The following is a 61,066-nucleotide window of genomic DNA, read 5'->3' on the forward strand; positions in this document are numbered from 1 at the left end:
CTCGTGAATGCTGGTCTCAATGCAGTGTGTATCCGTGATGGCCCAGGTTCACCGCGGGACAAATCCATTCTGCTGAAGATTGTAATTAGAAGCCTAATTATCCATCTCTCTCTTTATCTCTCTCTCTCTCTCTCACTCACTCACTCTACCACAGTATTGTGTACTATAAAATGTCAACCAGTGCTAATTGTGCTGAAAGGATGTTCATTATGAGCATCATAGTCTTTAGGATTGTTAAACTATAAAACAATGTCAAACCTCCTCGTTATCTTAAAGATCCTAGAAAAGGTTGTAGCTCAGAATCTAAGCTAATACCTGCATGCGATCCACATACATGCGTGTCTTCCAGTTAGGTTTTAAGCCTCGTGTGCTGGTTAAAGTAGTAAATGACCGACTACTGGTCTCTGATCAGGGTTGTGTTTCTTGGCTTGTGTTACCGAATTTCAGTGAGACCACAGATCACAATATTCTTCTGCACAGCCTGGACAATTCAGTCTTTCCTTATAAGTATCAGCATCAAAAGTCAGGTCAGGTCAACATTAGCCGTGTCAGCGATCCCACCCCAAAATCAAATGAATATCGCCTTTTATGGTTGAGAGACATTGTGTTTAACTTAAGCGGTGGGCTAATTTATCTCTCTCTTTATCCATGTTTACATTTCTAGGAAAGGTCGGCTCTTTCTGTGTATGTGTTTGTGTATGTGCGCGTGAGGCTTTTCAGATTCTTTCTGTTTGGTTTGTAAAGCGAGAGCGGCGTCGACCCTTCTAGCCTTACTGTTTTAGCTTTCTGTAAAACGACGTGTTCGTGTGAAATGTTAACCGCTGCTCCACTTATCTACAAAACATGACAGCTGCTTTTACCACATCCTTTGTTAGACACAGTTATCATGATATGTCACTTCCAAAAAGATTACATAAGTATATATTCACACAGCATCACTGATGCAAAGGACACACAGGCAGCGAGACCTATAATAAGTGGCCTTAATATATCCTTTCTGTATTTGAACAGAGCGTGTTGGTGTTGCTCTTTCAGCATTAAACCTAAACATAAAGCCCAAAATATGCCGACCTTAAACAGCCTTGTGTTGTAATGCTAGCTATTTACTTAAGTGTGCTTCAAAAAAGAACCAAATGAACTGGTTTACATGGCAAAGAACATTCTAGCGACTGGGTTTGTTGGTGTGTGTCTCAAGGCTTTAAGGTTTTCTATAGCTCAGTGTTTCTCAGCTCTCCTCCTACACTATAGTATTAATACACCCATTTTAACCTTTCATTAGTTTCAGTACAAACCCAAATGTCACCTTTCTGCATTTTAACACAAGAAACCAAGCCTTTAAGTTGAAAATGTAAAGACAGTGCCTTCTTTGCTGCTGAACTGAAAATCAAACCTTCAATTTTCACCTGTCAAAATTAAAACAAAAATATTTAATACATTTTTAGTAATATATATATGGTATACGGTGGCTTAGTGGTTAGCACATTCGCCTCACATCCAGGGTCGGGGGTTCGACTCCCGCCACTGCCCTGTGTGTGTGGAATTTGCATGTTCTCCCCGTGCTGTGGGGGTTTCCTCCGGTTACTCTGGTTTCCTCCCCAAGTCAAAGAATTGGTAGGCGAATTGGCGTGTCCGTAGTGTGTCCGAATGTGTATGTGATTGTGATCTGATATGGATTGGCACCATGTACGGAGTGTACCTCATCTGATGCTTGATGCTCCCTGGGATAGGCCCCAGGTTCCCTGCAACCCTATATATATATATATATACACACACACACACAATATATTTTATTTTATTAAGTATATGTTTTATTTAAATGAGCAAAATTATCTGCCAATAGAATGACAATTCTAAGCTTAGAACTGTCATTCTATTGGCAGATAATTTTGCTCATTTAAATAAAAATAGGTTACAATAGGCCAAGAATATCCCTAATAATGTTATACTTGTTTTTATAAATTCATCTATTTTCAAGATTTATTTTCTTCATTTAAAAAAAAAAAATGAATAAAGTGTCACTCTGCGCTACTGTGCTAGTACAAAATGCTAATTTTGTCCCAATCATTTTTTATTCCACCGAGTTCATTTGTTCATTTTTAAGGGGGGTTGTCATTGCCTGGTTGGCTGATCAAGTTACAACAAACTGCAGGGAGACTTGCAGTATCTTTTTTTCCCCCTTTTCTTCTGAAAAACACGTGAAAGAAAAGCAGAAGTGACTACAGAGCCTGCTGAGAGTCATGTGCTTTAGGGTTGACCTGTATGACTGTATGATTACGTAATTTGTGCTTAATTCTGTTTTTTACAGTAAATACAGTGTTTTCACTTCATAAGACACATAGCTGACTGTTAAGAAAGTCAAGTAATCTGTGCCTCATTAATGAAAAACATATTGCTCTTTTTAACTGTTTATAGTTACATTTGATGCTATGGAATGCCTGAGAGACAAGATAGTTCTTGGTACATGAAGATCTCCTAACAAAAAAATTCAACGATTAGGTGCTTTTACAACATTTAAAAAAAAAATTAAAAAAATTTTTTTTTTTTTTTTTTACATATTTGTTTATTATTATTCCCCGATTACGCAATGTTCACTATACTGCACAAGTGCCTGTGAATGAGCTGTTAATATAGAAACAAGGTATATCGTATTCGAAAGAGCGCGTTAATATAAACCAGAAGTGTGCTGTTAAAAAACAATAACGCACACCTTCTAACTAATCGGGTTGGGGAATTCACCCACGCTGTGATGTATGGTGGTTTGGGTGAGTAATTAGAAGAAGCATACACCCCCACAAATAACAGAAGTAATCACAGGATGTGGTGAAAGATGGCGGATGTGTTGCATTTGTAGGGAATTACAGAGTCTGCTGGAGAGCTGGTGGCCTCTCCAAACCAAACACCGCAGGTTCCTCCCCTGCAACGGAAAGTTTTCAAAGTAAACGTCCCCATAATCATAAAGAAAGTTTCTCACCTTTAGTTTCACTTTTACACCTAAATCAGGAACGGATACGAGTCATAATTCTTGTTCAAAACGTAGACGTTATTATACAGAGGTTCAGTCTGACGTCACTCCATCCAAGCTGTTTACAGACGCCTACATGCTTCCACACTCACACTGTCTTTACAGAACTCCATAATCTGTCTTTAAACCGCCCTCGTTCGTTGTTTTTACAGCAGTGCTTACTCATGGCCTCACATATTAGGTAATATACGCGTTATCATAAAGTGTACTACTCAATCAATAACAGATGTTGTCAAGCCTTCCATTAGAAAGGATAACTTGCATATTAAAGGCTAAACAGTAAGTATTTGAGAACATACGGAGCCCTTTCATTGGTTATATTAAGGACTTGGATTTAACATGAAGAAGTGGATTAGCGGACTAATCTTTGTGGACAGTTCGGGTTCCGACCTTGTAGAATTGATATACTCTTCAGGATATATTTGTTTAATTTTGGATTCATTAGGGATTATAATAGTCAATTATGAATGGATTAGCATTTGCTAAAACAGGAAGAGCATTCTCGTTCTGAGTGGGGTTTATTTTCTTTTGTTTTTGTTTTTTTGTGTGTGTAAATGCAGCAATCTTATGGTTGTATGGAATTTGAATGAATGTATATGTAACAGGCTGTATTTCGAAGAAAATGAAAATGTTATTATAAATCTACATTTATGGCATTTGGCAGACGCCCTTATCCAGAGCGACTTACATTTATCTCATTTATACAACTGAGTACTTGAGGGTTAAGGGCCTTGCCCAAGGGCCCAACAGTGGTAGCTTGGCAGAGCTGGGGCTTGAACTCCCGACCTTCTGATCAGTAACCCAGAGTCTTTAACCACTGAGCCTCCACTGCCCCATTATCTTCAAAATGACTGAAATTAAGTACAGTGTGTATGTCTTCTTGTTTTTGTTGATGAACATAAAAAACAGTTGTCACGGGACAATAAATTGGCAGGAAATTTGATACATAAGGTATCTCCTCATCCTATTTTTCTCATCAGGGATCAAGTAAAGTATGTCTGTCTATTTATGTGCTGTAGTCCAAAACGAGCACAGGCACGCTGAGGTACTGGCGTCGTATGTGCCTGGTAATCAGTAACTATGATCGTCACATTCATGTGCGTAATTAAATGATTTTATTCTCATAACATTTCTGTAATACTGAGCAATCACCATGAGGACTGTGTCCCAAATTGCATACTACCAGACTAAATACAGTAGAATGCCACTATACTATGAAAATGATTTGCTTGCCATCAATATTAATGAGCTTTACATGACCTTTTTCTACCAAAATTATACATCTTGTAGTTTTAATGATTTGAAAATGAGACTGGAACTAGTGTACTTGTGTGTGTGTGTGTGTGTGTGTGAGAGAGAGAGAGACACTCCAAAAATCCCCTGAACAAAATCCCCCATGTTGAAATGCTGTTTAAAGTCTCCCATCTCCATGTTTCTATACTCAGTGTTATAACCAATACCACAAAACCACAGATGTGCATTAAAAACAGTTCTTCTCTTTACTGCTTTGCTTTGGCGATACACGTATACGGCCATGCCGATAAAGCGTGTTGAATTGAATTGAGAGAGAGTTTTTAGCGAGTTTAGGAAGATATAGGCTTCAAAATTCATGGGTGTAACGCGTTACAAAGTAACGTGGTAGTCTAATTTAATGACTTTTTCTGATGACGCGTTGTGTTCCGGTGCACAATAGACACCGGACACCGGCGTATCTTGTTGAACTCAGGTTCATTCGTCCCGCAGACAAGCTCGACATCTATTCGGTGTTCAAAGAGAGCAAAACGTCGTCATACAGGATTTATCTTCGAAACACCTCTCGCGGTCAAACTCGACGCCGACTCACTATCAACGTGAGACTAACTCAAAACATGTTAATAAAATACAAGAGGATACAAATAACAAACGTCATTACATTGTGTTCTATGACATACAATTATATTATTAATAACAATCAGCTTTTTAACTTAATACATATGAACACAAATAATGATTATATTGCTGCACATTTATCACTTGGCGCATAACAAAAAAAAACAAAAAAACATTCTATGAAGGAAAGGAACACACAAGCGCCCACAGCAATCATGAAAAAGGTAATAATTTTAATAATAATACTACAATTAAATAGAAAAAAACACTAATAATAACAATGCCAAAACAATACTGCATAAATAAAAGAAAATAAAGAGATAAATAGCTATATACCAGTTATTCGTACTATAGATTACTAAATTCTCTCACTTATACCAATACTTTTTAAATAGTTCATTAGGGGGCGGTGCATTTACCCAGATGTTTTCCCCAGCAAGTTCTCTAGTGTCATGTTTTGCTTTCCAGTCTGCATCTCTTCCGCTACCAATCAGCAAAGAGCGCTATAACACAAATAAAGTACTCCCAACACCAAGAACAGCAAACTATTAAATAACCGCGAAGGATTTTAGCGAAATGAATCAATTTTACAGCGCAACACATGCCATTAAAAAAAAAACACACAAATAAAAAAAACGATCAATTTTATTTCCTGTTTTTCTCATATCTGTTACAAACGCGGTAACGTAACGCATTACATTTTAAATGTATATCGTTTTATTACAGTTACAGATGTCAAAAAATTACGTTACTTACGTTACACATTTATTGTTAAGAAAACAATATTAAGTAAAAATGCATTTTGTTACAAGAAATCACGTTTTTGCGCGGCGGCCGCATCAGTTAATGCAGGGGTTCACAAACTTTTCCAGGGCAAGGCCTCGCAAATGGCATTAACATTTCACCGAGGCCCCCCTTTTGCAAGATGTCTTTAAAACACATTAAAAATACAGACTTCTGAATATATCCCCCCTTTTTATTAATAACTACATCTTACATCTTTACATTACAATACATTAGGAATTGATTGTGTGTGTGTGTGTGTGTGTGTGTGTGTGTGTGTGTGTGTGTGTGTGGTTGTCTGAGAGTGAGAATTTATTTTTCACACCAAATTGTTGAGGCGGCCCCCACTTTGAAATCCACTGAGTTAACGAGCATTGAGCATGCGCTTTAGTGAATCGCCGGAGAACGCGCGGCAGAATTACAGAAAGAACTATGAGTTTCACTTTGTTTTTGTAGGCTTGATAGGTTTTGAAAGTAACTTGAAAGTTGATGACTTTTTACATGCAGCAATCAGTAAGGTAATCAGATTACAATTTGACAGCAGTAATTAGTCATTTTTAGTGGATTACTGTTTTTGAATACCTTACCCAACACTGATTATTTTACAGCCAGGCCTTCAGTCTGTCCTTACTTTACACCACCTGAGTTCTATCTTTACAACACAGTCATTATTTTACACTGCCCCTCATTTTTTTTTTTTTTTTTTACATTGTACCTGATTAAATTTACAATGTCCATGATTTGTTTTTTGTCTTTTTTTTTTTTTTTTTTTACGTTGTCCCTGGTTGATTTTACACTCTCCCTGATTTTTTAACACTGTCCCTCATTTATTTTACACTGTCCTTGACTTTCTTTTACACTGCCCCTTATTTTTTTTTACACTGTCCCTCATTTTTTTTTACACTGCCCCTTATTTATTTTACACGGCCCCTGATTGTTTTACAATGTCCCTAATTTTTATACACCGTCCCTAATTTATTATACAGTCCCTGACTTTATTTTACACTCTCCCTGATTTTTTTACACTGCCCCTTATTTTTTTACACTGTCCCTGATTTTTTTTACACTGCCTCTTTTTTTTTTTTACACTGTCCCTGATTTTCTTTTGCAGTGTTCCTAATTCTATACTCCATTTTCATTATTTAATTTTTTACACAATGTTTTTTGTTTTGTTTTTTTTACCTTTATTTTGCAACATTGTCTCTTACTTTTTTTTCTTGTTATCTTGGTGCCATGTGATTTATTTTCAGATGAGCCTATTTACGATGATACATTATATCAGCACTTCTCCCAGACACATGATCATGATTTCAGTGTCAATGTCTTTAAAAAAAAATTGTAATAAAAAAAAAAAAGCTGTCACAAATTTGGTAGAAAGTGAAAGTTTATTCTGTTATTAGTTCCTTTATGTGGAGTCCCAGTTAGTGATAAACAGTTTGACAAATGCTTATGCATTAGTTTGCAGCTCAGAAATACAAGCCAACATGAATTTGATGCTGAAAGTATTTTTTACTATGAATCTAAATAAAAAGTAGGGATAATATAATGTTTGGAGAGCATACAGGAGTAGCTTCAAAAGGAAAAGAATCGCAGTTTTTTCTTTGTGGTTTAGTCCGGAAGGTTCTATCAACGTGTACATGTCCCCACAGAGCCGTTGCTGGGTGCAGGTGTAGTGTTTCAGAACAGTGCTGCCTATTCAGCACTGTTTGTGTCACCTGATGCAGCCGGGTAGAGGGCGAGGCCTGACAAGGTACTGAATGAGGAGAAGGAGAAAAAAAAGCAAGCATATGGGAAGCAATTATCTGTAATACAAAATCCAGACAAATGAATGAATGAAAACGCAGTTAGCTTCATACGCCACACCAAGATTTATGTGTAGTTCCTGTCCTGAAGAACAACAGGGAATGCAGGCTGAAAAACACACAAATATTAGTTCTCGGAGTCTGTTAAACCTGATACCAGTACAATTTGTGTTAAAGTAACCAACATCTAGCAATATCAGTTAGTAGCTATATAATATAAACTATTTAGAAGAAGCCTTTTTTGATCACAGATACATTACAGCACAGTGAAATTCTTTCTTCTTTGCATACCCCAGCATGCCAGGAAGCTGGGGTCAGAGTGCAGGGTCAGCCATGATACAGCGCCCCCTGGAGCAGAGAGGGTTAAGGGCCTTGCTCAAGGGCCCAACAGTGGCAGCTTGGCAGTGCTGGGACTTGAACCCCCCGACCTTCTGATCAGTAACCCAGAGCCTTAACCGTGGAGTGATAGACATCCAAATCTCTTCCCATGAGTGGGGGTCTTTCTGATGGCAGGTATGTGTGTGTGTGTGTGTGTGTGTGTGTGTGTGTGTGTGTGTGTGTGTAAAACACCCTAAGGACAGCAACTAAAGACACTAAAATTGTTGAAGGAAAAAATAACTTAAAAGAAAACAATTGATATAGCAACCGGCAAGTTTTGGTTGCCTGATGAATTAGCAAGTTAGCTAAACAAGCTAGCGTTAAAACTTCACATAGAGTATGCAGTGTAAAAATTTTTTTAAATATCAATGAGAATATACTTCAGATATATTTTTCTCCTATGAATTCATAGCGGTGCCAATAATTGTTGCACACATATTCAAGAAACTTTTTTATTATTTTTTTTTTATATATATATAAACCTGTGTTTTGTTTGCAGTTGTTTGATATCCATGAGAGCAGAGCATTTTTGTAAGTTTTATGAACAAAAGATCAAAAGTTTAAACAATAACGACAATTTTTTTTTTTTTTTTTTTTTTACCAAGGGTGCCAATATTTGTGGAGGGCAGTGTATATATCTAAGTCTGCAATTTTATCTAAGTCACGTTTTTAGCTATGTTATCATTCCAGCATTTTTTAAGCAAAGTGCTTTCCTTTAAAAAACAAACAAACAAACAAACAAACAAACAAAAACAAACTCAAGCTTTAAAGATTGTCTGTTTCTAAAGAAAAATATATAAGATGAGTATCGATATCAGTATAGTGTCTGATAGGTTTCGTTATCAGTGTCGGTATCGGAAAAGAAAAAGTGGTATTGTGCCATCTCTACTGCCAATTAAATAATCCAAAATATTCCATTAATACCTACATCATTGTATTTAAGGACTTGTTCATCTCAAGCCGAGATTTGTCGTACCCTTTTATTTTATCGGAACAACATACTGTATTTAAATTAAGGGCAGAATTTCCACTTAAGTAAAATAGGTAGCTTTTACATACTGATATAATGTGCATTGTACTACAATAAATTAAGTTTGTAAATGTAAGTCTTTCTATTTACCTATTAATATTTTTGTTGAACTTACATATTTCACTTAAGTGAAAATTCTGCCCTTAATTTAAATACATTGATCTATGATTTCTTTCTTTCTTTCATTTTAACAGTGTAATTAATCATCAACTGTAACTCAAATCTAAGTTTATCTGCTACAAGTGTCTAACTAGACTGTTTCAGAACATCATTTTCTAGATTTTTTTTCCCCCACAATGATATTAAGTCATACACTTTTAAGGTAAACAAACCCATTGAATCCATTACTTGAATTTTTGAACTTTAAACAAAAATGTTAATAAAGCATGCAGATGCGGCTTCAGCAGCTGTTTACTGGCAGTATAATATATGGTAAACATTTCTACAGCTAGTGATTGCTACTGTCTCTGCCCCAGCCATTTCTTACCTTCTTATTCAATTATTTGTTAATGTGGAAACACATTAACCGACTCTAATTTCCTCCCATTTGGACCTCTATAGGAAATGCTGAAGGGAATGAGGAGATACTACAATCTCAGCTCTGTCTGCACACACACACACACCAAGATCATCAGTGTTAGATGAGCTCTGAGATGTCCTGCATACACTGTGGTGAGTTAAACTAAACTAGACCCAAACACCAACCTAACACTGACCCACTCAGTGATCTTAACAAACTGTAAAGTTCTGCGTGGGTCTGTATGAAATAGCATCGCTCGATATACTGTAGCGAAAACTACTGTACGGTAGTAGTGGACAGACTTCATATAAATAACATAATGAACTTCCTTTTACTTTCACACTATCCGTCGTTACCCAGATGAGGACGGGTTCCCTACTGAGTGGTTCCTCTCAAGGTTTCTTCCTCATATCATCTTTGGGAGTTTTTCCTCACCACCGGCTCGCTCAATAGGGATAAATTCCCACGCTTAAAATCTCTATCCTGTGTTTATATGTTTCTGTAAAGCCGCTTTGACACAACGTCTATTGTTAAAAGCGCTATACAAATAAAACTGAATTGAATTGAATAGTTGTGAACACATCATGACCTCACATGAACAGTACAGTCGTACCGTGTGAACACACATATGAAAAAACCCCTCTGAGACGCAGACATGGTGACTATCATGTTAACTGAGAAAAAGCCGAGCGTTTGAGTGGGTTTACTTGTTGAACTCTTATACAGCTCTGTCATGGTCACCAGAAATTGAGATTCAGTCGTAATAAACATTCCTAATACCCTCCCTGGTGAACAAAATATATACTTTATTGTATTTCAAATATATTAGCTTTTTTCAATAGTACATTGCAAATATACTAACAAGGAATTGTACCATCTTTAAATATATATTTAAAAAATATATATATATATTTTAACTATTTTCACAGTAAAACTTTTAACACACTTTAAAATAATTGTAATGTCGCTTATTTTCTAAAATAAAGTGAAAGTTCTGTGTCATTTTTACTTCATTTTTAAAGTGTACTTATTTGAAGTTTTTTGTTTTTGTTTTTGTTTTTAAATATTTTACACATATTGTAAACCGTATGCTCAAAATGATCATCGTATCAATGCACGGAAAGTTTATTTTAAAAAGTTGTAGTAGCATATTTGAAGTTAAGTTCGAGTGCAGTTTTTGAGTTTACTTATTCATGCTTGGAATGCACTTCATTACTTGGACATTTCTTTTCAGAAAGTATTACAATGTCTGACTAATGCGTGAATGTACAAATGGTTCCACTTGTGATTGTGTTTTAAGTGTAAGTATGTTTAATTAGTTATACCGGCAGAGAAGTATCATGGTAGGATCGTACACACAAATCCACCATAAACTATTAAATACAGCAAGTAAATACGCACTCTTAAGAACTATAGGTACACGCGAGAAACTGACTGTTGTACTGGACAGGAAGTGGCAGTTACTGGATTGTTATTTCACAAGTGGAAGTTCAACCACACTATAACAGACAAATAAACGGTGGATATATTGCACGCAAAAAAAAGAGTAAGTTCACTCACACTGCGTTAACACGTTAGAATCACAATCAGTGTTCAAATATTTTAACATTTCATTATTATTTTTAGGGAGAAATAAAGCAGGCTTAGTGAAAAACAACGACAACTTGGAGAACACATGTACAGTTAAAACAATTGTTATCAGCACATCGTGGGTAAAGGACACGTTGTTTGTAAGTGGAATGACATACATTTTGTCCTTGGGCCAAACTATTACACTTTTACATGTGAGTGATTGAGGATGCAAATACATTATTGGGGTGAGACACTTCATTTATAAATGTAGAGGATTTATTTAGCTGAACATCACTACAAACCTTTCCTCCACTCTTAGCAAGCTTCCATCCATCCATCTTCTATACCGCTTATCCTTTCTTCAGGGTCACGGGGAACCTGGAGCCTATCCCAGGGAGCATCGGGCACAAGGCGGGGTACAACCCTGGACAGAGTTCCAATCCATCGCTGGGCACACTCACATACACACTCACACACCCATTCATACATTGCACCCATTCATACATTCAACGAATGGACCTACCATTCCATGCATGTCTTTGGACTGGGGGAGGAAACCAGAGTACCCGAGGAAACCCCCGCAGCACGGGGAGAACATGCAGACTCCGCACACACAGGGCCACGGTGGGAATCGAACCCCCGACCCTGTAGGCGAACGTGCTAACCACTAAGCCACCGTGCGCTCGCTTAGCAAGCTCTTTTACTAAAACACAGAATGTATTTGTGGTAGATACAGAAAAGGCCCTATCTTCAGAAGTGACATCCACGAGGGTCATAATTTCACACAATGTTCCATCACTTAACTGTACAACAGAAATATTACTCTTTTTAAGAGTCGTGTTATGATAAGAATGATAAACAACACTGATACAGATGAAACGGTCATAAAATAAACCTGTGAAATGTTCAGTAGCTATCCTCTGCAGCACAGATGTGTGTCAGCCCAAACCTCTCATATTATCCTGAAACTCCTTTGACTTCTTTGTTAAGCCAGATCTCCTTTGGAGTTTGCCAGATAATTTCCTTATGTTGTCATTAGCATTTGCCATTATAGTCCCTGCCTTTTTTTTTTTTTTGAGAGAGAGAGAGACCCCTCCACCTAAGGAATCTCTTCACTATTTGAGCTGGCACATGTGTTGTTCCATTGAAAAACTTAAGCCAAATCCCATTAAATGATTCAAATGGAAATGTGGATGTTGCCCACAGTGGTCCCCCCCCGGTTGTGCACACTTGCGGCCAAGTGTATTAACAAATGCACACTGAAAGAAATATTATAAAGTTTCTCAAAGCTATGCACAAACTTTCAAAGAGCTTGTTCTGCCATATCCACATGGCTCACTTTGAAGGCATCTCGAAGAAGACTGTGCATTGCAAAATCTAATAAAAAATCATCTTTAAAAAAAGATGACTCTAGTACTTCTTTTTCAAAATGCCATTCAAAACAGGCAAAGCATAAAACAACAGAAATGACCTCCATTCAGAGCCTTTCCAGAATTTTATGTCCTTTATTGGTCTTGGTGCCATTGTGACCTCCACAAGTGGGTTAATGGCCATAAATCCCTGGTCTGTGTAACTGATCTTGGAGCCCAGGTACCGGACTTCATTAAGGTGCTTACTCTCTAGCCACAGAGATGTAATCTGTTTAGTGACACCAGGCAGACACTGTGCTGGTGCTCCGGAACGGATCCAGTGATCATGTTGAAGCTCTCAGGTTGCTTCAAAGAGGAGGGGCCTTTCACACGCATTACTGGTTTAGCAGGTGTTGCCAGCATAGCGTGTCGGAAATGATCTGTCTCTGTCCACTGTCCTTAAAGGTGGTTCGGTGGCTTCCCAGACATGGGCCACCACCATAGTGGAGGCAGAAGTCACACCCGTATTTGACATTGAACAGTTCTGTATTTCTCAAGAGGGGGCGGGCAACTGAATCCGAATGTTTTTAGAGTCCGTCCATTGAAATCCAACCTGTTCCAGTTCTTTGAGCTGTGACACAAAAGCAGTAAAAAATGAAATCATATTTGCCTGGCTGTTACCAACACGTAAACGTGGTATGCATATGTTCCCTTGACGATCTTTTGGTGACAGCTCTATGATTTGACACTGGATTGGCCATATCTGAACGTTGTTACTTTATGAACAATATATGAGGCTTTATGAAAAAGATATGAGGTTGCTGGTGCCAAGCCAGGAAAATGTTCATTGAACATTGTAAGACGATCCTGAAGAGCTACGCGTGTCAAGTTGTGCCTCAGTATATATATGACACGAGTAAGTGCAGACTCTGTCCATTTGTGAGGGGAGCACCAGGGTATAAAGGATCATCATCATGTTGTTTCCGTAATAAAAGACCAGACTGCTCACATTCACACCTACAACACAATATGAAACACAAGAAGAAATCGCACTGACAGTGTTGTTCTGTTAAGACAGATGGTTTGCAGTCGACATAAACCAGCAGCATGCACAGATAACCTGTAATTACAGAGTACCTTCATTTGGTTTAAATCTTGATTTCCATCTTGGCTCCTCTCTTCTCCTGTCCTCTGTTCTTGTCCAATTCCATCATCTTCCTCTCCCTCCTCATGTCCGCTTCCATCATCTTCCTCTCCCTCCTCATGTCCGCTTCCATCATCTTCCTCTCCCTCCTCATGTCCGCTTCCATCATCTTCCTCTCCCTCCTCATGTCCACTTCCATCATCTTCTTCTCCCTCCTCATGTCCACTTCCATCATCTTCCTCTCCCTCCTCATGTCCACTTCCATCATCTTCTTCTCCCTCCTTATGTCTAATTCCATCATCTTCCTCTCCTTCCTCTAGTCCACTTCCATCATCTTCATCTCTGTCCTTTTGTTCATTTCCATCATCTTCCTCTCCCTCCTCATGTCCACTTTAAACATCTTCCTCTCCCTCCTCATGTCCACTTTAAACATCTTCCTCTCCCTCCTCATGTCCACTTCCATCATCTTCTTCTCCCTCCTCATGTCCACTTCCATCATCTTCCTCTCCCTCCTCATGTCCACTTCCATCATCTTCTCCCTCCTTATGTCTAATTCCATCATCTTCCTCTCCTTCCTCTAGTCCACTTCCATCATCTTCATCTCTGTCCTTTTGTTCATTTCCATCATCTTCCTCTCCCTCCTCATGTCCACTTTAAACATCTTCCTCTCCCTCCTCATGTCCACTTCCAAAATCTTCCTCTCCCTCCTCATGTCCACTTCCAAAATCTTCCTCTCCCTCCTCATGTCCACTTCCATCATCTTCCTCTCCCTCCTCATGTCCACTTCCATCATCTTCCTCTCCCTCCTCATGTCCACTTCCATCATCTTCTTCTCCCTCCTCATGTCCACTTCCATCATCTTCTTCTCCCTCCTTATGTCTAATTCCATCATCTTCCTCTCCTTCCTCTAGTCCACTTCCATCATCTTCATCTCTGTCCTTTTGTTCATTTCCATCATCTTATATGCTTCCATGTTCTTTCTTTCCCTGCTCATTTTGATCACTATCTTGCTGGCTCCTTTCCACTTCTTGTGAAGTATCTGCATCACTATGATCTGTAAGACGAATCTGAGACAAATGTACAGCAAACTTAAAAGCAAGTTAAGTGCAAAACAAAACAGTAGTAGATACAGGCCAAATGTAATGTAATCCAAAGATCATTGAACAAAACCGCCAACACACTGAGGCACAGAGCTGTGCGAGGCTATCTCGGCCCATCCAGTCTCAAACTTCTAGTTGAACATTTAGGTTATATATACATAAAAAAAAGACATTTTCTATTGTACATAAGCATTTTTTTTCCTTCTGTAAACGGATGTTCTAGGAACTGGAGATGTACAAAGAAATCTCTTGTATAACAATTTTGTCAGTTTCTGCAGATACAGTACAAACAAAATGAATGAAGTAACTTTAAAACAGCTAAATTTATCCACTAGCTAAGTATTTGCAAGCCGTAATCATCACGATTAAAGCAAACAAAAAAAAAGAGGCTTGCATTTATCTTGCATCAGTGGACTTCCTGTTTCAAACATACCCCCAATCAGTGTGAGTCCAAGTTCAAACCCAAGAGCTTCTGGAACAACCGAGGCTGCCAGATTCTGTTTGTAATTTTCCCACACAGAACGCACGAGGAAACCCCCTCTGATTAAATGCTGTAACTGTAGATGAAAATGACTGTCGTTGCTATACACTGTAAGATGTATAATTATTTAATAAAAGAGAACAATCTATTTGATTGACCCGAAGATATTAAAACATTCATTCATGCTAAGCGCGTTATCCTGGTTGATATGGTGGTAGATCTGGGAAACAATTGGGTGTGAGGCAGGAAAACACCCTAACTGGGACCCCATGGATCACTAAGCACCATGTATACACACATTCACAAACTCATTTAAAAAGAATGTAGTAAAAACAAACTTGTGTAGTATTTAGAAAGCAGGCCATAGAGATAGACAGAAAACGTAGTTTAACTGCAAACAGATGGACTTAATTCTGTATTTACAGTTACCGCATTAATCAGGAATCATTATCCAGAGTGACTTACAGAAGAATTGCTTTGTAATTCTTCATCAAAATCTTTTCCTCATGCTATACGACGGGCTAGACGACTGGGTCAGAGCATCTCCAAAATGTCAGGTCTAGTGGGCTGTTCCCGGTATGCAGTGATTTAATACCTACCAAAAGTGGTCCAAGGAAGGGCAACCGGTGAACCAGAGACAGGGTCACGGGCTCCCAAGTCTCACTGACATGCGTCGGGAGCGAAGGCTAGCCCGTCTGTTCCGATCCCACAGAAGAAGCACAAAGAGCTGTAAAAGGTAATGCTGGCTCTGATAGAAAGGAGTCAGAAGACACAGTGCATCACAGCTTGCTGCGTATGGAGCTGCGTAGCTGCAGAGCGATCAGAGTGCCCATGCTGACCCCTGTCCACCTCCGAAAGCTCCTACAATGGGCACGTGAGCATCAGCATTGAAGAAGGCACCAGGATGCACTGTGGAAAGAAGGCAAGCCGGCGGAGGCAGTAGTTCTTCTTGGAAACCTTGGGTCCTGGAATTCATGTGGATGTTACTTTGACACGTACCACCTACCTCAACATTGCTGCAGATCAAGTACACACCTTCATGGCAACGGTATTCTCTAATTGCAGCGGCCTCTTTAAGCAGGATAATGCGCCCTGACACACTGCAAAAACAGTTCAGGAACATGACAAAGAATTCAAGGTGTTGACTCAACCTCCGAATTCCACAGATCTCGATCCGATCGAGCGTCTGTAGGACGTCCTGGACAAACAAGTCCGATCCACGGAGGCCTCCCGTCGCAACTTACAGGACTTAAAGGATCTGCCGATGATGTCTTGGTACCAGAACCACAGCACACCTTCAGAGGTCATGTGGAGTCCATGCCTCGACGAGTCAGAGCTGTTTTACTAACACAAGGATGACCTACACAATATTAGGCAGGCGGTTTTAATACTATGGCTGATTGGTGTATATGGTATGATATGTCAGTGGGATGAATTTCTTGTGATCCAATTTAAAATGTTTGACATAATTTAAAATAATAATAATAATACAATGGTATAGGAAAGCTCTAGTATAGTATAGTATAGTATAAAACTACCATTTGTGACATTTTTACCAAAAGAAAATAATAAAATGTGTTTCCTAATTATGTTTTCTGCTCTTTTGCCCTTCTCCAAATTATTACCCCCTTTTGTTTCCATAGTTACACACCACATTAAACATTGTACTGTATTCAAAGGCTCTCACACACGAGTCAACAAGACACAAAGGCTCAGTGTTGACTCTGCATCGCGGATAGGTGACGGACAAATGATTTTGTACACCGGTTTTACTGAAATGCGGTTATGGGACTTTTCTGCTGCAACACTGTCTTAGTCTTGGTCTGGTTTCTGTAATGTGGAGACCCCGGGATGTAATAAGAATCATCATCTAAACCACATGCATATGTGATTATCATCACACGGTAAACCCATAATCATATTTCTAATACAATGGTAAGGGAAAAGAAAAACACTAGACTGTGAAGCGTTTACACAAGCCAGACTTCCCAGTGTGCCGGGTAATAAGATCTAAAAGGACAGATGTGAGGAACAGATATAGTATCAGGCGTTGCTGCCAGAGCTGGATAGAGAGGCTTGAAAACGGAAGTAAACAGTAAAAATTGGGAATAAATGGAGAACTGTGCTTTTTTTTTTTTTTTTTTTTTAAGACAGGTTACTGATTAGCAATGCACAGGAAAGGTGTGTTACTTTGTTCTGTCATATTTACTCTGCCTTTATTTTTCTGGTTCATGAGCAAATCTTCAGGCTTGAGCACCTGCCATTTCCCCCTGATTCATCACTGCCCGTTTATTGTTCATTTCAATTATTAATAGAAGTGACATGACGAGCAAAATGCAAGAGACAAGTGAACATCTGGCAAAGCAGTATAATCAGATAGCTTTCCTATCAGCCTAGATAGTTTTAGTTTCCATTTTAACAGGCTAGACAGCTAATGTTACACCAGCTAATGAACTGCCGTAGATACAGTTTTCTTGAATTAAGTATTAAAAACCGATCTTGTAACCTGTTTCTTCTACATAGTAGGGAACGTGACCTATGAACTGAATTTGTTATTTATTTATTTATTTATTTTTTTACACTTAGCTAGCTGTGATGCTTTTGACATTTCAGCCAGGATCTTTCCCTTTGCTAACATCTAGCTATCATTTTACACAGACAGTGAGACCACACCGTGAGATGTCACGAATACAGGAAGACAGGAGGAAGATACAAATATCGTGTGAATGCTGCTACTGTAAAGTAAGGATTAGTGCCAGTGTGAAAATAGGGACGGAATGTAAATAGAGCGTATAAATAGATAAACTGAACGTCTCATAGGGACAGTTGTGTTTCTGTTGGCAAAAGCACACTGTCACTGTTTATAACTATATATACACTAGCTGTCATATTCAGTTACTGCGTTTCTCTTTGTGCCATTGGGGGAAAAGAGGGGAACTCCCATACAACGTATTAAACTATAGACTGCTGGGTTGGAGTAAGATGTGAAGGATTTGTCTTTTTATTTGGAGTTTACACATACAATATGTACACTCATCACCACGAGACAAGAATGTCAAAGAGATAGACAGATAACAAAGTTGTAACTTTAACATCAAAACACAAGGATTTACGTTTACGGCATTTTGCATATGCCCTAATCCAGCTCGATTTATAGAAGTGCTTCATAGCGCTATCAAAAATGTCAGATTGAGACAAAGAACAATTAATTAATAATGGTATTAAATATCCATCTATCCATAGGAGTCTGAAGTCTATCCCAGAGAACTCGGGGCACAAGGTGGGGCACACCCTGGACAGGCTGCCAAACCATCGCAGGGTACGATCACACACAGTTTGGACTGGAGGAGGAAACCGGAGTACCTGGAGGAAAGCCTGTAGCACGGGGAGAACATGCAAACTCCACACACTGGGCTGTTACAGGATTGGATTGTAATCAAAATAGTAAATAAAAGTATATTTTAGATTTTTTTTCCTATTAAGACACTAGCACGTTTATTTATTTAAAGGCTAAAGGCTCTGGGTCAATGATCAGAATGTAGGTAACCACATATGGGCGTTGGTCAGGTGTCCATAACCCTTTGGCCATATAGTCTATGTAATGTATAATAATAATAATAATAATAATAATAATAATAATAATAATAATTGTGATTTCTGGGGAGGAAAAACCTGAGCCTAATTTGTCTACGTGAGCACTGACATGTTCCCGAGCGCAGATTGCATTATAGCCACTGATTGGCCTTTAATGTTGATGTCCTTCCTCTGAATTATCTTCCCTGGAGCAGTGGCATTTCAACATGACAGGACTACATTACTGTTATTATCCTGTAGGACTAATCTCTCTGGCCTTATGGTCTTGTCCGCCTCATGTTCAACCCTTATATTACTGGGGACTAATATTCCTTTTTTGAAACATTATGTTTTAAAGGTCATTCTGAGATTAACAGTGATCTGAATTTTAGCTCCAGTAACATCTCTCTTCATACACGTCGTCTGCGAAGAAGGGACAACATATCGAGTATTTCTCAAATGTATTTCAGCTTGTGCTGCTATAAAATTAAAAGATACAGGCAAAACACTAGTACTAGGATAGGTCATTAAGAAATATGATGACCTTAATCTCAACAGAGGCTCATGACTATAGATCTTGGTGGGACAGGAGGACATTAATAATGATATGGCCTCAAACAAAATGAAGTTGACGTGACGCTATCACACTTGACGTATGCTAAAGTCTATTATATAGCGATATTTAGGGGTAATCCCATAATGCACTTCTCAGTTTTGTGCGTGCAAGAAAAACGCAGTAAGAGCTAATATCGTCAACCAGGGTTGCCAGGTTTCAGTAAAAATTCCCAGCATAACTATGTCTCAAAAACCATACAAAAGACCTAGCCAAAAAAAAGTCATCCACTTTTCACCCCTCACCCCAAAGCCTTTTTGTGTAGGGAAACAAGGTCACCATGGTGCACAGGCATTTCTAACATATAGACATGATCCATTCCATAATTCCCTCTTCCCTCTCTCTTGCAATATTCACTTCTCAGTTCCTCTTAATCTCCAACTAACTATCAAACGTGCCTTCATAATTTGGCTGTAATGAAAGCCTGCAGCCAGAATAGCTGTTCTTTATTTTAATTCTTCCCGTAGCATTACAGCATTGCTTTTTTAAGCAGAACAACTGCCACATTTGAATAAAGGCAGGCTTCAATGATCTCATATAGAAATATCCAGGCCAACCACATCAATATTTGACATAGATCAGCGCGTTTCAGCCGGAGTGTGCCCCAGGCCACTCTCTAAGGCTGCTGCTTTACATCAGCGACTCTGTTTGTCCTCGTTAATTTATCAACGGAGTAAGAAGGGGATTGTTCTCTCTGGCCGTGTTTGGTTCATTTGTAAACTGCGTTTTGTCACTTTAATGTTTAATATAACCGAATAGAGACTTTCATTATGTGTGTGCATGCTTACTGCAGTACACATAGCTAAAACCTGGCCTGAATCAGATAGCAAGATGCTCACAGTTACTGTCGTGTTGTTGTGTTGGTTTTTAGTCATTGTGTTAAACCACAGCACTGGATGGATATTTTTGGGCCACCGATGAGTGCAGCAGAGGCGGCTCACAAACAAAAGAGCACTAGATAGGCTACAGTAGGTAACTGGATACCGTCAAAGTGACCTACGTGTTAACTGGTAAAGTGTAGATACACAGAGTGCACTGTAAATATATATTAGATAACGAGACGTGTCTTTTGCATCCATGTTAATTATTTCATGTAAAATTATTTCATTAACACACATAAATATTAAACATAAATACTAAAATCATTCAAAATTACGCGATACCAGCCCACTCTTCTCTGTTGTCTTGTAAAGGAGTTTACAGGACCGAAATCATGTCTAAAGTCAGAACAAAAGCTTTGAGGTTCAGTATTATATATTGTATAATGGATTCACTCAACGTGTCAACCTTCAACCTTATACACACACTCACACACACACACACACACACACACACACACACACACACACACACACACAGACACAGTAGGTTATTGTCTTAGAACTAAATCTAACAGAACTCCAGAAACTCCAGTGACCTCTAAAGTTACTTTCAATGTTTAAACCCAGAGTTAATACCTTTTAGTCATTTGTTGCCGTTTACTTATTGTTGCTTAATAGGAAACAGGTAGCATATCTAAAGATCTCACAATGAACTGCTGTGTGTGACTTAAGCTGCTGATTAAATAGAAGAAGAAGCCTTTATTGGTCACATATACATTACAGCACAATGAAATCTTTTTCTTCGCATAGCCCAGCTTGTTAGGACGCTGGGGTCAGAGCGCAGGGTAACTCAGACATACAAAAAAGGAAAGGAGAGGTATTAACAAGATGGTACAGTAAGAAAAAAGTACCTTCTTTTATCCAAGGCATCTTAAGGTTTAAGAGACGTTCTGAAAGGCTCCACAGCATCTCTAACTTCACAGTGTTGACACTGGTGATGTCCTTCCAAAATGGAAAATTATGGGGGAAAATGTTTATTTGTTTATTATTAGTTATACTACAGCATGTGGAGTATCCACCTTACACTGTAGTTGTTGCTGTAGAAGCAATGACATATTTGAAACTAATATAAACTGGTGATTTGCCTTCCAGATGTGATAATTATTCTCAGAGTTGTCGTTAGAGAACATTAATCAACACCTTCTGACCAATCAGATTTGAGAATTCAGCAGCGGCGTCTATGAACTCATGTATGTGGAAGAGGGCAGATAGCACTTTCCTTTGTATGTGTTCTGACAGCATGATCAGGAGTTTGAAAGGATGTGTGATTGGCTCCATGTGTCTCAGAAGAAGCTCGTGTCAGTATTCAATCTCATTGCCGTCGTGTAAAAACAAAGAACTAGCTGGTGGGCGGAAGTGGTCAGAAATATGTGGAAAATGGCAGATGACCAAATAAAAATATTGGTAAATATTAGTATTTCCAGAAACAGCAACTATTAAGAAACAGGTGACGTGTGTAATTCAAAGAAATAATATGAGAACACTAAATAAAGCACTAATAAGCTGAGAATGTGCTGTATAACTGCTACGAATTTACGCCTAGTATGTGACACCATGTACTGGTGTTTCTATAGATAAGCAGAAATTAGAATGTGTGTGAATACTGAAAAGAATAGTCGCGTAAGAATATTGCAGTCTCGCTGCATATTTGAAATTGGTCTTCGCCTATTCCTCTCCCTGTACCTCAAAATAGAACAAGAAACGAAAGTCGGTCACATGTTTCCATTCCATGTGGTGCTTTAGTCCTAAAAACACAGATATGAAAGGCCTATTTTGTTACATCCTGATTAGATCTTGTTGTCTTCTCTCATTAAATGTAACTTTAATCCTTTTCTTTTGTTCCAGAACAATGCATCTCCAACCTCAAGTAGCTCAAAGGCCACGGATAAGAGACTAAAGACACAGAATACATATACAGTATCTCACAAAAGTGAGTACACCCCTCACATTTTTGTAAATATTTGATTGTATCTTTTCATGTGACAACACTGAAGAAATGACACTTTGCTACAAGGTAAAGTAGTGAGTGTACAGCTTGTGTACCAGTGTAAATTTGCTGTCCCCTCAAAATAACTCAACACACAGCCATTGATGTCTAAACCGCTGGCAACAAAAGTGAGTACACCCCTAAGTATCCAAATTGGGCCCAGTTAGCCATTTCCCCTCCCCGGTGTCATGTGACTTAGTGTTACAAGGTCTCAGGTGTGAATGGGGAGCAGGTGTGTTAAATTTGGTGTCATCGCTCTCACACTCCCTCATACTGGTCACTGGAAGTTCAACATGGCACCTCATGGCAAAGAACTCTCTGAGATCTGATTTGTTGCTCTACATAAAGATGGCCTAGGGTATAAGAAGATTGCCAAGACCCACACAAAAATAGTGTCATAAGGAATGACTATATTAGCAGTAACCAGTAAAACTGCCTACTACTACTACAAAAATTAATTTCTTTGCATTTAAAACTGTTTTCAATTTTATATATATATATATATATATATATATATATATATATATATATATATATATATATATAAAAGTCTGCCTAAGGTATTTGCAAAATACTGTACTTTTCCACATCAAAAGAGTTTCTAGCAAATTCCATTTTAGTTCACTCCCAATTCCCAGCATTGCAATTCCCAAGAAAGAAAATCTTTCCTGGTATTTCCTGGAATCATTTAAATTCGTCTCTGAGCTGCGTCGCTGGTTGCCGTGAATCATTCGCTTAACGTGAGAACAATCCAAGTGCTTGAAAATGCAGCCCTAATCAAGCCCTAGTGTGAAGCCAGAGTCATGAACACGCACGTGTTCTGTTCACGGCTTTACCAGAACGAAAACCTAGACATGAGGGTTTAGATACTGTATGTTTTGCCATTTCTGGGAAGCACTCCCACAGTGTCGCACAAACGATCTGAGATTGTGGTTGACTTCACATTTCTAACAAACTACCTGGACGGCTTTTCCCTGAAACTCGGTACAATCGCTCTGAATGTGCCTGCAGCTCTGACTTACAAACAAGTTCTTCAAGGATCTAGTCAGTGTGAAGATAATTGCAAGCCTTTGTAATGCTACATAAAGTGTCGTAAAGCACTATGCACTTGCATAGAATAAGTACAGTAACTGAAAATTAATTAATTATAGAATAAGCAGATAATGAACAGGAGGAGCACTATTCGTTTTTTGTTGTTGTTGTTGTTGTTGTTGTTGTTGTTGTTTGGAGTTTTTTTGTTGTTTTTTTAAGAAAGCTTGCCAGAGATCTGGTTGACAATAGAGGTGTGCATCAGGACTAGGATCTCACAGGATGCAAGAAAAAAAACATGTGAGTAGAAGGTTTTTACTTTCATGTGGGTGAGTCTTTAGATATGTAGTTCATGGGACAGAGAACGAGTGCATTAATTAACGTGGGTATGACAACAGCAACACACATGAAGGAAAAGATCAGGAAGGAGAGTGCTTTATTTTAAATCAGATTTTTAGTGTCTGTGTACATTTCACCAGACAGGAGGGCATGTGCTGTCAGATTCATGACAGTTGGCCAGTTAACTGGAAAGCAGTGCAAAGTTCATCCGATGGATTATTTTTTATATAAGGGAAACGTTTACTTATGGTTCTTTGCTGCAGACAGCAGCAACATAAAACGTTTTTTTTATTTTATTTTTTTTTTAACAAAGAAAAAAGACTCCCATCCGCCCTCTTCCTCTTCTGACTCGGCCCTCCATGCTGTTTAATTCTTTAATTTATTCTTGTTGCAGATATTTGACATCTGTCATATCACAGCAAACCACTGACTACATTTAACATCCTGTACTGCGGCCTACAGACATGGCCGCCATGGACTGCAATTCCCAGAACACTCACACTCATTCTAATCACGCACACCTGCATCAAATTCACAGCACTCACAAAACAGTATAAAGAGACTGTTTGAACACGATGACTTTGCGAAGTATTGAGTGTTCTCACCGTACCAAGCGTTTGCACCCTGTTTCATGTCCATTGATCTTGTTTCTTGCTTCTCGTTCTCGATTCTTGCCTCGCCTTGCCTCGCCTCGCCTCGTTTATGCCTGTTTGCAGATCACCTGACCCCTTGCTTGTTTTTTGACCGCGCCATTGTCTCATAATTTGGATTTGACTGCCTGCCTCTCTTTATTAAAAGCTCTTATCTGCACTTGCATCCGTCCTAACCTTCATTACGTGGAATACGGGACAACGTCAAGATGCGGCCTACGCCAAATGGAAAAAAAAAAAAGAAACCTACTTGTAATGCAAATGACAGAGTTGCATGTTGAGAGATTTTAATCAGATTTAAAAGCAGGTTTTATTTTACTTACAATGCAACTTGGACGCATTATCAGTGATGTAAGTGTTTCGGCATTTCTGCACGGGGCCTTCGTTGCCTTATTCTGGATGCAGGACTGCAGGCAGGCCATGCTAGCACCCAAACTATCTGCTTACGCAACCATGCGCTTGTAATCCGGGCAGAATGTGGTTTGGCGTTGTCCCGCTGGAAAATGCAGGGACGTCCCTGGAAAAGACGATGTCTGGATGGCAGCGTATGTTGCTCCAAAATGTGTACATATCTTTCTGCATTAATGGTGCTCTCACAGATGTGCAAGATACCCATGCCATGGGCACTGACCCACCCCCATACCATGACAGACGCTGGCTTTTGGACCAGACTCTGAAAACAGTTTGGATGGTCCTTTTCCTCTTTGCCCCGGAGAACACGACGGCTGTTTTGTCCAAAAACTATTTGAAATGTCGACTCGTCGGACAATGAAACACGATTCCACTGTGTTGCTGTCCATCTCAGATGAGACAGAGCCCAGAGAAGTCGGCGGCGCTTCTGGACGGTGTTGATGTATGGCTTCTGCTTTGCATAGTAAGGCCTTGCATCTCTGGATGTAGCGGCGAATGGTGTTGATGACAAAGGGTTACCAAAGTATTCCCGAGCCCATGTCAGGATATCCATTACAGACTCATGACGGTTTGTAAGACAGTGACGTCTGAGGGATCAAAGATCACACGCATTCAGAAGTGGTTTTCGGCCTTGTCCTTTACGCCCCGAGATTTGTTTATCCTTTATTTAACCAGGAAGATCCCATTGAGATATCACAATCTCTTCCTCCAGGGAGACCTTTGACTGGATTCCTTGAATCTTTTAATTATATTGTGCACTGTAGATGGTTAAATGTCCAAAATTCTACCGATTTGTCTTTGGGGAATGTTGTTCTCAAAGTGTTGGATTATTCGCTGATGCATCTGTCCTTGCTCTTGAAGGATTTTTTTTCAACTTTTTTGGAACAGGGACAATTTAGGACTAATAGCGATGTGAGAAGTTCAAATAAGAAGGTGATGTGAAACAGGTGAGGCAATCGTCTAATCAAAAAAGGTTTTTAAAAAAAAATCCTTCATCGAGCCCTCCATCCTTGGTTCCAGAACTCACCTACCAGGCATTTATACTTTGACCTCTTCCTTTCATAGGCTTCTTCCATTTAATCTTACCAGGGAACCATGAGCACCAGTAGGATCATGTGTCTTGTAGTTTTTGACATCAAGGCAATGTCTGGCCTGAATGTTATTTCTGTGATGGTGTCTGGGAAATCGCATGTAGTAATAAGTAGAAAGGAGTCTGCCTGGTTTGGATATCGGTGGCTGCGGCTTCTCTCCTGCCCTGACAAAAGCGATGGGATGTCTTGCTGCATGTAGTTGCTCACTGCGAATGATCCCTGAGCAGATGGCATCTGTTATTACCGTCAAAAACTTGTCATGTTGCCAGCGATAGCACCCCTCAGGGCCTTCAGGCAGCAACGCAGCATATGCTCCAGGAGTCCTCTCTGGCACACTGAGCATGCTGGGGTTTTTTCCATATCCCAGCTGAAGACCTATATGGATATGACCGGGAAAAAGAACCGTTTTCATGTTTTGCTCGCAATTTCATGCCCTGCTCACATCAGACACGCCCAAAAAATCTGATCATGCTAAAAGTCACTTAGTTACTGGCTATAAACAAATATTATTAAGATGAATAGAATGAAGGTATTATTATAATACCCGTGGCGGCTGTGGATCAGGTGGTAGAGCGGGTCATCCACTAATCGTAGGGTCGGCGGTTCGATTCCCGGCCCACGTGACTCCACATGCCGAAGTGTCCTTGGGCAAGACACTGAACCCCAAGTTGCTCCCGATGGCAAGTTAGCGCCTTGCATGGCAGCTCTGCTACCACTGGTGTGTGAATGTGTATGTGAATGGGTGAATGAGACACACTTTGGAACCACTAAGGTTAAAAAAGTGCCATATAAATGCAGACATTTACCATTTATTCAGTAACTAATATGTGGGTTATTCAGTGACTAACAAACTGGCAGGAATAAGAGAGAAGCATGTAAGTCTGGACCTGCTGATGGCTGCTGGGAGTTTTAGGGGGTCAAGTCCAAAATCTAATTTTATCAATCAGTGTTTAATTACCCGTGTAGTTAAATAATTTGTGGAATACACACCCCGTAGCTGATACACATGGCACAAACATCATAGTATTTCTATCTCAATACTGTAAATCATTGTTAGTGTTGTCAAATTGGCTGTGCTATAAAAGGAATAAAACACTTCGGTGCATGCCATCTTTGGAAATTAATAACCTTCCTGATGAGTAAGAGTAACTCCTCTTCACTTCACTGTCTCCCTAAGTGTTTTATTCTGTACCTATTTTGTGCATTGCAGTAGGTAGGATGGTTCTGTCACTGCATTTCGATTGTTGTCTCTTTGCTCCACGACTGAACTATCAAAAAACAACAAACAACAACAACAACAAGTTTTGTTGTAAGTGGAAATTAACCTGAATTGGCAAACTATACTAGGCAAATAGATGAGATATTTGACATGCAAAAGCAAAACCGCTCAAACCAATTTTCACACGCTGTATTTCAGGGTAAAAAGGTTATAGCATGACGTAAGATTTACATTTATTGAGATTTCTGCAAATGATATCCAGACACAACACAACACAGCATGATAATACATATGCAATGCATACCAGTGATAGATTATTCAGAACGAAAGACAATCTGACACAAACAAACCAAAACTGATATGAATAGGAGGAGCATTATTTGTGTTCTTATTGTTTTGTTTGTGTAACATAACCTGAAACTCCGTCTGTCTTCTTACAGTGGCATCTAGTCCTGGACTAACACGCTTGAACACACCACCTTCAGCTCGTCGGTTTATTTATTTTATCGGACATGAAAACCATCAGGTGTGTAATTTAAAGAAACGACGACGACACTGAACGGAACATTTCTGTGGTTTTTGCAGGTCTGTATGATGAGTAGTTTTAACTCTGTCAACATGAAACATAAACAAAATCAGCCATTAGCAGGAAGGAGACATGAGTGAAAGGAGAGAAAGGAGAAACCCTGTCTGATTTCATCTAATTAACCTAATCACACAAACGATCCTCTTCCACAAGGACAGCGGCTGATTAATCTAATCACAGTAACGAGCCTCTCGTCATCATGCTGCCGGCTGCTATTGTTTCGTCCATCATTCACTAATAATGCACACCTTCTTACGTTTTCTCTCTCAGTGAAAACACCGAATGGTGCCGATCTAAAAAGAGGACTGTTTTTATTTGTTTGTACACTTTGGGTGTGAGAACCAGCTGAACTGTTACACCGCTGCAAAGTGAGCTTATAAACCACTGACAAAATAATAATTGTTCAGAAAACAAGGGGGCCGCACGGTGGTTAGTGGTTAGTTCACCTCACACTTCGAGGGCTGGGGGTTTGGAGTGCTGCCGGGGTTTCCTCCGGGTAGTCCGGTTTCCTCCCCCAGTCCAAACACATGCATGGTAGGCTGATCGGCATGTCCGTAGCGTATGAGTGAGTGCGTGTGAGTGTGTATGTGATTGTGCCCTGCGATGGATTGGCACCCTGTCCAGGTTGTACCCCGCCTTGCTCCAGGTTCCCCACGACCCTGTAGGATAAGCGGTATAGAAGATGGATGGATGGATAGACAAAAAAAAAAAAGGTTAAGAAGTTTTGAAGGCATCGTGTAGATAGTCAGAAGCCATATTTATTAACCTAATAACTTTTTTAAAAAAATATTTTCACTTTACCTAATAGGTGCCTTAAAATAAATGATAGCTGCATGATAAAATATGCAATAAGGAATTACAAGGTGCATTCAAGGTGTGTTCTTTAGGTATAACATTTTAATATCACGAATAGTATTACAATTCTTTTGAGGTTTTTTTTTTTTTTTAATAATCATTATGAAATTATTGTCCATACACATTTTATGTAATTACTTGAATTCTTTCAAAAAGCACGAATGATTATTATTATTATTGTTATTATTATTATTATTATTATTATTACTGCCAATTATTTCTTAAGGAGTGAAGCCTCCTGCATGTTTATGGTGAGTATAAACCACAGTTTGCTAACGGAAGCTCTATGACCAAAGAAATGATCCAACGTAGCCCTAACCCTAACCTCTCAACTACCACACCCTCTACCCCACCCTCAGGTTTCTGTGTGGTTACTCTCGGGTTTCTGGTTTCCTCACACTGCGGATTAACTATGATAAATTGCCCCTAGGTGTGAACGAGTGTGTGAATGAGTGTAGCACATACAGGGTGTCTGCCGACCTCACATCCAGTGCACTAGGGATAAGCCCTGGATCCATCACCCTGACCAAGCATTTTCTAAACATGAATGAATAAATCAGTTATGAAGATATATGGAAATAAATCATCTTAATAAAGCACTGAGACACCAGCACAGTAACCTTAATGCAGTAATATATCTGTCAAAGAACATTTCTACTGTATAACCTTTCAGATTTAGGCATTATTTAGGCAGCTGTGGTTCAAGTGGTAGCACGGGTTGTCCACTAATCGTAGGGTCGGTGGTTCGATTCTTGGCCCATGTGACTCCACATACCTGGGTACACTGGGTACACACTGGGTATTCTCCACTAGGGTTTCGGACCTCGAGCTCGGGTGTGAGCGGCTACCATGCCTCCCCTAAAAACTGATGGCCTCCTCTAATACTGACTACATACAGTACATCTTCAACAAGTAGCTCTTCCTCGTTATACTGCTTTTTTAAATAAAACTATTCTGCTTATACAATATATGTGAGTTGGCTTTCCATGTACACATACTGGTTCGGTTCATAATTATCTCAGGTGCTAGGATTGATACAGGAAGATAATTATTTGGATAGCGCATTCATTAGCTAATGTTCCATATAACTATGTCTATGTAGTGAATCTGATTTTACAGTGTAGGGAACAGTGCGTAGTGGACTATTTCAAACCCTGCTAATTTCTGACTCAGTAACACAGAAACAGCACTGTACTAAAACATTTCATACACATATCTATTTGAATCAATTGATTTGGCTTCAAAATGGACTTCCTGTTGATTTTCTCAGCTTTTTTGCACAGTTTTGCCTTCTTGAATAGAGTACTCTGTCAATAAGTGTCCGAAACCACATCTGTACATGTGCGGTTAAGATACTGTAGATACTGTACAACATGGTGTGATTTGAGGAGAGTGTGTGATGATATCACACACCATGGTCTAATGAAAAAAACTTCAGACACCAAAGTAGATCTTGGCTGACCAACATTTAGGTGTGTGGTCTTTCTGATCCTTGCATACAGAGATACAGCAGTGTGTCATTTTGGTTCACTTTCCATTGTGTTGTGTTTCTCCCATGGTGAAGAGCTGGGTTCTGTTTCGTTCCTGCGAATGTGATGATAAAAGGCGTGGCAGACCAGCAGGCACCGAGGCATTATTTTCATAATGCTCCTCTACAAAAGCGCTGTATAAATGAAAATTGAACTGGCATAGATGAGTTTTTTTTTTTTTTTATGTTCGGACAGACTGTAGAAGGATTTCTAATTTGGATTCTTAAGAGGCATAGAGAGAGTGAAAAAAGACATATATAGGGATGGAGGAAGTGGTTTGTGGGGGGCCAGGTTCGGGTTTTTTTCACTTGCACAATGTGAAAAGGAGAAGCATAAGGGAAGGTGTGTGTGTGTGTGAGAGAGAGATAATCATCCTCCACATCTGCTTTGAGCCAAACACAATCTATATAGCAATATACATGTATGCACTTCACCTATTTCTTTGTTAATGTTGTGTGTGTATATATATATATATATATATATATATATATATATATATATATATATATATATATATATATATATATATATATATATATATATATTACATTAAATTACATTACATTACATTACAGCATTTGGCAGGCGCCCTTATCCAGAGTGACTTACAATTATCTCATTTATACAACTGAGCAGTTGAGGGTCAAGGGCCTTGCTCAATCCCCAACAGTGTCAGCTGTTTTTTAAAGAATAGTCTGATTTTCCCTTTAACAGATCAACAAGTCAAAAAGAATTGTAATTACTGTCTCTACAAGATAAGCGATGAGCTCTGTGGGGGTGTCCATCTACTCAAGTGTCACTTACTCAAGTGTTGTTCTGTGCTAAGCAGTCTGGATAAACAAAACCGGTGTGTGTGTGTGTGTGTGTCGGGTTTCTCTCAGGAAGACAGCTGACTCACAAGCACTCTGATGCTGTGTGTACTCTAAAGAGCTTTTCGCGCCGCACTTAACCCTGGGCTATGATCGTTCTAAACCCTGCTTTTAAACCCGGGTAGAGGAACGTTTCACACTTGTAATTTAGAAGCAGGGTTAGCACCGCTTTTTACCCAAGGTTATGAACCCTTGGTCCGAATCAGGGTTAGCACCACTTTTGCTGCGTTAACCTTGCTGGTTGTTAGAATATTACGGCTAGATGCTTAGCAACAGACAGCCAATCTGAATTTGAACAGCTGTCTGTAAAACTAGTTTTGCCACTTTCACTAATCTCACCAATGAGAGATAATGTCGACACTATCTCATGGTATATCAGCGGGGGGGAGTTTTTCAGGTTTCCCTTCTATGTTGTATTATTCTACAACTACAACTTGTACTACAAATAAATGCCGGTTTAACACTCAAAAAAATAGAAGGAAGGAAATTTTATTTACAAACAAATATTTAAGTATGTGCTCACCTTATGGCCTAACAAGATAGCTTTGATCACCTCTACCCTGAAACACATTAAATAGGTTTATATTAAAATATTTGTGACGTGCTTAATTTGTTGCTTGGAGAAAATATTTAGCTCCAAAAAACAAGAGCAAGAGCTTCTTTTCTCCCTCAATATTTTTCAGGGACATTTTTGTATGTGAATGTCACATTAATGAAGAAGTAGCGTAGACGGCAAACTCTGGACTCAAAGTGACACAATGCAACGACACGGTATATTCAGCTCGGCTAGTTAGAGATCTACAAGATTGTGAATACAGTGGTGTCGATGGTGGTATCAGCTTGATAGTTGAAGCCTTGGAAGCTTATCTGTTTGAGCGTACAGAGTGTACAGATGAGGAGCACTGCCCGGTCTGGAGGATATCTACACCAGTCAGTGCAGGTCCAGATCTTCAAACATCCCGCACACAATGGACTGTTATGGTGACTGTGGTCAGTTAAGTGCCACTGTGTCCACAAGGCCAGGACTAAGAGGCTATAGAGAAGCTACTTTCCCCAAGCCATCAGAACCCTGAACTCATGGCCCCTATTCCAGCTCCTAACACTAATGCACACTCACAAACACGGACATATACATACATATATATGGTAGAAAAAGCAAAGGCGGCGAATGACGTCAAATCACTTGGACACCAACCGCGAAAAACTCTCAAGAAGGGCTTTCTTTCTTTTTTTTCCCTCCGCCTTAATAATCCAGTGTTTTGCTGACCTTTAAATATAGTGCGGAAAGGAAAAGTTTATAGATTATTTTTGTCTGCGTCCGTTGCAAATTTGCGACGTTTTTACTTCCTCTGAGTAAAAGGAAACAACAGGTGGGTTGTTTCACGAAGTGTATAGTGTAAATGCAGATATCGGTTACGGGTCACTTTTAAAAGACGATCTAAGCGGGTCGTCAAAAAAAAAAATCGGGTATAGTTTGACAAAATCGGAATCGGGCATCAAGACCTGTAGTGCAAATGCAGCCTAAAAGACTAAAGCACTGCTGCAGCACTCTTTTCCCTCTCTATAAGGCACAGTACTGTGTTACTCTGGCAGCCAATAGTAGGAATGACTACCAGCAACTTCATAGTACAGCGACTGACGACTTACAGCAAGAAAATCCTCAAACGTAGCTTCAGCCAGACATGAAGCGCTGGCTCTTCCTAACGCCAGTATCAGCAAGTATTCGAAAAGTTTACCAATATTCCAGTTTCTAGTTTTAAAAAATAAAGCAAACTAGGAATTTCATTACAAAACTCTTGGACACTACCGAAGACCGTTAAATGTTCATTATAAAGTTTGATACGCATGCTATTCAGGGTGGATTTTTTTCGTACATCACGTACTAAGTTAAACCGAGTTAAATTATTTACAAAATGTTTTTTGTTGTTTTTTTTTTATTAAAAGAGTGACCTTTGTAAGTGATTAACCAATGACTTTAGCTCTGTAGGATCACCTCCCACCCAGGTGAGCCCCAGGATTCGCTCAGACTAGAGGCGTGTATGCAGGGTAGACAAACTCAACATTAGCATAATCCTCTGAATTCGGCTTTCTGATTGGCTGACGCTGAGTGAATGGGATGTCATTTTTGTCTCGGTCTATCCAGCATAGAACGAAGACGACATCTGGTAGTGCCTTGGCGAGCGCGCGCTTCTAGATTGACGACGGAGCAGAGACAGGTTGTGACAACAGCAACAGGATGTAAGGAGGCACTTCTACCTCTGTTTATAAAGGTAATTGTTCTCATTTGTTGTTGTTGGTTTTGTTAAATAAACAAAGTGTAACACGAAGCGAAAACGTCTTCTATAACGTGACTTTTTCGGTGTGTTGTGTGGTTTTATTCCCGTGTTTACATTCACTAGACGCGAACGCACTATTTTATCTTTCGTTGGAGCTGAGATGAAAAGTTAAGCAAGCATCTGTTACCGGCTGACGTTTACATTTTAATAATTTTTTTCTTTTATATATATATACTACTACTAGTGCACGTTTTCCCCTTGGTCATCATAGCGGATGTCTAATACCCGGTTTTGTTCCCATATTTTCAGGAAATCATCTTTTTCGCAAAAGTTTCACAAGCCAACCAGCTCTGTAACCAAGGCGTTGGTCGTGTCCCAAATCTCACTCCGTTCCCTACGTAGGTGCACTACATTTAGAACGAAGTCACGCGCACTCATACACCCTACCTAGTGCGTTGTGAATCCGTTTGCGATTCAGCCTTGAAGTCGTGTTCACATTCTTTCTTCGCTATTGGAAATTGTGTGTTTAAAGCGGATGTTTCACGAAGCTTTTTAAACTTCTCGGTTGTTTTCTTTTCCCCTCTTGAAAATCCATGTGGGAGGGGTGTTAAAGGAGTCCATACTCAGGAAAATACGTCCCCCCCCCCCTTTAATTAGTCATAACTAGAACGTCCCAAAATAGTCAGGAGCGGTTTTATTCACTCAGACGTCATTTATTTTTGTTTAACTACTCTTACTTTTAAGAGGTGTTTTGATATACTGGTGTAAAGGTATACCGTGATAACAGTCTTAAATTGTTATACTGATAACTGAGCTATGGAAAGCTCTGGAAATAGTCAGAAAATCAGTTGTTTTGCCTGAGAAGCATGAGGTTTGTACGGAAGCCCTAAGAGAAGCCATGCATCATCATTATTATCATCATTATTATTATTATTATTATTATTATTACGCTTTCTTTTTTTCGTGATCTCAAAATAACAAAGTAGTCGTGTTCTCGGGAACTTGACATGACAAAAACGGCGTCTTTCTGTAGCCATGAAGACATCACGGTCCTTCAAGTCGGCTGGCTGTGAAACCGAGTACACGTTCGGGGTCGCTATATTGTCTTCGATGATAAAGCCTCCTTCTCAAGTGTCGGAGTGGAAGTCGTCAGTCGCCGACGGACACAGAGTTGTTCCGGCTCCCTGATCAGAGTTAAAACGAACCGGTTGATCCGTGATGCTGAGGGACTGCGCTAAGCTTTTAGTGCCTCCAGATCAATTAAAGCAACAGGGTATGACGTGTACGCAGGAAAATGAAGTCATTATCATGAGGAAACAACTATTTTGTTATGTCGAGATCGTGGGAAAATTAAGTCATGATTAGGGATGTGACGGTGGGCATGACAACTGCACCACCGTGGTGGTAGTTTGCCACCGTGGTGGTGGTGTCACCTTTTTGTTCTGTACTGTATAACCTTTCTGGGTTGGTCATGTCACCCAGCCGCGTTTTGAAAATTTGATTTAATATTTAGATTTTGAACACATTATTTAGGTTACCGTCCTACTGGTGTTTCTTTCAAAGTTTTATAGGCTTGTGGGATACCACGCTTGTAAAAGAAATAAAGTATTCGTCAGAGAAACGCACGACCGTGCTTAACTCCATCTCTTTAATAGCCACTCATTCTCCTTCTCCCCTTCTGTGCAGTCACAACAGCGTATCCCACAGCGCCCTCAGGCTGTTTCTCATTGCAACAACATGACACAACAAGGCTGTATTGAGTTGTTTCAGTGACGGAAGTGCTCAAATAAAGCCTCATTCATTTTTATTTTTTTATATTTAGATCATTTCATTTGAGCCTATAAAATTATATTATGTTATATTAGTAGTTAATCCGTTCACCTCACACATCCAGGGTTGGTTCGCTTCCCACCGCTGCCCTGTGTGTGCGGAGTTTGCACGTTCTCCTCGTGCTGTGGGGGTTTCCTCCGGGTACTCCGGTTTCCTCCCTCAGTCCAAAGACGTGCATGGTAGGCGGATTGGCGTGTCCAAAGTGTCCATAGTGTATGAACAGGTGTGTGAATGTGTATGTGACTGTGCCCTGCGATGGATTGGCACCCTGTCCAGGGTGTACCCCGCCTTCTGCCCGATGCTCCCTGGGATAGACTCCAGGTTCCCCACGACCCTGAAGGATAAGCGGTATAGAAAATGGATGGATATAGATCTCTATCTATCTATCTATCTATCTCATTTAAAAACTGTATTTTGTGTTTACTCAGGTTGCCTTTGTTTTATCTTAGATTTTGTTTTAATTTATGAAACAATGTAGTATGAGAGTTACACAAAAACAGAAGAAATCAGGATGGGGCAAATACTTTTTCACAGCACTGTAAGTAATTAAATGTAAGATTCGTCCGGATTTATCCTTTGCTACAATCTGATGAACTGATTACATTTTGGTATTGCTTTCAGCATTTTCAAGGGGTATGTTACAGGTATTTGAGGCATGCGAATTAGTAACAAGAAGGACTAGGCTTGTTGGTGTATACCCCATGGATCTTGTGCAGCTCTGAAAAGTCTTGAAATAAGGAACAAATTATGGATATTTAATCGTCAAAGTAATATAGACTTAAGACGCTATGGATCTAAATGTTAGTTTCAGACAATTCCTAATTTTCTGTGCTAAAATAGCCTAATTTAATGTTCTCACTTTTTATGCTACAGATAATTTTTAAAAAATAAATAAATAAATAAATAAAAAGAGAAATGTGACACTAGACACTTATGAACTAAACCGTTAATAAACCGGTGAAGGCTGAGTGATGTGTGAAGTCTGGTTATAAAAGTTAATCTTGTAGAAATGAGTTTATGAATGTTTACTCTCACTGCCGCTGCTGTACTTTATGACATTTAGCGTCAAACCCTTTGAAAATGGGAAGTAATATAGAGTTATAAAAATAAAATTCAAGATATTATAAATGTATAACACGCGAGCAATCCACACAGGAAAGCCCTCTCTCGTGATGAGGCCCAGGCCGTTGTTTCATACATGCGCGTACTGGTAGTTTCGTGAAATAAGCTCTTTCACACTCATGGAAATGAGCTACTTTCAATTAGAACTTGCTCCATTTATGCTCCAGTCTTTCTGATGAAACCTCCTGCGAGAAGAGATTGGTGTTTTTTGTTGCCACTGTTGAAGGCTTTTGCATTTGTTTTGCATAGAAGGTTAACAGCTGCTAACTGAAGCGCAAGTAGTGACTGGGTTATTCACTGGAAAAAGCTCACTTGCAGACTTTTGCTTTGATTGACCATCCTGAAGGGGAAACACCTCTCCAAAGGTGAAAGTGATGATCATTAGAAGACACAACGTCCTGAGGTTGAACCCTCTTCTCTTTCATTTCTCAGACGCAGTGGATCCCAACCTTTTGTCTCCTGAAACTTTTCAATCTAAATTTGCATCAGGTCAATATATTTGCATCAAGTATCCCTGGATGTTACTCAGACTAATGTTAAGTGAAAATTTGCCTGTTGGGGAAAAAATAGTTTACAGTTCTTGTTGCTGGTTGTCATGTTTTGTCTCTAAAATGGCTTTTTTTTTTTTTTTTTTTTTTTTTTTTAAGAACGCTGGCTCCGTATTTTAATTAGAAAGCTGTTTCGAATATATTATACACTTGGTCGAGAGCTCGGCCTCGTCAGTGTCCGTGCACATAAATCCGAAACGTGAATACCCCCTCGCTGTACTGACAGCTGTACCTTTTCCACTTTAGAGGTTTCGTTGCCTAACTTGTTCTTGTAGGTTTATCGTCTTGTGATTTAATTCTAGTCTGTCCATTTGAAGTGCTTTTTAAGGAGTTGAAGAATGAATTAGCTAGCTAAACAATATGATTTAATGTAGTAGTAAATTAGATTCTGACTTTATATGCGCGCACACAGTGGGGGGGAAATAAGTATTGGACCCGTCAACATTTTTTACTGTAAATATATTTCCAGTGAGGCTATTCACATGAAATTTTCACCAGACATCAGTATTAACTCAGGAAATCAGGAAATATAAAGAATTCAGAGCATTAAAGTCCATAAGTAAAGTTATGTTTAATAAAGTGGAATGACACAGGAAAAAAGTATTGAACACGCTAAGAATAAGCAGTTCTCCGAGGCAAGGTAAGGCAAGGAACCAGCTGAAATCCGTAAGTAATTATACCCCCTATCTGTGCAAGTTATTATCAGCTGGGTTAGTAAATTGATGGTCTTTTAAAAAGGCTTTTTGTTACCAAGGTGTCACACAAGAAATATCTCATGATGGGTAAAAGCAAAGAGCTCTCCCAAGACCTTCGCAACCTTATTGTTGCGAAACATGATAGAATCAGATACAGATGTATTTCAAAATGTCTGAATCCTCCAGTAAACACCATCATCAACCGGCCACATGCAGGAGCTCCTCGCATGATTTCTGACCAGGGAGTCAGAAGAATAGACAGAAGAGTAGCTCAAGAGCCAAGGACCCACTCGGAAAGAGCTCCAGAAACACTTGGAGGCAGCAGGTACCATCGTCACAGAGAAAACAATAGACTAGGCACTCCAGTGCTCACACTCACCCGCAAGACTCCATTACTAAAGAAAAGGCATGTCGCAGCTCGTATAAAGTTTGCTACAACTCCTTTGGACAAGCCTATGAAATACTGGGAGAGTGTAGTCTGGTCAGACGAGAATAAAATTGAACTTTTTGTCTGTCATACTACACACCATGTTTGGAGAAGAAATGTCACTGCACATCACCCTAAAAACACTACACCAACAGTGAAGTTTGGGGGTGGAAGCATCATGCTGTGCGGCTGTTTTTCATCACATGGTACTGGCAGACTTCATATAATTGAAGGAACGATGAATGGAGGCCTTTACCGGGAGATTCTTGAGAAGAATCTGCTGTCATCCACCAGGATGATGAAGATGAGACGTGGGTGGACTTCCAGCAGGACAACGATCCAAAACATACAGCAAAGGAAACTCTCAATTGGGTTCAGAGGGAAAAAAATCCAGGTGTTAGAACGGCCCAGTCAGTCACCTGACTCCAATCCGATTGAACAAGATTTAAAGGCAATATGTTTAGAAGAACGGGCCGAAATCATACCTGAATACCGCGGAACGTTAATTTCTTCATACAGGAAGCGTCTTGAAACCGTCTTTAAAAGCAAAGGCTTCTCCACTAAGTATTAAATATATTTTAGTTGGCGTGTTCAATACGTTTTTTTCCTGAGTCATTCCGCTTTATTACACACAACTTCATTTATGGACTTTAATGTGTGGATTTCTTGAGTTAATACTGATGTCTGGTGAAAATTTCATGTGAACAGCCTCATTGGAAATATATTTACTGAAAAAAATGTTGAGGTGTTCAATACTTATTTCCCCCACTGTGTGTGTGTGTGTGTGTGTGTGTGTGTGTGTGTGTGTGTGTGTGTATAATATAAAAATTTAAATGAAAATTCAACTTAACATGTCATTGTGAACCCATTTCCATCACTCTCTCAAACCCCCAGCAATGCCACCACAATGAAGCCCTGTTTGGGAAACCCTGCTCTGTTGTCTTTGGTCACCTTCCTGTTCTGTGTTTGCTCAAGCATATCTGAACTCGAACGAGCCTTGGGCGCGGCAGGAGTGCTCCGGCAGATTATCGCTTGTGCTGTGAAGCCCGTATGTGCGCTGTTGAATCTTTTGCCAATGCTTCAGCGAACGTAATTTCAGATCCGGGTACATCTTTTTGAGCAGGGTTTGGAAGCGATTATGCAATGTGTCACAGTATGCAAGAAGAATATTATCTCTAGTAGAATGGTTGAGTAGGCAGTTATTTGTCAGCATTTGTGCTCTCAAGATAAAGCCTGTGGTATTTGTAAGGCAACGTTAGGATGGATGAATACGCTTACAAGTGAGATCTTGGCTTGTAGCCAACATTTCTCTTCTTAATTCCTTCCTTTGGTGGTGATCTGCTCGCTGGTGTATAGGGCTGTGGTGGCGGCCATGACAACAGCATGACCGTGGTGGTATTTTGCCACGCGCGTTGGTGTCGCATAGCACGCCACATTAATGTTTGTGTGGGCACTATGACGAGTTCAAAGTACAACGCTTTGTATGCAAGCATAATAATAATAATAATAATAACAGTTGCAATATTAATTTGTATTTGTAGCCTACCATATAGCAGGAGATTTTATGTTAATACCCAAATTACGTAATCATAGTCAAACCTTATATGGTGTTGACTGTTGGCTTGGCGTGGGTTCGTTTGAGCGTGACAAAATCCAGTCAGGTGAATTCTGCGTCTTCTCTTCGGGTTCTGCCGCTGCGGTGGATCTTGTCGGGTAACCAAATGTTACATCGGCGATCTGGGAACATTTTTGAGGATGATGGGGGGGGTAACTGTTAAACGGGCAAATGCTACCTTACAAATCTCAGGATCCATCTCCAGGCATGATATATTTTTTTTAGTTGTGTTTGAACTAAGCGGTGAAGCTAACGAGCAACCAATGCTTCCCACAGGTAAGAAATAAACATGGGGGAAGATACTAGGTGTGAGGGGTGTTTGTTTGTTTGTTTGTTTTTTTAAATCACTTTGAAGAAGCAGTGTTGAATCAACAGTTAGGGCTGGAAGTTTGTGATTTACGTCTAAACTTTCACCTAGTTTAAAAAAATACCACAGTCTCACTGTACTAATCAAGCATCTATCCTGATTACATTCCGCAGGTCTAGTGTACCCCGAATAAAAACATCAGTTGTGCGTATTTTGCTGAAAGATCGAGTGGTTTCATTTCATGTAAGGTTATTCACCATAAATACTGTAAATGAACTCCAAACGAGGATTTACAAAAGTTTTGAAACCACTGGTTTACTTTGTACTTGCGCGCGTGTATGTTGATGACCCATAACATGAACAGCACATTCCCCACACAGCTCATTTGCATGTAGTGACGCCCACAACACTCCGTAAAAGTTCAAGTGCACAGACAGCTTGGAACATGAAATGAACAATCAGGGTAAATGTCCATTCAGATATTTAATAATAATAATAATAATAATAATAATAATTATTATTATTATAATAATAAGTGAGTGCTAAATCTTCCTAAATCTTTTTTTGAATGATTAGTTTTATTTATCTTAATTTCTGGGTTTGCGTGGGGTCACTTTCTGTACTTTTTCATATTCTTTAATTAACGCCAGCTGATATAAACGAAAATGTCCTCAGTGGTTCTCTTTGTCCCTGACCTAGTGAATTAGCATGAGGATGTGTTTTGGATTGAGACTCCAATAAGGCGCTCTTATGTATGTGTGTGTGTGTGTGTGTGTGTGTGTGTGTGTGTGTGTGTAAATGCTCATACGAATGATCTACGAATAAATCTGTTTGTATAAAAAGAAGCCCGTTGTGATTATTTATCATGTTGTTATAAGCTGAAAGAGAATGGCTGTGAGGAAAGGCGGTGCAACGAGCCAAAAAATTTATCTAACTAGAGGAGCAGTGTGCCGCACTACTTATAAATAGATGATTGTTTGGTTTAGTTCTGGTCAGTAATACCATGTTCTTCTGTCGGTTGTGTATGATAATGTTAGGCTAAAGCCTCTGGTATACTTGTTTTTTTTTTTTGTTGTTGTTTTTTTTTTTTTTTAAACTATACTTCGTACAGTCGTACGCGTAGACTTTCAAAGTATACTCCGTTTGATGCCTGCGCATTATGACAGCTTGCACTTCCCCTCCTGGCATACAAGAGTTTCCGTCTCTTCCATTTTTTTTCTTCTTCTTCTTCGACTACCTTGAGAATCAACGGCCCTGCCACCTTGTGGAACAACTGAATAATGCAGAAGACTTAAATGCGACCTGTGCGCGATTAGAAAAATCGTGTGGCGCGCGTGCAGTACGCGCGTACTCCGCCGATGACCGAATTTGCGCCGCGCGTATCGTATGCTGTTCTTAGCGTACCCGTAAAAAGTGAAGCATACGTTCTAATTAAGAGTAACAGCAACGTGTCTACAGCAGTAGAAGATTACACTGGAAAGCGGGTAGCAATGCAGCATGATTATATCAGTAGAAGATTACACAGGAAAAGGTTTTCAGTGCAGTTGCATCCCTGGTGCAGATAAACAGAGGTTGCTGTGGTTTTAGGCGGGTCCCGAGGTAGGAGGTTGTAAAATTGCACACAAAAGGGATGAGAGCCGCTGGAAAGTTCAACGGTGAAGTAATTACTCAATCATATACCGTGAAACTGTAACGGCCCTCTACTGTTGGACCCTTGAGCAAACCTTTTCTCATCTGCTCAGCTCACTTTAATTGTTTTGGAATAAATGTTAAAAAAAAATTAATTAATTGCTAGCGACAACCAAACCCAACCCTGTCGCTAAATTCGTGCCGCTCGGCTCTTCTCGTACTAGACCACGTATCCAGCGCTGTGGTTTTGTTTCAGCCTACAGTGGCAGACGTTCTACATATTTGTCATTTTGGTGTCTTTTAATTAGCACGACTGGGCTACATGTGACTGTGACTGGGAACATGTTGAATTCTCTCGAGTCCTGCTTCAGGGGAATCCTGTGATGTCACACTCTTAGCTACCAAATTCCACATGGAGGCCCCGGGCCGCTCTCATTTTCCACCGGCGTGGAAAATAACTCCGAGGCTTTTCAGAGCTTGAAAAGTACACACAGATACAGTCTCTTGCGCACTTGCGCGCTCTCTCTCTCTCTCTCTCTCTCTCTCTCTCTCGCTCTCACACCCACACACTCACTCACACACCCACACACTCACACACACACACAGGACTGATCTATAGCGAGAGCGTTGTCTATTTCTGAGCGTGTTCACTTTGTAGTTTAAAACACGAATTTACGTATGCTGAAATTCACTTAGCTAAGCGACTTTGTGGAAGGTTACGCAGAGTTCGCGCTACAGGTTGTAATCATGAGCGCTCGGTCGTAAGGAAGCGATCATGCTTTTACTCACTTGCTGCAGTTAGAACTATTACTCAGATATGTGCCACAAACATTTAATTAGCTTAATTACAATCCTGCTGAGTGTTATCAACAGGCCTGTTGGTGTTTGGTTGTTGTTGTAACGTTAGAGCGGTTATGAGAATGTTATGATCATTTTAATGCGAATGTAACATTTAATGATTGAGATTTAGTAGTAATAAGTTTGTCTGAAATCATTTGAAAGTTTAAGCGATCGGAACTTTTCCATTCTTCTGGGGAACTTCAACAGTTTTAAGTTGAAGCGGTGGGAAATTCCTGGCCATTTAGACACTGGGTGTGATGCACATCTGTCACGATGTGAAAGTAACGTACATAGCTTGGGTAGTCGTGTGTGTGCGTGAGAGAGAGAGAGAGATGTGGTTAGGGATGATACAATATAATATCAGTATCATGATAAATTGTAACATTTTTCTTTGATGTCATGGCAATATCTTTTTATAACATTAAATGAGGTTTTTATTTATTTATTTATTTATTTTTCTTCAGTTGCATTGAAAATTTTATACTGAAACATAATGCTAAAATTTAATCATAGCTTTTTATTTTTAATAATAATAATAATAATAATAATAATAAATCCTCCTGTTCAGTGTTAAATCATTGGATTTTTTTTTTAACAATAAATAAAAGCATAAGCTTTTATGCTACCTCTATACTTTCAGCTAATATAGTACTAAGCAGTAATTTTCCTTAACACTGGGGTGGTACCATTATTGGTTATTTGAATAAAACTGGATATGAATTTATTTATATTTATCTGAAACTTAAAATTAGTTAAAATAAATATATATCAAAGGCCCAAAAGGTGTCCATAGGGCTGGGCGATAGGACAATACAATATCCATATCATAATAAATTGTAACAGTATGCTTTGAGAGATATTTCGTGATAGTTTTTTTTTTTTTTTTTTAATATATACATTTAATATGTTTAAAAAAATAATAATAATTACGAACTTTCTTTAAAACTGTAAAAGGTTATAATTTTTGTAAAAGGTTATGAATTTACCTGTTAAACATACAGTGGGGGAAATAACTACAGGACGCGTCAACGTTTTTCTTGCACGTTACTTTACTTATAGACTTTAATGTTGTGAATTCTTTATGTGCCCGGGTTTCTTGCGCTAATGCCGCTGTCTGGTGAAAATTTCATGTGAATAGCGTCATTGGAAATGTATTTACTGGGAGGGGGGAAAAAAAAAAAAGGTTGCACATCATGTATCGTAGGAATTAGAGTTTTCCGATAGCTGACTTGGGCAGCACCTTCTAATCACCGATTTAATGAACCGATGGATTTTAAAATCGATACTGAATGGGAACATAACGCCCAAAGTCAAACACCTGCTGAACTTTATTACAAAAGTAGTGACCGCACCATGAAAGTGTACTGTGATTTTTAAAAATGAAATAAATATTAATATATGAACTATTCATAAAGTAACAATCCAAATAACAAATAATCCAAAATGAATCAAAAAACACTTCGAATAACACGACGAAATTTGTCAGTGAGGTTTTTATTGCTCTCGTACTGTATAATGACCCTTCTCAGACGCAACCGGGAAAAACTATCGGTGTGGATTTTTGCCGATTTCTGATAGTTCCAGCAATCGGTTATCGGTGCCAATTACTCGGAAAAACCCATCATTTGGTCGACCTCTCGTAGAGATGCCTTTGAGAATCATGATGAATCACGAGAATGATTTTAGTCATATTGCACATCCCTATTTACCACCCAAATGGTGAGGAATGATACCGTTCAGTGCCCAGACACGCGCTTTCACTTGTGTTTTTAGTCATTACCTTCAAGTCTGTGTCTGTTCGGTAGAACTAAAACTCTTCGGATGTTGGTTGTAGATCTTGTGGCTTTTGAATTGCTGCTACGAGCAGACCTGTGGATGGTTGTGGTTTGAGTTTTGACCCTTAATCTATATCGGGCTCCTCTCCTTTGGTGGCACTTCACTGTGGCATGCCAGTCTCTCCTGGCTACAGTGTTGTCACGTGATTGTGTTGGTTAGTACATAGCTCCGATATCATTCCTTATGCGGGTTCCCAACTGTCTAGGAACAAAAAAGCCGCGACTCAGAAAGGAATGTCACCACGACAGTTCCCCGTACTGAGAAACGAACAGGAATGCTGCTTACTTCAAACTTGCTTGTCCTGGAAATCTAAGTGCGGCTGTTGAGTCCAGTCAAACTTTCCAAAACTGGAACAATGACGTCAGGTTACTCATGCTGCCCATGAGATTCTGTGGTGTTCCTGAGAAATTGTGCAGAAACCAAGGCACTCCCATGTTTACTAGCTAAGTAACCACAAATATAAATACTAAATAAAGTACACCACAGAAATGTGCCTTTTAACATAATCGCGCATTAGCGTAAGTCGGCAACTGCCCTTAGACTTCCATTGCAAAGTGACCCCCCCCTTTAAAAAAAAAAAAAAGAAAAGGATTTTTCATATGTCATGTATAAAGGATTGCTTTGTAAATACCCCCCGGCCCCTCCTCTTTCCACTCCCCCCTTTATCTTGTGTGTGTTTGTGTGTGTGTATATATATTTTTTTGGTATTGCACAGCTATGGAGTACCTGAGCCTGACGACAAGCGTTTGAACGTACAGCTGTCACCGACGTTTCGTGCACATGACGAATGAACTTGGAACTGAAGCTAGCTATATGATAGGTGGTGATGGAGGCCCCAGTTGTGTAGGGTGCACCCCTTTTGTGGTCCCCTAGAGTCGTCAGATTTTCACAATTTCATTTTTTTTCACGTTGGGCTCTTCTGTATCAACTTTCTCAGCTAAGCGACTACGTCCTCTGTCTAAAAACGTATCCGTTATAAATAGTCTTGGGTTTGATCGGCGATGTGGCTAACAGTACAGTAGTAGATCAACTTAGTGTCTTAGTATGCTGTGTATAATTGATTTAATTGATTTAATATTTCTCATTAATCATAGTTCAGAGGTTGGCAATCCCGACTTGTATACAGGTTAAGTAAATAATAATAAAAAAACAAAACAATAATGTTCTGGAATTTCTATGCCGCACCACGTAGCGCCATCTGGCGGCCCCCATGAGGCCACGGCCCCCGGTTTGAGAACCACTGGTCTAAAGAATGAACATTTTAACACGACAAACTGAAAAAGCCATCCGATTACTCGATGCCTCTGCCACTTGGTGGTGGTTGTCCATCCGAGATACTCGTAGCGCGATATCTCATGAACGAGTGGTCGAGTGTTTGTAGGATTTATATGGAGGTATCATTGTATCCTACAGATTTTGGAAGAGTTTGGATTTTGGATCCAAACATGCCATGGTCAAATGCCTGAAAGGGTTTTTCTTTAATAGCTTCCTTCCTTTTTAACGGGCGTTTTAAGTTTATATCGGGTGTACGATTAGTGGGAAGAGGGTCTGATTAACCGCGGTGTTGTACATAACTTTTACCCTGTACAAAAATGAACGGACGTCACGTCTAATTGAGCTCGTTCCCTGGGAGCCTCGAGATCCCTGGGATGCATGCGTGTGGATGTATATTTCAAAGTGTAACATTTCAGCGTAAATTGCTTATATATATATACCAACACACTCATATGTTCTTGCCAGATCTGGAACAGTATTGAAAAATTCACGCTGGTATACGGTCCTTTCAACTTTGCATTTTCACGGAAGGTTACGGTAACGTTTTACAATACCGTCTTCCAGTAAGGTGAAACTGAAACTGTCTCAGAAAGTCCATATCAATACTTCCACAAACTTTAAGGTAAAGTTCAACATTTTAACCTTGCATACTTCTGCTTTCTCTAATTCATGAGGCTGAGTAGATGCTTGATCTAGACCTGAGTCACTAACTCTGACGGTCTCTAAAACGTCTCTAATGATGCGTCGTGACGTGAAAATGTCATGTGACTGACGATGTGCACCGTGGGAATGTGCAATTCATTTTGTAGGAATTTTTAAAACACCAGCGGTCCCGTCCTGTACGAACCATAATGAGTGCGCGCCGGGCTTGATCGCTAAGGATCACACTTTCACACACTATACCTTATAGGATTATATGAACATGTTATAACAGTTAAAAATAGCTCTTCGGTAGCTTTCAAATAACACCAGTCACACGCCGCGGCGATCCACAATGCCCAAGGAAGAAGTCACGGCTTGTTTTTGGTTAAAATGGTCAATGCGGTCAATGCTTCGGAGTCCATTATGTTTCACTCTATCCTGTTGCCCAGGTCAGATACTTTTAGTTTAGTCAATTAAACGTTTGGGAGAATTTATAAATGTACGTTTTAAGATACAGTGAACCTGTGGTACATTTCTGTTTTACAATATTAAACCTCTACTCATAGCAATTCTTGATTTTATTTAGTTCTATTCAAAAATTCATGATTTTAGAAATGGAAAAAGGAGCGTTTTTCAGTCGTAATGTTTCGTCATTCACAATTTCCCGAGAATCGAGTCAAATCACGAAGCCGGTACCGTGAGTCCAATGGTGAGTGTACCGTCATACCCCTTACTCTCTATGATTGAAAGCTAATGACTAGTCGAATCTGATGCCTAGTCGAGTCGCTCATACTCGGGCGAAGTGTAGCAGATAGCCAGAATAATTTATGATTTGCAGAATTCAGTTACGTGCGCACAAAGTTCATTGACACCGTGTCGTATCACCCGATATGTCTTCTGTATTAGCCCGGGATGAATTTCTACTAGCGGTTCTGTCAGTGGAACTGAAACGCCACTGGTTTACAGGATTTAAAAAAAACAACCCACGAAATAATGTAGTGAGATTAAAATGAGCTCACATACTTGCTGCGTAGTTGTTGGGTCTCAGTGACGCATCACAACGTCGTGACGTCATCTGTCCTATTTTCTAACTAATATTGGTTAAATGTAGTAGGAATCTGGTTTCAGTTGGGTTTCTATTCCAGGCATGCGGCAGATATTTTGAGCACAGCTGAGCAGTTACTGCTTAAGATTCTTTGCTCCCAGGCGATTAAAATACTCAACTTTCCTGTCAATAGTACGGAACCATCATAAATGAACAGGAAGCTATACATCAACCACGGTTGTCCTCCTGCAACCTTTTCCTCCAGCAGTTATTGACGCAGTTTTTCTCAATGACTCATTTTACAGTGGTTCTGCGTGTCCCTAGGCGTCCTGCTCGATGTCATCAGTTAGTATTCAGACCCGTGACTTCATACCCAAGGCTTGGGAAGCTTTTAAGCGTGAGACGGCTGTTGACACCGATGGAGCCGTGTGCCGATGATAAACCGCCATGAAAGCATCGATAAGGTGGTTGTTGTTGGTTTTTTTTAAAATCAGTGTTAAGTGTACATAGATAATTGTCTGATGGTCTGAACAAACACAGTATTGCCACGAACACTTGTTCAGGCGTTGTGCATTGTCCAGCTGATGATGTCAAGGATACATGCATTTAAATGTCGACAAAATAAGGGCCTTCGGTAGACGGATGAAATTTAACTTGCAAATACAAGTGCCATGTCTGTTTAAGCAGGGGATAACGCGCACAAGCAGGGAGGTTTATATTGTCACACCTAGGGCTGCGACTGTGGCTGTGACATCCGTACCACCGCGGTGGTAAATATCTGTCACCGTCACAGGGCTACTCACACCGAAACAGCACGACTGGAGCGCGCTGCAGGACGATACCAATACTGATAACGGCTTATACATGATTAGACAGCACACGAACCACTTTCTGTATCGTCTGGTTGAAAAAAATATCATTAGTGAGTAATAAACACAAGTGTAATTCTGCCAGAAAAATCGTCATTTTTTTTCACCATTTTTGATCACATATGATCTCGTGATTTGGAGATCAACTGTAAGTTGGAGGGTTTGTTACTTTTTGAACGGTAAGTGCATCTGATTTGTTCGATTTTACAAAGTTTTGCATGTTACCCATTTAAGGAAGAAAAAAAAAAAGAGTACGTTTTATTATTATTATTATTGTTGTTGTTGTTGTTGTTTGTATATTATTCAGAAACTTATCCATGGCAGTCTGGCACTAGTAAAACCTTTTCATACGAATGTTCCTTTCCACTCGGGTGCTGCTCTTGGTTAATATTTGCACAGTCCCATCGTGCGAGTGTACATCCACGGCTTGGAAAGCTGTGCCGTGTACAAGACCGAGACAGTTGTTGAAACAGACGAAGCCGTGTGTGACTGTCGAATCGAAGGACACGGGCGGCTGAGGTTCGGGTGCTAGAGCGTGGTGTCCACTAACCGTAGGGTCGGCGGTTCGATTCCCGGCCCACGTGACTCCACATGCCGAAGTGTCCTTGGGCGAGACACTGAACCCCAAGTCGCTCCCGATGGCAAGTTAGCGCCTTGCGTGGCAGCTCTGCTACCGTGTGTGTGTGAGTGTGAATGGGTGAATGAGACGCGGTGTAAAGCGCTTCGGATAAAAGCGCTATATAAGTGCGCCGTTTAAGGACGGCCAGTTTTTTGCGATGTGTAACTGTAAGATACTCCCGCAGCATTGTTGCGATCTTCAGACTTTCTACTTCAGCAATAAAGGTTATCCAGACTGTTCGGTGATCAGAGAAGTCGAGGATCTACGCGATGCCGACACTGGCCGTGGAAAGAGGTGACTGTGTGTGTTATTCAGCCCACGTACTGTCTGCTGCGTTGGTGTGGGTGAGCAGCTTGTTCGGCATCTTCGTCATGCCCGTCAGTCCTAGCAAACACGGTGAAATTTGCTTGAACAGTTTAGGATTACTCATTGTGTTTCACTTCACCTTTTTCGGTCATAACACATCAGTGTTATTGCTGTGGGAGCTGTGTCTAATCCAGTCATAGTGTACTGTGCCAAAACAAGATGACTGATGGGAGCAGCCTTCGTCCTGTTTAATGATTAATGATTAAAAACCTCATTAATGCTTCTCCAGCAGATCTCCCACTAGATCCAGTGTTTATCCGTGTCTGTCTCCTTTAAATGAAACTTCAGCAGGGGATAGAGGAACCAGACCACTTGTTGCAGCTGGATATAAATAGCATGTTGGCATTACACTGTACTTGTGTAATACTTGAAAATCTGTGCGGCGGCCTGGGAGAACCCCGCACATTGTGATATACATAAATGTGAATATGTGTGTGTATATAAAATATACACACACACAGTGCTCTCCAGTAATATTGGCACCCTTGGTAAATATGAGCCAAGTAGGCTGTGAGAAAATGTCTTTGTTGTTCAACCTTTTGATCTTTTGTTTAAAAAAATCACAAATATTCTGCTCTCATGGATATCAAATGTTTTGCAAACAAAATGCAGGTTTATTTAAAAAAAAAAACAAGTTTGTTAAATATGTGTGCAACAGTTATTGGCACCCATTTAGTCAATACTTTGTGCTAGCTCCCTTTGCCGAGATAACAGCTCTGAGTCTTCTCCTATAACGCCTGATGAGGTTGGAGAATACATGGCGAGGGATCTGAGAGCGTTCCTCCATACAGAATCTCTCCAGATCCTTCACATTTCGAGGTCCACGCTGGTGGACTCTCCTCTTCAGTTCACCCCACAGGTTTTCTATGGGGTTCAGGTCCGGGACTGGGATGTTCATGGCAGGATCTTGATTTTGTGGTCAGTAAACCATTTTTGTGTTGATTTTGATGTTTTGGATCATTGTCCTGCTGGGAGATCCAACCACGGCCCATTTGAAGCTTTCTGGAAGAGGCAGTCAGGTGTTATGAATGGATTTTGGCCCATGTGTTACCTCATATTTATACCCCTGTGAAACAGGAAGTCATGGTTAAATAGTTTCTTGTTCCTAGTCACCCAGGTCTACTTAAAAAAAAAAAAAAAGTAAAATATCAATGGGAATATACTTCGAATACATTTTTCTCATTTGAATTCATAGGTATTCCAGTAATTGTTGCACACCTATATTTAACAACGATTTATTTGTTTCGGATAAACCTGTGTTGTGTTTGCAATTGTTTGATATCCATGAGAGCAGAATATTTTAAAAAAAGATCAAAAGCTCAAACAATAAAGAGAAATTTTCACAGCCTTCTTTGCTCATATTTACCAAGGGTGCCAATATTAGTGTGTGTGTGTGTACACACGGTGCCCTCCAAGCTTCTCAGCTGCAAGTAATGTCGAACCATATGAATATATTTAGCGCCAGAAGTGAGAACCGAGTGAGATCACAGTTAAAGATTTCATCCTGAGCGTCACGGACACTCCGACAGTGGTTGTAAAATCAGAATTGATTAGCATGTGACTATTTAATAACGTGGTCTAAAAACGTAACTAATGAGGTTTTGGACACCGTTAAACGATCCCGACTTTTGTTTCCGCTGCGTTTGTTAAACTGGCTTCTTCCTCGTCGTGATCTTTCCAAAAAGATTTTTAAAAAAAAAATAAACCCCAACTTTCCATGGTTCATTTTGTCATTATGGTTTATTAAATCGTCAAAGTCTTTTCTAGGCAGAAAACCCCAGTTTTGACTCTTGGCTCATATCACGCTTTTTTTTTCTTTTCCTGTCTCTAAGGTCTTGTGCGCTTGGGCTTAATAAAGTCTTCATGCTATGCATTTACTTGTCACTGCCGTCTTGAGTTAACGCGCTCATATTAATACGTTATCGTTTCCATGGTAACCACGTACACAGGGACGTGTGTGTTGGATGCCATGCTTAATCGAAAACTGCTAATAAACAGATGATGTCAAACATGCTTCGATTTAACAGACAGGAACGTGACGTTTTCCGTCAAGAGACGGGAGTGTCTGCGTTTCGTAACCGTCAGTCATTTTTTCCACCACGGGATAGTTTACAGGACAGACGATCTTGTGCTTCTGGTTTTCTCAATGACATGACGAGCTGCGTAATTGTTATTTATTTATTTTTCGGTCTTGTCTTGCCTGGGGATGGAAGGTGTGTTTTTATAGCTGTTATAAAGTAAGCGATTACAGGAACTTGCGCTTTGGACGTTCCACAACGTTGAAAGGAAGTATAGATGCATAGAAGGCATGGCGTCTTTGTCATTAATAAGTAAAAAAAGGTATGATAATTGATGAAATGCTGCGGTATAAAACGCTTTAAGTGGTAACGGTTACTCTTTTAACATTTAACGCGACACATAACACGGTAAGATTTTGTGCCAGACTGCAGTCTTCATCACTGTGGCACCGAACCCAAGTGATCTCCTTTTTTCTAATATGCATTTTGTGTGTCAGAAATCTCTAGCTTTTACTTTCTGCCCGCATTTAGGCTGCGTTTGAATTCCAGCTTTGTTAGAACAGGGCCGTATTTGTATGCTTGTGAGTGAGTGTGTGTGTGTGTGCGCGTGCATTAAGTAAACCATGAAGAAAATCAGCCGTCCATCATGCCTGAATTAACTGAAAACAGGGCTCCTAAACGTGATAAGGATTTATGTTTGTGAAAGTGGCGATGGTGGTGAAGGCCCCGATCCTCCTGTACGACTGCAGGATGCGGTGTTGAGTTGATGCGGAACCGCATACCCAAACAAGAACGAATATCCAACAGCTTGTGTTCTCGCTAATCGTTGATGGACAGTTGAAAAACGATCACGCCTAAGAATAGTCTCTCACGTCCGCAGTCTATCTTGCTCGGTAGATAAGGTCTTGATGGTGCGGCGTGTTTCTAAGCAGTGAGGGTATGTTCTCTCGCTGCCAGGCCTTATCACGGTGTGTGTCGGAGGCCTCAGTACCATCAGGAGCGCTCTGCTGTACAGACTGTGTAAATACTGTATGCACTCACTGCGGCAGGATGCATGCAATTCATTTGTGCGAGTCATTGGTGCGTAGGTCCTCTACCTTGTGGTCAATTGAGATGCAAATTGGCTCACAGGAGATGAAGTTCTGTGCATATCAACTTCATTTATGCGTTGTAGTAATAATAATTATTGTTATCCTCAATTCTTGTGAGGTCACGGGTGCGGAAGAGGGAGGATGGCACTTATCTCCCCCCACCCGAGTGTGTTCTGCCACCCTGTGACACGGCAGTTTCAAAAGATGCAGTCGGGTGTGGCTTCATGTCACATCTCTTGGGAGGAAGCACGTGACTGCCTTTCACACTACCTGGTTGGTAGCGGTCATATGATGTAGTGAGAAGGCTGGTGGGTGAGAGTTGGCCTAGACAACCTGTGGGAGGGATCCAAACTTAAAAGTAAATGCCACAGTGAAAATCTCATCAGTGGTAACGCATCGTGTGTACAGATATGAACTAAACCAGTGCAGGAACGCACAGAAATCAATGCTCCAGGGCTTTACGCTCATGAAAATATTACGCAACTTGTAATACGTGGACCAGATTAAAGCGTCGGTCTTAAAATGGGGTCACTGGTCAGAATTTACATAACGAACTACTCATTTTCCATTGCACTTTTAATAGAGAGTGGGAATAAATGGTGTAGTTGAGCATGCTATCTGTTCTCTCAATCATTGTTGTGCACTGCATATCTCTCTTCCTTCACACTTCTCGCTCTGTCTCTCACTCTTTCACACACTCGTACTGTAAAGTACTCGTGATGCGCGGTTTGGCGCGGTCGAACATGCCATTCCAGTACACACAAGCGTGTTTGAAGAATGTTTGTTTGACGTTTGGCGCCGAATGAAAGTTTTCCGAAGCCTAAATATTTAGCTGGAGCGTCAGTCGTTGCTGTGAACAGAGTGTTTTCACAGTTTGCTCGGTGACTCACAGTCCGGGACTTGAGGCTCGTGCTCCTGTTTCTTACTGCGAACGGATTTGTTGTGTGTTCAGTAGCAACTCTAAGGCCCTGAGGGTGAGAAGAAGCTTCTGGTTAGCTGAAATTCATGTATACGTGTTTCATAATGTAGCATCAGTCGAAGACATCTTTTGGTGTCCGAATGTAAATGAAAGTATCAGGATCATTATTGAATATAAACGCACACGCGAACAGATGAAAGGATGAACGTGCTAGAAAACCTACATGGAAATTCATAATCCACAATCTTCCACAAAATGCTGCGAGAAATGTCTTCTATTGTACCGGGCTAGGATAACATAGTCTCGGTGGATGTTTCGGATTACCAGCTAGCGTTGTGTTTGTAAAAGGTTGCACACGTGTGTCCGTTTTATAGTACGTTATAAGTATGTCGGAAGAAAAATCCATGTAGGCAAGTTTGTACGGGGTTATGTAACTCCGGCGCTTTGAGGCAAGTGGAACGTTTGTGTAAATTTTGGTTCTTGCCCAAACGGCTCCTGCCGAGCTGGTTTTGGAAAATTGATGCTAGCTTTCCACATTAAGTGTTTGGAGGTTTCCAAGCACCAGGATGAATGGTGCTTTACTTTCTCCACGTCCATCCTTCTTATTATCCGGTATACACAACCCTGCTCAGTGCTTCCTGTGTTTACTTACACACACACACACACCTTTTCCATGAATTAGAGGTTGATGTAGATTGAGTACAAAGATGTTAACAGCTTGTAATGTGTGTCTCGGTGTGTGTATGAAGGATGAGCTCGTATTCAGATGTGAGACCACATAGCCTGGTGTTTTTCCTCCTCATCGCTGTAAGGCGTGTCCGTCTGGAACAAGCCCTTTTCTGTCTCTTGGCGCGTTGTCAGCCGGACAGATAATTGGATTGCTGAGTGGTAAAGTATCCACTCCATTAGCGGTATACTTATAAAGACGGAAAAGAACCAGCGAAAATGTACCCCAGACATCTGCGTGCATTAGGCAGTGTATTTTGCAATAGTAATCATTAAAGCAGCGTGGAGGTTTTGGAAGGGGGCAGGTTTTTTCGGCTGCCGAGGCGACTCGGTCCAACGTAAAGAACGGTGGCTGTGCTGAAAGATGCGCGAAAAGATGGTGATTATGTTTGAGTATGATTGACTGAGCATGTTCCACCAGCTGTTCCCATGACCCCAAGCAAACAAAGAGGGAAACGTTAACCCTGCTCCACAAAGAAGAGGCCACGCCTTTGATGTCGCGTGAATCATTACTCCTGCACCTCTTCGATTAGTTAGCATGATTAAGGAACGAATACACACTTTAGCCTAGTAAGTGCCACGTGTGAAACCGAACTGGCCGGCTTATATAATTAGTAAGCCGCCCTGATTATTCTGGCTGCCTCTAATTCCCTAAACGAGATGATGTGTGTTAATACATGTAGGATTTAGTTTTTTTTTTTTTTTCCTAACTCTCTCTCTCTCTCCCCACCCAACAGATCGCTGCCTCGTTCCAGTTCTCATCTGCCTACGTATTTAGGATGGGGTAAAGACCGACGTGGACACCTTGAAGTGGCCACATACACCCGTAGCACTGCCTGCCTCTCCCCTGTCAACAGGTAACACTTCATAACGAATGAGAACACAGTTCAATGCAACACCTCTGTTAGATTATTTGACGCTGCTTGATTTTATTATTGAGCGATTTCTGTAAGTCAGACTTGTGTTGAAATGCCGTCGGGCGGCTGCGGGTCAGGTGCTAGAGCGGGTCGTCCACTAACCGTAGGGTCGGCGGTTCGATTCCCGGCCCACGTGACTCCACGTACCGAAGTGTCCTCGGGCAAGACGCTGAACCCCGAGTTGCTCCCGATGGCAAGTTAGCGCCTTGCGTGGCAGCTCTGCTACCGTTGGCGTGTGTGAATGGGTGAATGAGACACGGTGTAAAGCGCTTTGGATAAAAGTGCCGACTTTTACACTTTTTCACTTTGTAAAGTGCTAAATCAAAATAATATTTTATTCAACATCGGCGTGCTAAGACATAGATGAGTTTTTATGGTGAAATCGGGTGGCAGGGTTGACTCACTGGTTTGTAATGCAGCACGAATTAGTTTCTCTTTTAGACTGACTATAGATGATTAACAGGAATAAACACTTTCTGCTGGCGGTTTGCCAATAGATAGCTCCTTTGCCTAGAGGCAACATCGTGTCAGACGGAGCACGCCTCGTGGATCGACGCCTTCACGCCGCACAGAAAGTTCATGCAAATTTGAGCCGGTTTACTTTACCCTTTTTAAAGCACAACCAGTAAAATGAGGCCTCGTGTGTGACGTAGGAAAGACGTCAGTCTGGCTCTCTAGAGGTTTGAATGTAACCTTAATGCCATCTTACATCCGTCAGCTTTTAAATGTTAAAATCTCTTAATTGCATTTCTGACTAGCTGGTGTTCTTTTAAGATCGCACACCCCGCCCTCACTGCCTGTGTAGCTGATGATGACATCTCCACACAAACGAAGCGTGGCACGCTAAGTCAGTCACACTCGAAGGAAGCGACATCGAAAGCGTCTGTCTTTCCTTGGGTTTCTCAGAGTGGTTTCAAAAACTCCGTTACGTGTGCTGCATCGGACTGGAGCTCGTAACCCGGAGAGGACAAAGAGAACCCGTCCTCCGTTTTGGAAAGCCAGAAAGGTCTCCCCGACCCCGAGTTCGGCACGCGGCATCGTATCGACATGGCTGCTCGTAGTAGTGACAGTAAACAGTGGAGAGTGATTTCTCAGGTCCCACCTACGATTCCGATTGAGTGTCGCATGGTTTTTAATACGTACTGGGAAGCTTTCAAATAAGCGCTTGTGTTTCCGAGAATAATTTCCATATGTAAAAACCAGCAGCAGCGGCGAGATTACGAACGTAAAGCCACCACTTTCTAAGAAATCGATCCTCGGAGAACAGTTGTACCACTGCTGAGTATACGCCTATAGACAGCTCAGTTCAGGAAAAGTGTCGCCTTTTCAAGCCATGCTCAAGCTAATCTCGCGACTTCCGTCCGGCACATCATGCAGAAAGTATTCAAATGAAGATTTGCACCAACAAAGAAAATATAATGCAAATGTTGTTTTGTTATTTTTATCGTCCTGTAGCTTTCCTGTCATGTAAGGTATCGAACAGCTTCTGTAAGCATGGATGATCGTAATACACTGGAAGTTCGGCGCAGTACGTTGAGTAGGAGCCGTAAGCCTTCAAAGATTTTAACACACGAGCACGTGGAGTTTATTTTTATTGTGCTAGGACTGTGTTTAATAAAAAAATATATATATATATTCGTACAGTATTTTTGATAGGAAATATAGATTTTTCCTCGTAAGTCCTGCTTATAACCAACACCCTGCTTATGCGGGAAGATGTTAGACTTGTGTTAGGCTGTCTCCGCCTCTTTTTGCTTTGAACTACGCTTTTCTCAACGGACACTAACCGAAACAATTGCTGGCCCCGTTTTGCAAGCAGTTGGGTGGGGGATATTTATTATGCGTTTACAATCCATTTCATTGTTCGTGATTCAAGTAGGGAGGGAAATTCAGCCTCTGGGGGGGTTAAAAAAAAAAATCTCTATTTATATATAACACTATTGATGTTGTTAACATGGATTACAAACTGAGGATTTAATATTTTTAAGAGAAAAATCCCTAACAAAACAAAAAACTACACGTGGCTCTAGGACAGACCGTATTCCGAATATATTCAGTAATTTATGAGGTCTATTTGTCTCCTGTTTTTGTAATTGTGTTCAGCTGTTCTAGTCTCTTTGTGGTGAAATGGGATTGGTAGTGGGTCCCTAAAGCATTTCTGCCACGAGGGATTGAAAATACCGAGCGCATGATGGTTATAAAATGTGTTTGTTTCTTTTTCTATGAAGTAGAACAGCAAAGAGAGTCACAAGGCAGAGAGGCAGAGACCGGGTAAGTGAGCAAAAATAAAAAATAAAAATTTTCAAAATGAGTCGAAGGGAAATAGGGTGCGGTTTAGCTGTGTTTGGGAAACGGAAGACTGCACACAATAGGGAGGTCAAGGTGATGAGTGCAACTACGGTACAGCCTATCTGCCTGGTTGCTAAGACATGGTTGTCTTAGGTCGAGAGAGAGAGAGAGAGAGAGAGACTTTCAGGCAGTTGCTCAAGGTACATGTGGAACAACACTAGACCAAGCTCTAAAGTACAGGTCATATCACTTGAAATACTCGGATATGTAATTGTATGTCAATAATATTTTTACTGATAACGAGTCTTTATCGGTCACGTATACATCACAGCACAGTGAAATTCTTTTCTTCGCATACCTCAGCATGTCAGGAAGTTGGGGTCAGAGTGCAGGGTCAGCCGTGATACAGCGCCCCCTGGAGCAGAGAGGGTTAAGGGTCTTGCTCAAGGGCCCAACAGTGGCAGCTTGGCAGTGCTGGGGCTTGAACCCCCGACCTTCCGATCAGTGACCCAGAGCCTGGCACGTTCTTCTTGCACAAATGTCTAGTTTTCCAGATATATTCCTGTTTTTGTTCAATGATGAAGCTTTACGATGTGTCGACTATCATCTAACGTGCATCTCTGTGCATCTCTGTTGTCCAGGTGGTGAATGCCGGTACCATGCACGGACCTCGAAGAAAGCTGAAGGTCGTCGTGACGACTGTAATGACTGCGTTCTTCTTCATCATCGTGGAAGTTTCGAGAAGCGGCGGCCAAGATAAAAATGGACGGCACAAAATTCGAATCCCCACCAAACCATTCTGGGGAAAACTGTCCCCCATGGAGGCCTTCTGGAACCGCCAGCAGCAGAAACTGGACCATTTGAACAACCCGGTCCTGAACGGACCGAACGCCACAGTCGGTGGCCTTCTGCCGGACTGGCTGAACGACACGGTTGCTCAGGACTCCTGCGAGCCGGACTTTCGGGTCATGACGCAAGTGAGGAATTTCAGCTTGCTTCCAGATCGTTTTAAAGACTTTTTGTTGTACATGCGATGCAGGTCCTATCGCATGGCCGTGGACCAGCCTCAGATATGCAAAGATCAGCCGTTCCTGCTGCTGGCCATCAAATCGTTGGAATCGCATTTCGACCGGCGTCAGGCGATACGAGAGTCCTGGGGTCGAGCCGGTCTCGTCGCAAACAAGTCCATCGTGACCGTATTCCTCCTTGGCAACGCCACTGCCGTGGACCACTTCCCATACTTATCGCCGATGTTGGAGTATGAAAGCTCCATGCATGGAGACATCCTTCAGTGGGACTACAGGGACTCCTTTTTTAACCTGACTGTTAAAGAGGTCCTTTTCCTCGAGTGGTTCAACACTCGCTGTCCGGATGCTAGCTTCATATTCAAAGGTGACGACGATGTCTTCGTCAACACTGTCCTGATTATAGACTTCCTCAAGGGTCTGTCCCCTACCAAGGCGCAGGACCTGTTTGTCGGGGATGTAATAATGAATGCTGGACCTCACCGGGACAAGAAGGTTAAGTACTACATCCCTGAGAACTTTTTTGTAGGGAGCTATCCACCGTACGCAGGTGGTGGAGGGTACCTTTACTCCGGAAAAGTGGCCAAGAGACTCCATGGGATTATGAACAGGGTGCCGCTGTACCCCATTGATGACGTCTACACGGGCATGTGCCTGAGGAAGCTGGGACTTGCCCCGGAGAAGCACAAGGGGTTTCGCACTTTCGGCATTGAGGAGAAATATCGTAACAACCCGTGTGCCTATAAGAGCCTGATGCTGGTTCACCCCAGAAGTCCGCAGGACATTATTAAAATATGGGCGTGGCTTAAGGACCCCACTTTAAATTGTCATTAAAACTTCACGCAAGGCCTTCTTACCAACCTCAGGGTTGCTAGTCTGTACATGGCAGCTAAGATTATTATTATTATTATTATTATTATTATTATTATTATTATTATTATTAATGATCATGTGTGAGACATGAGCTAGGCCCGGTTGTGCATCGTGTCTCCGAAGTGAATCAAAAGCTAATGAACGTTTCAAATTTCTTCAAGTTTATGAATATCTCCAATAGTGTTACAGGTTTTTACACATCGACCAAACGTTGCTCTATTACAGTAATCTATGTGCCGGTGTAGTTTATGCTAAAGACAATAGGATCATGGGAAGTTCAGCTGGTTTGAACTCGGTGCAGGAGGGGGGGGGGGGGGGGGGGGGGGGAATCCCCGATCGCTATAGTCGAGCATCTTCTATTATTTATATTTTTGTTTTGGCTGTGTGATTATAGGACAGTACGTGTTGTTGAAAACTGCTTGTGCTGCCTCTTTTTTTTTTTTCTTTTTTTTTTTTCCCTCCCAAAGCTTGAATCATGAAGGTTAAACTAAAGCATTACTGCATTAAAAAAAAAAAAGGAAAAAGAAAGGACCTGCAGTAGTCAGCTCCACGCGATTAATGTATTGTGAAACCTTTGGCTTATCTGTTGTTCCAGGAGTGCTGATTCTCACACATGTTGGCTGGTTTAGTTGTGATTTTTTTTTTTTTTTGGGGGGGGGGGGTTTCTTTCAAGGTTCACTATGTCACTCATGATTGATTTGCCTCATGTTTGATTCCCCCCCCCCCCCCGAAGAGCTTTATCACAGACAAGGTAGAATGAAACAAGTTCACTGCAGTCGTGCTTATCAGATTAGGTGAATTTAGGTCAGAGAATAAGTATTGTAGGTCAGGAAATTGGCGTGTACTTTTCTTGGTCATGTAATGGCTGATTAAATTCTCTGAATGATTGATAGGTTATTTATTCCTTTGTACGGTCAGTTTTTATGCTTTGAATTTAATCAGGACAACACGTTACTGTCTGTCCGGCCAAAAATGCATCATGCTGCGTCAACTTCGTTTCCGTTCACCTCTTCGAATGGGTCGCTGTACGGCACCAAAAACACTGCTGAAGCAAGCTTCAAAAGAAGAGCGTTTTCCCATATGTCAGTATTCATCTGTCTGTGCCTAATGTGACGCACCTGGATAAGGAAACCAGACCGGACAATGTAGTTTTGTTTATAGTTTCGTCTCTGGGTTTGTTTTTTTCCAGAGACGCGTGAGCACGACGCTCCGTTCGCTGTTCTTTCACCACCAGGGCAAAGCAGAGGTCTTATCTATCATACAGTTACACCTGCTGGGCAGGTGCTGCAATCACACCCTGCTTCCCTTTTTAATCAAGACACTGGATTCCTCTTTCCTTTTGGCATGGCGCTCGAGTGGAATGTTAAAATGCCGTGTCGGTCCTTCATCCTACACGTGTTTCACTGCTGAAAACCTACAAACCAAAATATTGCACTTTGTGCCTGCTTGCTGTAAATAAAAAAAATAAACAGAAAATGTTTACACGTCAAGATGGATAGATAAATAAATGGTTTAAAACAAATGACTATATATTTATAGACTATATAGGTTTATCTGCCATTATTTATGAACCGGTGAGGCTTTCCAACTGGAGTTCTCGAAACCAGGACGAAGCAGAGTCCGATCAACTTCAGCGATGGTGTCATATGATTTATACGCTTTCACATTTCAACGGGGACAGTAGCGACTTTAGTATATTTGCTTCTTTCTGAACCCTTAAACATCCCTAGACGCTCTGAATAATATCCCTGGGTCTCGTTATTTTAGCAGAACACTTAACGGACCGAACATTTCCGATGTTATTCGATTCAAATTGTAAATCATATGAATCGAATTTTTTTTTCATTTTTTTTATCCTCCTCGCCCGTTCTGTATAGTTACGGTATGACGATTATCCGATAACAGACGTGACCCGATCATGCTGGCGCGAAACCGTTTGATCCCAGCTCCGAGTGTTTGTACCGTTCAGGTGGTTTCTCGCGTCTTTTGACACGGTGACTCGGGTCTGTTTTCCGTAGCTGTTTAAAAAAAAAACACACACACACCTGACGCAGTTTTACCACAAAGACCAAACTTAATCAAAACCTATGTTATATCTTAACATAAGGAGACACTGTTTTTTTGTTTTTTGTTTTTTTGTTTTTTTACATGCAAATGTGCCTGTTCTTTATTGCTGACAAAGTATCTATTTGTAACTTAACATGCACCTTTTTGTTCAATTTCCCCATTTAAATAAAAAATAAAACTTCAGTGTTTTTTTTTACGTGCAGGTTGCCCCATTCCTCTGTGTGTTCTGCACTGTTGTTACTTCATGTTACTTTGCTAAGTGTCGATGTTTGTTTGTTCGTGCGCCTGCTTCGCAGTGGTGGGAAATCCATCATTAGGAGTCACATGTACGCTGACGCAGCCACGAGGTCAAGAGCGGGGATGAGTCAAAGGAGGAACCAAGAGGCCAAAGGTGACTCTCTCAGCATGAAGCTGCTACCACCACCATGCTTCACTGCTTGGCTGATCAGCAGTGATGAGTCTCCGCCAAACATTGTGCAAGGCCAAACACTTCAATTCTGGTCCCATCAAACCAGACA

At 40.6% G+C, this 61,066-nt stretch overlaps 2 protein-coding genes across 12 annotated transcripts in view; both read left to right on the forward strand.

The window, feature by feature from the left end:
• si:ch211-63b16.4 (kinesin heavy chain) overlaps nt 1-28,437 on the forward strand; it is a 64,485-nt gene extending 36,048 nt beyond the window's left edge. For 4 of the 6 annotated variants that reach the window (XR_008397041.1, XR_008397039.1, XR_008397042.1 and 1 more), the window contains 6 exons: nt 7,773-7,989; nt 9,446-9,556; nt 17,709-17,792; nt 18,294-18,494; nt 21,963-22,047; nt 23,356-23,469. The gene's annotated coding sequence lies outside the window, so the exon portion shown is untranslated. Of the gene's footprint in view, nt 1-7,772; nt 7,990-9,445; nt 9,557-17,708; nt 17,793-18,293; nt 18,495-21,962; nt 22,048-23,355; nt 23,470-27,283 lie in introns of those variants that run through there. The other 2 variants (XR_008397040.1, XR_001813578.3) reach the window with 2 other exon arrangements.
• Nucleotides 28,438-32,802: 4,365 nt separating this feature from the next.
• On the forward strand, nt 32,803-60,744 carry b3gnt2b (UDP-GlcNAc:betaGal beta-1,3-N-acetylglucosaminyltransferase 2b). Of its 6 annotated transcripts, none has more exons than XM_053682917.1 (5): nt 32,803-32,952; nt 54,115-54,234; nt 56,523-56,565; nt 56,947-57,102; nt 57,225-60,744. In XM_053682917.1, the coding sequence occupies exon 5, from the start codon at nt 57,243-57,245 to the stop codon at nt 58,440-58,442; it is 1,200 nt and encodes a 399-aa protein (XP_053538892.1). In that variant the 5' UTR covers nt 32,803-32,952; nt 54,115-54,234; nt 56,523-56,565; nt 56,947-57,102; nt 57,225-57,242; the 3' UTR covers nt 58,443-60,744. The 6 variants fall into 6 exon arrangements, with proteins under 6 accessions (XP_053538892.1, XP_053538891.1, XP_017331527.1 ...); XM_053682916.1 differs by having other exon boundaries at nt 56,526-56,565; XM_017476038.3 differs by lacking the exon at nt 56,947-57,102.
• The last annotated feature ends 322 nt before the right edge of the window (nt 60,745-61,066 follow it).

Source organism: Ictalurus punctatus, chromosome 9 (genome assembly GCF_001660625.3).
Source record: "Ictalurus punctatus breed USDA103 chromosome 9, Coco_2.0, whole genome shotgun sequence".
NCBI lineage: Eukaryota > Metazoa > Chordata > Actinopteri > Siluriformes > Ictaluridae > Ictalurus > Ictalurus punctatus.

What these genes read in the sequence shown, in the direction of transcription:
- b3gnt2b (XM_053682917.1), top strand. Translation starts at nt 57,243, where the DNA reads ATGCACGGACCTCGAAGAAAGCTGAAGGTCGTCGTGACGACTGTAATG.